This window comes from Mustelus asterias, unplaced genomic scaffold (assembly GCF_964213995.1).
Source record: "Mustelus asterias unplaced genomic scaffold, sMusAst1.hap1.1 HAP1_SCAFFOLD_2277, whole genome shotgun sequence".
Taxonomy (NCBI): Eukaryota; Metazoa; Chordata; class Chondrichthyes; order Carcharhiniformes; family Triakidae; genus Mustelus; species Mustelus asterias.
This window is the reverse complement of record NW_027592222.1, coordinates 1-60,181: the sequence shown is the minus strand read 5'-3', so window position 1 is coordinate 60,181 and position 60,181 is coordinate 1. Positions and strand designations below refer to the sequence as shown.

Genomic DNA, 60,181 nt, shown 5'->3' with positions numbered 1-60,181 from the left:
AAAGATGTGCGGGTTAGGTGGATTGGCCATGCTAAATTGTCCCTTAGTGTCCAAAGATGTGGAGGTTAGGTGGATTGGCCATGCTAAATTGTCCCTTAGTGTCCAAAGATGTGTAGGTTAGGTGGATTGGCCATGCTAAATTGTCCCTTAGTGTACAAAGATGTGTAGGTTAGGTGGATTGGCCATGCTAAATTGTCCCTTAGTGTCCAAAGATGTGCGGGTTAGGTAGATTGGCCATGCTAAATTGTCCCTTAGTGTCCAAAGATGTGTAGGTTAGGTGGATTGGCCATGCTAAATTGTCCCTTAGTGTCCAAAGATGTGTAGGTTAGGTGGATTGGCCATGCTAAATTGTCCATTAGTGTCCAAAGATGTGTAGGTTAGGTGGATTGGCCATGCTAAATTGTCCCTTAGTGTCCAAAGATGTGTAGGTTAGGTGGATTGGCCATGCTAAATTGTCCCTTAGTGTCCAAAGATGTGTAGGTTAGGTGGATTGGCCATGCTAAATTGTCCCTTAGTGTCCAAAGATGTGCGGGTTAGGTGGATTGGCCATGCTAAATTGTCCCTTAGTGTCCAAAGATGTGTAGGTTAGGGTGGATTGGCCATGCTAAATTGTCCCTTAGTGTCCAAAGATGTGTAGGTTAGGTGGATTGGCCATGCTAAACTGTCCCTTAGTGTCCAAAGATGTGTAGGTTAGGTGGATTGTCGGGGTAAATCGGTGGGGTTGGGGGGATCGGCCTCTGTCGGAGCGTCAGTGCAGAATGGTCTCACTCTGCACTGCAGGGATTCAGTGACTCCAAGAAAAGTCTCAGCGTCGGCATAGAAATCATTGTCAATTGTTGGAAAAACCCCCATCCGGGTTCTCCGATGTCCCTGAGGGAAGGAAATCTGCCGTCTTTACCCGGGTAAATGATCCAGCTGCCCTCGCACGCGATGTGGTCAATTCTGACCACCCCCCCCCCCCCCCTGCCAAAGGCCAGTTCAGTCTGAACTATACATACTCCCCCCTCACAAAGGGATACATCAATGGATTCAGCGCCTCTCTCTCCCTTTTCCCGGCAAGGCGAAGGGACCTGGAGTTTTTCCCAGACCGAAGGAAGATTCTGTCCCGGTTTGCAAACACGAGTGAGGCCCGCCACGGTCGAATTGCCGCCCGGTGATCCACCGCAGCTTTTGAATGTTTTGCACCCGACTACGGCACGTTCAGCCTAGCTTTACGAGGCAGGAGACAGGGGGGGGGGGCAGCTGGTCCGATGGCCCCCGGTGCTATCCCCCAGCCCTTTCCCGTCCAGTTACAGGCCTCTCCCCTTGTGTCTCCTCCTCCCCCCCCCCCCCCCCTGCAGGTGGATACACAACTCCTGGTGGTTCAAAAACTGGAGGAGAAAGAACAGGCCCTTCAGACAAACCTGGCCATGGTGGAAAAAGAATTAACGCTGAGAAGCCAGGCACTGGAACTGAACAAGAGGAAGGTAATGTATACACTGTCCCTTCCCCCTCTGGGACCGGGTGTCACAGTGCGTTAGATACACTGTCCTTTCCCCCTCTGGGACCGGGTGTCACAGTGCGTTAGATACACTGTCCTTTCCCCCTCTGGGACCGGGTGTCACAGTGCGTTAGATACACTGTCCTTTCCCCCTCTGGGACCGGGTGTCACAGTGCGTTAGATACACTGTCCTTTCCCCCTCTGGGACCGGGTGTCACAGTGCGTTAGATACACTGTCCTTTCCCCCTCTGGGACCGGGTGTCACAGTGCGTTAGATACACTGTCCTTTCCCCCTCTGGGACCGGGTGTCACAGTGCGTTAGATACACTGTCCTTTCCCCCTCTGGGACCGGGTGTCACAGTGCGTTAGATACACTGTCCTTTCCCCCTCTGGGACCGGGTGTCACAGTGCGTTAGATACACTGTCCTTTCCCCCTCTGGGACCGGGTGTCACAGTGCGTTAGATACACTGTCCTTTCCCCCTCTGGGGCCGGGTGTCACAGCGCGTTAGATACACTGTCCTTTTCCCCTCTGGGACCGGGTGTGACACTGCGTTAGATACACTGTCCTTTCCCCCTCTGGGACCGGGTGTCACAGTGCGTTAGATACACTGTCCTTTCCCCCTCTGGGACCGGGTGTCACTGTGCGTTAGATACACTGTCCTTTCCCCCTCTGGGACCGGGTGTCACAGTGCGTTAGATACACTGTCCTTTCCCCCTCTGGGGCCGGGTGTCACAGCGCGTTAGATACACTGTCCTTTCCCCCTCTGGGACCGGGTGTCACAGTGCGTTAGATACACTGTCCTTTCCCCCCTCTGGGACCGGGTGTCACAGTGCGTTAGATACACTGTCCTTTCCCCCTCTGGGACCGGGTGTCACAGTGCGTTAGATACACTGTCCTTTCCCCCTCTGGGACCGGGTGTCACTGTGCGTTAGATACACTGTCCTTTCCCCCTCTGGGGCCGGGTGTCACAGCGCGTTAGATACACTGTCCTTTCCCCCTCTGGGACCGGGTGTCACAGTGCGTTAGATACACTGTCCTTTCCCCCCTCTGGGACCGGGTGTCACAGTGCGTTAGATACACTGTCCTTTCCCCCTCTGGGACCGGGTGTCACAGTGCGTTAGATACACTGTCCTTTCCCCCTCTGGGACCGGGTGTCACTGTGCGTTAGATACACTGTCCTTTCCCCCTCTGGGGCCGGGTGTCACAGTGCGTTAGATACACTGTCCTTTCCCCCTCTGGGACCGGGTGTCACAGTGCGTTGGATACACTGTCCATTCTTTCGTCTGCAGGCAGTCGAAGCTGCCCAGTTGGCGGAGGATCTGAAAGTACAACTGGAACACACACAGAGCAAACTAAAGGAAATCCAGGCAGCCATGTCTGATAACCGATCGGCCAAGGAGAAAGAATCCTTCAACCTCAAACGCGCACAGGTAATTAAACACCGAACCCCTCGATTAGATTCCAGTCTGTAACTCACTCCCGGGGAGCTGTTATTCTATATATAAACCACCCCAAACCCCTCGATTAGATTCCAGTCTGTAACTCACTCCCGGGTATCTGTTATTCTGTATATAAACCACCCCGACCCCTCGATTCGATTCCAGTCTGTAACTCACTCCCGGGTATCTGTTATTCTATATATAAACCACCCTGAACACCTCGATTAGATTCCAGTCTGTAACTCACTCCCGGGTATCTGTTATTCTATATATAAAACACCCTGAACCCCTCGATTAGATTCCAGTCTGTAACTCACTCCTGGGTATCTGTTATTCTATCTATAAACCACCCCGAACCCCTCGATTAGATTCCAGTCTGTAACTCACTCCCGGGTATCTGTTATTCTATATATAAACCACCCCGAAACCCTCGATTAGTTTCCAGTCTGTCACTCACTCCCGGGTATCTGTTATTCCATATATAAACCACCCCGAACCCCTCGATTAGATTCCAGTCTGTAACTCACTCCCGGGTATCTGTTATTCTGTATATAAACCACCCCGAACACCTCGATTAGATTCCAGTCTGTAACTCACTTCCGGGTATCTGTTATTCTATATATAAAACACCCTGAACCCCTCGATTAGATTCCAGTCTATAACTCACTTCCGGGTATCTGTTATTCTATATATAAACCACCCCGAACCCCTCGATTAGATTCCAGTCTGTAACTCACTCCCGGGTATCTGTTATTCGATATATAAACCACCCCGAACACCTCGATTAGATTCCAGTCCGTAACTCACTTCCGGGTATTTGTTATTCTATATATAAAACACCCTGAACCCCTCGATTAGATTCCAGTCTCTAACTCACTCCCGGGTATCTGTTATTCAATCTATAAACCACCCCGTATCCCTCAATTAGATTCCAGTCTGTAACTCACTCCCGGGTATCTGTTATTCTATATATAAACCACCCCGAACCCCTCGATTAGATTCCAGTCTGTAATTCACTCCCGGGTATCTGTTATTCTATATATATTAACCACCCCGAACCCCTCGATTAGATTCCAGTCTGTAACTCACTCCTGGGTATCTGTTATTCTATCTATAAACCACCCCGAACCCCTCGATTAGATTCCAGTCTGTAACTCACTCCCGGGTATCTGTTATTCTATATATAAACCACCCCGAAACCCTCGATTAGTTTCCAGTCTGTCACTCACTCCCGGGTATCTGTTATTCCATATATAAACCACCCCGAACCCCTCGATTAGATTCCAGTCTGTAACTCACTCCCGGGTATCTGTTATTCTGTATATAAACCACCCCGAACACCTCGATTAGATTCCAGTCTGTAACTCACTTCCGGGTATCTGTTATTCTATATATAAAACACCCTGAACCCCTCGATTAGATTCCAGTCTATAACTCACTTCCGGGTATCTGTTATTCTATATATAAACCACCCCGAACCCCTCGATTAGATTCCAGTCTGTAACTCACTCCCGGGTATCTGTTATTCGATATATAAACCACCCCGAACACCTCGATTAGATTCCAGTCCGTAACTCACTTCCGGGTATTTGTTATTCTATATATAAAACACACTGAACCCCTCGATTAGATTCCAGTCTCTAACTCACTCCCGGGTATCTGTTATTCAATCTATAAACCACCCCGTATCCCTCAATTAGATTCCAGTCTGTAACTCACTCCCGGGTATCTGTTATTCTATATATAAACCACCCCGAACCCCTCGATTAGATTCCAGTCTGTAATTCACTCCCGGGTATCTGTTATTCTATATATATTAACCACCCCGAACCCCTCGATTAGATTCCAGTCTGTAACTCACTCCCGGGTATCTGTGATTCTATATATAAACCATCCCGAACCCCTCAATTCGATTCCAGTCTGTAACTCACTCCCGGGTATCTGTTATTCTATATATAAAACACCCTGAACCCTTCGATTAGATTCCAGTCTGTAACTCACTCCCGGGTACCTGTTATTCAATATATAAACCACCCCAAACCCCTCGATTAGATTCCAGTCTGTAACTCCCTCCCGGGTATCTGTTATTCTATATATAAACCACCCCGAACCCCTCGATTAGATTCCAGTCTGTAACTCACTCCCGGGTATCTGTTATTCTATATATAAACCACCCCAAACCCCTCGATTAGATTCCAGTCTGTAACTCACTCCCGGGTATCTGTTATTCTATATATAAACCACCCCGAACCCCTCGATTAGATTCCAGTCTGTAACTCACTCCCGGGTATCTGTTATTCTATATATAAACCACCCCGAAACCCTCGATTAGTTTCCAGTCTGTAACTCACTCCCGGGTATCTGTTATTCTATATATAAACCACCCCGAACCCCTCGATTAGATTCCAGTCTGTAACTCACTCCCAGGTATTTGTTATTCTATATATAAACCACCCCGAAACCCTCGATTAGTTTCCAGTCTGTAACTCACTCCCGGGTATCTGTTATTCTCTCTATAAACCACCCCGAACCCCTCGATTAGATTCCAGTCTGTAACTCACTCCCGGGTATCTGTTATTCTATATATAAACCACCCCGAACCCCTCGATTAGATTCCAGTCTGTAATTCACTCCCGGGTATCTGTTATTCTATATAGAAACCACCCCGAACCCCTCGATTAGATTCCAGTCGGTAACTCACTCCCGGGTATCTGTTATTCTATATATAAACCACCCCGAAACCCTCGATTAGTTTCCAGTCTGTAACTCACTCCCGGGTATCTAATTAACCACCCCGAAACCCTCGATTAGATTCCAGTCTGTAACTCACTCCCGGGTATCTGTTATTCTATATATAAACCACCCCGAACCCCTCGATTAGATTCCAGTCTGTAACTCACTCCCAGGTATTTGTTATTCTATATATAAACCACCCTGAACCCCTCGATTAGATTCCAGTCTGTAACTCACTCCCGGGTATCTGTTATTCTATTTATAAACCACCCTGAACCCCTCGATTAGATTCCAGTCTGTAACTCACTCCCGGGTATCTGTTATTCTATATATAAACCACCCCGAACCCCTCGATTCGATTCCAGTCTGTAACTCACTCCCGGGTATCTGTGATTCTATATATAAACCAGCCCGAACCCCTCGATTAGATTCCAGTCTGTAACTCACTCCCGGGTATCTGTTATTCTATATATAAACCACCCCGAACCCCTCGATTAGATTCCTGTCTGTAACTCACTCCCGGGTATCTGTGATTCTATATATAAACCAGCCCGAACCCCTCGATTAGATTCCAGTCTGTAACTCACTCCCGGGTATCTGTTATTCTATATATAAACCACCCTGAACCCATCGATTAGATTCCAGTCTGTAACTCACTCCCGGGTATCTGTTATTCTATATATAAACCAACCCGAACCCCTCGATTAGATTCCAGTCTGTAACTCACTCCCGGGTATCTGTTATTCTGTATATAAACCACCCCGAACCCCTCGATTAGATTCCAGTCTGTAACTCACTCCCGGGTATCTGTTATTCTATATATAAACCACCCTGAACCCCTCGATTAGATTCCAGTGTGTAACTCACTCCCGGGTATCTGTTATTCTATATATAAACCACCCCGAACCCCTCGATTAGATTCCAGTCTGTAACTCACTCCCGGGTATCTGTTATTCGATATATAAACCAACCCGAACCCCTCCATTAGATTCCAGTCGGTAACTCACTCCCGGGTATCTGTTATTCTGTATATAAACCACCCCGAACCCCTCGATTAGATTCCAGTCTGTAACTCACTCCCGGGTATCTGTTATTCTATATATAAACCACCCTGAACCCCTCGATTAGATTCCAGTCTGTAACTCACTCCCGGGTATCTGTTATTCTGTATATAAACCACCCCGAACCCCTCGATTAGATTCCAGTCTGTAACTCACTCCCGGGTATCTGTTATTCTATATATAAACCACCCTGAACCCCTCGATTAGATTCCAGTCTGTAACTCACTCCCGGGTATCTGTTATTCTATATATAAACCACCCTGAACCCCTCGATTAGATTCCAGTCTGTAACTCACTCCCGGGTATCTGTTATTCGATATATAAACCAACCCGAACCCCTCGATTAGATTCCAGTCTGTAACTCACTCCCGGGTATCTGTTATTCTATATATAAACCACCCCGAACCCCTCGATTAGATTCCAGTCTGTAACTCACTCCCGGGTATCTGTTATTCTATATATAAACCACCCTGAACCCCTCGATTAGATTCCAGTCTGTAACTCACTCCCGGGTATCTGTTATTCTACATATAAACCACCCCGATCCCCTCGATTAGATTCCAGTCTGTAACTCACTCCCGGGTATCTGTTATTCTGTATATAAACCACCCCGAACCCCTCGATTAGATTCCAGTCTGTAACTCACTCCCGGGTATCTGTTATTCTATATATAAACCACCCCGAACCCCTCGATTAGATTCCAGTCTGTAACTCACTCCCGGGTATCTGTTATTCTATATATAAACCACCCCGAACCCCTCGATTAGATTCCAGTCTGTAACTCACTCCCGGGTATCTGTTATTCTCTCTATAATCCACCCCGAACCCCTCGATTAGATTCCAGTCTGTAACTCACTCCCGGGTATCTGTTATTCTATATATAAACCACCCCGAACCCCTCGATTAGATTCCAGTCTGTAACTCACTCCCGGGTATCTGTTATTCTATATATAAACCACCCTAAACCCCTCGATTAGATTCCAGTCTGTAACTCACTCCCGGGTATCTGTTATTCTATATATAAACCACCCCGAACCCCTCGATTAGATTCCAGTCTGTAACTCACTCCCGGGTATCTGTTATTCTATATATAAACCACCCTAAACCCCTCGATTAGATTCCAGTCTGTAACTCACTCCCGGGTATCTGTTATTCTATATATAAACCACCCCGAACCCCTCGATAAGATTCCAGTCTGTAACTCACTCCCGGGTATCTGTTATTCTATTTATAAACCACCCTGAACCCCTCGATTAGATTCCAGTCTGTAACTCACTCCCGGGTATCTGTTATTCTATATATAAACCACCCCGAACCCCTCGATTAGATTCCAGTCTGTAACTCACTCCCGGGTATCTGTTATTCTATATATAAACCACCCTGAACCCCTCGATTAGATTCCAGTCTGTAACTCACTCCCGGGTATCTGTTATTCTATATATAAACCACCCCGAACCCCTCGATTAGATTCCAGTCTGTAACTCACTCCCGGGTATCTGTTATTCTATATATAAACCACCCTGAACCCCTCGATTAGATTCCAGTCTGTAACTCACTCCCGGGTATCTGTTATTCTATATATAAACCACCCCGAACCCCGCGATTAGATTCCAGTCTGTAACTCACTCCCGGGTATCTGTTATTCTATATATAAACCACCCTGAACCCCTCGATTAGATTCCAGTCTGTAACTCACTCCCGGGTATCTGTTATTCGATATATAAACCACCCCGAACCCCTCGATTAGATTCCAGTCTGTAACTCACTCCCGGGTATCTGTTATTCTCTATATAAACCACCCTGAACCCCTCGATTAGATTCCAGTCTGTAACTCACTCCCGGGTATCTGTTACTCTATATATAAACCACCCCGAACCCCTCGATTAGATTCCAGTCTGTAACTCACTCCCGGGTATCTGTTATTCTCTATATAAACCACCCTGAACCCCTCGATTAGATTCCAGTCTGTAACTCACCCCCGGGTATCTGTTATTCTATATATAAACCACCCCGAACCCCTCGATTAGATTCCAGTCTGTAACTCACTCCTGGGTATCCGTTATTCTATATATAAACCACCCTGAACCCCTCGATTAGATTCCAGTCTGTAACTCACTCCCGGGTATCTGTTATTCTATATATAAACCACCCCGAACCCCTCGATTAGATTCCAGTCTGTAACTCACTCCCGGGTATCTGTTATTCTATATATAAACCACCCCGAACCCCTCGATTAGATTCCAGTCTGTAACTCACTCCTGGGTATCCGTTATTCTATATATAAACCACCCCGAACCCCTCGATTAGATTCCAGTCTGTAACTCACTCCCGGGTATCTGTTATTCTATATATAAACCACCCCGAACCCCTCGATTAGATTCCAGTCTGTAACTCACTCCCGGGTATCTGTTATTCTCTATATAAACCACCCCGAACCCCTCGATTAGATTCCAGTCTGTAACTCACTCCCGGGTATCTGTTATTCTATATATAAACCACCCCGAACCCCTCGATTAGATTCCAGTCTGTAACTCACTCCCGGGTATCTGTTATTCTATATATAAACCACCCCGAACCCCTCGATTAGATTCCAGTCTGTAACTCACTCCCGGGTATCTGTTATTCTCTATATAAACCACCCCGAACCCCTCGATTAGATTCCAGTCTGTAACTCACTCCCGGGTATCTGTTATTCTATATATAAACCAACCCGAACCCCTCGATTAGATTCCAGTCTGTAACTCACTCCCGGGTATCTGTTATTCTATATATAAACCACCCTAAACCCCTCGATTAGATTCCAGTGTGTCACTCACCCCCGGGTATCTGTTACTCTTGGCCTGAACCCCTCTCTCTGACGGTGACTGCAGGAGGACCTTTCCAGGCTGCGACGGAAGTTGGAGAAGCAGAAGAAGGTGGAGGTGTTTTCCGATGCTGACGAGATCCTCATGGAGGAGATCAAGGAGTACAAGGTGGGTTCCGAGTTCTGGTGGGCGGGGGGGGTCCGCATCCCGGCGGGTTGCGAGGGTCCGAATCCCGTCGGCGGGGGTATCTGAGGCCTGCTCCACTCCAGCTGACCCGCTCTCCCCTCTCTCTCTCTCCGCACACAGGCCAAGCTAACATGCCCGTGTTGTAACACCAGGAAGAAGGATGCCGTCCTGACAAAGTGTTTCCATGTCTTCTGCTTCGAGTGCGTCAAGACCCGCTACGACACGCGGCAGCGCAAGTGTCCAAAGTGCAACGCCGCCTTCGGGGCCAATGATTTCCATCGTATCTACATCAGCTGATGGGCCCCCGGGGTTTCCCACCCACCCCCCCCGTCACCGAGGGACGTGTCTCCCACCCGCCCCCTCCCCGCCCATATCACCCAGGGACGTGTCTCCCACCCGCCCCCCTCCCCGCCCATATCACCCAGGGACGTGTCTCCCACCCGCCCCCGTCACCCAGGGACGAGTCTCCCACCCCCCCCCCCCTCCCCGTCACCCAGGGATGTTTCTCCTACCCAGCATTGGATAATGAGTACCAGCCCCCTCTCCACGTCTCTCTCTCCCCCTCTCCACGTCTCTCTCTCCCCTCTCCACGTCTCTCTCTCCCCCTCTCCACGTCTCTCTCTCCCCCTCTCCACGTCTCTCTCTCCCCCCCTCTCCACGTCTCTCTCTCCCCCTCTCCACGTCTCTCTCTCCCCCTCTCCACGTCTCTCTCTCCCCCTCTCCACGTCTCTCTCTCCCCCTCTCCACGTCTCTCTCTCCCCCTCTCCACGTCTCTCTCTCCCCCTCTCCACGTCTCTCTCTCCCCCTCTCCACGTCTCTCTCTCCCCCTCTCCACGTCTCTCTCTCCCCCTCTCCACGTCTCTCTCTCCCCCTCTCCACGTCTCTCTCTCCCCCTCTCCACGTCTCTCTCTCCCCCTCTCCACGTCTCTCTCTCCCCCTCTCCACGTCTCTCTCTCCCCCTCTCCACGTCTCTCTCTCCCCCTCTCCACGTCTCTCTCTCCCCCCCTCTCCACGTCTCTCTCTCCCCCTCTCCACGTCTCTCTCTCCCCCTCTCCACGTCTCTCTCTCCCCCTCTCCACGTCTCTCTCTCCCCCTCTCCACGTCTCTCTCTCCCCCTCTCCACGTCTCTCTCTCCCCCTCTCCACGTCTCTCTCTCCCCCTCTCCACGTCTCTCTCTCCCCCTCTCCACGTCTCTCTCTCCCCCTCTCCACGTCTCTCTCTCCCCCTCTCCACGTCTCTCTCTCCCCCTCTCCACGTCTCTCTCTCCCCCTCTCCACGTCTCTCTCTCCCCCTCTCCACGTCTCTCTCTCCCCTCTCCACGTCTCTCTCTCCCCCTCTCCACGTCTCTCTCTCCCCCTCTCCACGTCTCTCTCTCCCCCTCTCCACGTCTCTCTCTCCCCCTCTCCACGTCTCTCTCTCCCCCTCTCCACGTCTCTCTCTCCCCCTCTCCACGTCTCTCTCTCCCCCTCTCCACGTCTCTCTCTCCCCCTCTCCACGTCTCTCTCTCCCCCTCTCCACGTCTCTCTCTCCCCCTCTCCACGTCTCTCTCTCCCCCTCTCCACGTCTCTCTCTCCCCCTCTCCACGTCTCTCTCTCCCCCTCTCCACGTCTCTCTCTCCCCCTCTCCACGTCTCTCTCTCCCCCTCTCCCACGTCTCTCTCTCCCCCTCTCCACGTCTCTCTCTCCCCCTCTCCACGTCTCTCTCTCCCCCTCTCCACGTCTCTCTCTCCCCCTCTCCACGTCTCTCTCTCCCCCTCTCCACGTCTCTCTCTCCCCCTCTCCACGTCTCTCTCTCCCCCTCTCCACGTCTCTCTCTCCCCCTCTCCACGTCTCTCTCTCCCCCTCTCCACGTCTCTCTCTCCCCCTCTCCACGTCTCTCTCTCCCCCTCTCCACGTCTCTCTCTCCCCCTCTCCACGTCTCTCTCCCCCTCTCCACGTCTCTCTCTCCCCCTCTCCACGTCTCTCTCTCCCCGCCTCTCTCTCTCACTCTCTCCCCGCCTCTCTCTCTCTCTCGCTCCCTCCCCCTCACTCTCTTCCCCCCCCCTCCCCGTCTCTCGATCTCGCTCCCTCCCCGTCTCTCTTTCTCGCTCCCTCCCCCACTCACTCTCTCCCCCCCTCCCTGTCTCTTTCTCTCTCTCTCCCTCCTTTTCCCTCCATCCCCCAGTTCCCTCTCTTTCCCAAGGCCCTGCCGCCTCAACCTCTTTCAACCCTCCCTATCTTGCCCATCCACCCACCGCCAATGTCTCCCTCTTCTCTCTCCCTCCCCCCACCCAGTTGCCCATGAGAGAGGGAGCAAAGTTGGCAACGAGACTGGGGTTCAGTGGGCAGCGGGGGAGGGGGGGGGGGGAAGGTTCAGTGGTGGAGTCGCGCCCTACCCCCTCCCCGCCAGCCAGCTCCCGACTCCCTCAGTCCCACCCCCTTGCCCATCTCGAGCTGGATAAGGAGGAGACATTGGACTGAGGTTGGGGGGGGCAGCCAATTTGAGCTGGCACGGTAGCCATTTTGAGTGGGCGTCAGTGGCCATTTTGAGCAGAGGATTGGTGGCCACTTGTCAGTGGGGTATTGGTGGCCATTTTGAGTGCGGGATTGGCGGCCATTTTGAGTGCGGGATTGGCGGCCATTTTGAGTGCGGGATTGGCGGCCATTTTGAGTGCGGGATTGGCGGCCATTTTGAGTGCGGGATTGGCGGCCATTTTGAGTGCGGGATTGGCGGCCATTTTGAGTGCGGGATTGGCGGCCATTTTGAGTGCGGGATTGGCGGCCATTTTGAGTGCGGGATTGGCGGCCATTTTGAGTGCGGGATTGGCGGCCATTTTGAGTGCGGGATTGGCGGCCATTTTGAGTGCGGGATTGGCGGCCATTTTGAGCAAGATCTGGTGGCCATTTTGAACCGTACACGGGAAATCACGTCCCTGGGGGCGGGGGGGGAAGCGGTTACAGGTCGAAGCCCAACGAGGGGAGGTGGATTCCCATCTCTCAGGCTGATAAGCAAGATATTATTCAGGTGGAGCCGGGGAGGATGTCCGTCTCGGTTCCATTTTCCTTTGTCGAAAGGGTGTTCATCACCTCAAGCGCGCGGTGGGGGTGGGGGGGGGGGCATTTTGAATGAAGCGGTGGCCATTTTGAGTGAGCCAGGGGCCATTCCTTTCCAATTCCCTCCACACCCCCCCCCCCCAAACCCTTCCAGACAGCGTGTCGTTTGGATAAGGTGCGGCAAGGCACTTGGGAAAAGTTGGGAGGGAGGAATTTAAAATGTTGGTGACAGATTTTTTTCTTAATTTATTGTTTTTGTTTCCATTCAGTTGGGCGCCGTGAGTTGTGCCCAAATGTTGGTTCTCTGCTGTTTTTACATTGCGATGCTGCCTGAATTAAATAAATACAGCTGCCACCACCAACCTCCTCGCCTGGGTCTCGTCCTTCTTTAGAACGTGTTCCAGGGGGATCTCCAGGTGATTCACGGTCAAGGAAACAGAGCTCCCTCAGCACTGACCCTTCCACAGTGCGGCGCTCCCTCAGCACTGACCCTTCCACAGTGCGGTGCTCCCTCAGCACTGACCCTCCCACAGTGCGGCGCTCCCTCAGCACTGACCCTCCCACAGTGCGGCGCTCCCTCAGCACTGACCCTTCCACAGTGCGGCGCTCCCTCAGCACCGACCCTCCCACAGTGCGGCGCTCCCTCAGCACTGACCCTCCCACAGTGCGGCGCTCCCTCAGCACTGACCCTCCCACAGTGCGGCGCTCCCTCAGCACTGACCCTTCCACAGTGCGGCGCTCCCTCAGCACTGACCCTTCCACAGTGCGGCGCTCCCTCAGCACTGACCCTTCCACAGTGCGGCGCTCCCTCAGCACTGACCCTCCCACAGTGCGGCGCTCCCTCAGCACTGACCCTCCCACAGTGCGGCGCTCCCTCAGCACTGACCCTCCCACAGTGCGGCACTCCCTCAGCACTGACCCTTCCACAGTGCGGTGCTCCCTCAGCACTGACCCTCCCACAGTGCGGCGCTCCCTCAGCACTGACCCTCCCACAGTGCGGCACTCCCTCAGCACTGACCCTCCCACAGCAAGTGGTTGGGATCTGGAACGGCGCTGCCCCGGAGTGTGGCGGAGGCAGATTCAGACAGCGAGTGTTTAGCATCTGGAACGGCGCTGCCCCAGAGTGTGGGAGAGGCAGATTCACACAGCGAGTGGTTAGGATCTGGAACAGCGCTGCCCCAGAGTGTGGGGGAGGCAGATTCACACAGCGAGTGGTTGGGATCTGGAACGGCGCTGACCCAGAGTGTGGGGGAGGCAGATTCACACAGCGAGTGGTTAGGATCTGGAACAGCGCTGCCCCAGAGTGTGGGGGAGGCAGATTCACACAGCGAGTGGTTAGGATCTGGAACGGCGCTGTCCCAGAGTGTGGGGGAGGCAGATTCACACAGCGAGTGGTTAGGATCTGGAACGGCGCTGTCCCAGAGTGTGGGAGAGGCAGATTCACACAGCGAGTGGTTAGGATCTGGAACGGCGCTGTCCCAGAGTGTGGGGGAGGCAGATTCACACAGCGAGTGGTTAGGATCTGGAACAGCGCTGCCCCAGAGTGTGGGGGAGGCAGATTCACACAGCGAGTGGTTAGGATCTGGAACGGCGCTGTCCCAGAGTGTGGGGGAGGCAATTTCACACAGCGAGTGGTTAGGATCTGGAACGGCGCTGTCCCAGAGTGTGGGGGAGGCAGATTCACACAGCGAGGGGTTAGGATCTGGAACGGCGCTGCCCCAGAGTGTGGGGGAGACAGATTCACCCAGCGAGTGGTTAGGATCTGGAACGGCGCTGCCCCAGAGTGTCGGGGAGACAGATTCACACAGCAAGTGGTTAGGATCTGGAACGGCGCTGCCCCAGAGTGTGGGGGGAGGCAGATTCACACAGCGAGTGGTTAGGATCTGGAACGGCGCTGCCCCAGAGTGTGGGGGAGACAGATTCACACAGCGAGGGGTTAGGATCTGGAACGGCGCTGTCCCAGAGTGTGGGGGAGGCAGATTCACACAGCGAGGGGTTAGGATCTGGAACGGCGCTGCCCCAGAGTGTGGGGGGAGGCAGATTCACACAGCGAGTGGTTAGGATCTGGAACGGCGCTGCCCCAGAGTGTGGGGGAGACAGATTCACACAGCGAGGGGTTAGGATCTGGAACGGCGCTGTCCCAGAGTGTGGGGGAGGCAGATTCACACAGCGAGGGGTTAGGATCTGGAACGGCGCTGCCCCAGAGTGTGGGGGAGGCAGATTCACACAGCGAGTGGTTAGGATCTGGAACGGTGCTGTCCCAGAGTGTGGGGGGAGGCAGATTCACACAGCGAGTGGTTAGGATCTGGAACGGTGCTGTCCCAGAGTGTGGGGGAGGCAGATTCACACAGCGAGTGGTTAGGATCTGGAACGGCGCTGTCCCAGAGTGTGGGGGAAGCAGATTCACACAGCGAGTGGTTAGGATCTGGAACGGCGCTGCCCCAGAGTGTGGGGGAGGCAGATTCACACAGCGAGTGGTTAGGATCTGGAACGGCGCTGCCCCAGAGTGTGGGGGAGGCAGATTCACACAGCGAGTGGTTAGGATCTGGAACGGCGCTGCCCAAGAGTGTGGGGGAGACAGATTCACACAGCGAGTGGTTAGGATCTGGAACGGCGCTGCCCCAGAGTGTGGGGGAGGCAGATTCACACAGCGAGGGGTTAGGATCTGGAACGGCGCTGCCCCAGAGTGTGGGGGAGGCAGATTCACACAGCGAGTGGTTGGGATCTGGAACGGCGCTGCCCCAGAGTGTGGGGGAGGCAGATTCACACAGCGAGTGGTTAGGATCTGGAACGGCGCTGCCCCAGAGTGTCGGGGAGGCAGGGTGACAATGGAGTCTCCCGCAGAGGGGATTGAATTGTTGTTGGAGAGGATTGCAGACCGGTCACCCCATTGCCCCTTCCAATGATTGGCTGATGACCTGGCTCGTCAATCGGATGCCGAGGATGGGGTGCAGCTGACCAGTCGCTCGGTGTTGTGTAAATGAGCTGCCAGCGGGGAACCAATGTTGGGGTCCGTGCCCGGACGGACCGGGGTTAGGGGTTCTGATGGACAGGTGATGTAACCAATCGGATGCCGAGAGCTGTGCAGGCTGGTGAATGGTGGACGGCGCTCCATCTGTTATGTAAATGAGCTGGCAATGGGGAGGGGCAGAAAGGGGCGGTGTCATGCTTTGTGACCCCATAGGCCAGCAGCATCGACCAATCGCGTGCTGAGACGGGCCAAGGACGCCGCCTCGGTTTTGCTGCAGGGGAGGATGTCCCGAGGCCCGGTACATCATCGAGATCGTACAGGCGCTACGGCAACGGAGGAACGGACGCCACGTGACAATCGCCAGGCAGGTGTGGTAGAATCATAGATCCACCTAACCTACACAGCTTTGGACACTAAGGGACAATTTAGCATGGCCAATCCACCTAACCTGCACATCTTTGGACACTAAGGGACAATTTAGCATGGCCAATCCACCTAACCTTCACATCTTTGGACACTAAGGGGCAATTTGGCATGGCCAATCCACCCTAACCTACACACCTTTGGACACTAAGGGACAATTTAGCACGGCCAATCCACCTAACCTACACATCTTTGGACACTCAGGGACAATTTAGCATAGCCAATCCACCTAACCTACACATCTTTGGACACTAAGGGGCAATTTAGCATGGCCAATCCACCTAACCTACACATCTTTGGACACTAAGGGACAATTTAGCATGGCCAATCCACCTAACCTGCACATCTTTGGACACTAAGGGACAATTTAGCATGGCCAATCCACCCTAACCTACACATCTTTGGACACTAAGGGACAATTTAGCATGGCCAATCCACCTAACCTACACATCTTTGGACACTAAGGGACAATTTAGCATGGCCAATCCACCTAACCTACACATCTTTGGACACTAAGGGACAATTTAGCATGGCCAATCCACCCTAACCTGCACATCTTTGGACACTAAGGGACAATTTAGCATGGCCAATCCACCTAACCTGCACATCTTTGGACTGCGTGAGGAAACCGGAGCACCCGGAGGAAGCACGGGGGAGAACGTGCAGACTCCGCACAGACGGTGACCCGAGCCGGGAATTGAACCCGGGTCCCTGGCGCTGTGAGGCAGCAGTGCTAACCCGCTGTGCCACCGGGCCGCTATGCTTGGTGTATCCGATTTATAGAGGAAACCACATTCGGCGCAGTCGATGACTAGGTGGAATCGCTGAGCAGAGACTGATAGCCAAGTTCCGCGCACATGAGGTCGGCCTCAGCCGGGATCTTGGATTCATGTCACACTATCTGTAACCCCCACGACTTGCCTGGGCTTGCAAAATCCTACTAACCGTCCTGTCTTGAGACAATCCGCACCTCTTTAACCTGAGATTATCCCTCTCACCACACTCGCACTTGCAGTTGGGGAACACTTCAGCAGTCGAGGGCATTTAGCCTCCAATCTTTGGGTAAGTGTTCCCCAAGGCGGCATGATGACGCAAGGCAAGCGAGAAAAGACTGGAAAATCTCAGCCGGTCTGGCAGCACCTGGAAGCGGTGAAAAGAGCTGAGGTTTCGAGTCCGGATGGGCCTTTGTCAAAGCTAAAAGTGGGAGAAGTTTATCCTGTTGGGTGAGGGAATGAAGGATGAGTCATAGCCACTAAAACAAGGGGGAAAGGCTGCTAATGGCAGCGAGAATAAAGTACAAAGAGCAGTACAGCACAGGAAGAGGCCCTTCGGCCCTCCAAGCCTGTGCCGATCATGATGCCTGCCTCAACTAACACCGTATACACTTAGAGTCCGTATCCTTCCATTCCCATCCTAATCACGTATCCATACAGTTGCCCCTTAAATGCCGCTATCGTACCTGCTCCAGCTATCGTACCTGCTCCCGCTATCGTACCTGCTCCCGCTATCGTACCTGCTCCCGCTATCGTACCTGCTCCCGCTATCGTACCTGCTCCCGCTATCGTACCTGCTCCCGCTATCGTACCTGCTCCCGCTATCGTACCTGCTCCCGCTATCGTACCTGCTCCCGCTATCGTACCTGCTCCCACCACCTCCCCGGGCAGCGGATTCCAGATATTCACCACCCTCTGCGTAAAAAAACTTACCCCTCACCTCTCCTCTAAACCTTGCCCCTCGCACCTCAACCCTGTGTTCCCGAGTAATTGACTCTTCCACTCTGGGGGAAAAAGCTTCTGACTATCCACTCTGTCCCTCATAATCTTGTAGACTTCTATCAGGTCTCCCCTCAACCTCCGTCGCTCCAGTGAGAACAAACCAAGTTTCTCCAACCTCTCCTCATCGCCAATACCCTCCGTACTAGGGCAACATCCTGGTAAATAAAGGATAGAGGGTGCGAATGGCCAAGCGACAGAGAACTTCGAGGGTAAACTGAGACGGATGAAAATGTGGAGGGAGAGAGGTAAAATTGTGGAAAGGGGGAGAAAAGGTAAGGAAAGGGGGATGAAATCGGGGAAAAGCTGGCGAGGGAAGAAAACGGAACAAAGCCAATAAAGAAATAAAAGGTTGAGAACGATTAAAAATAGGATAGAATGAAAACAGAGGGGTGGAGGTGGGGTAGAGCCAATTATCTGAAGTTGTTGAGTTTGATGTTGGGCGCGGAAGGATGTAAAGTGCCGGAAGATGAGATGCGGTCCCTCCAGTTTGCGTTGAGCTTCACTGGAACATTGCAGCAGGCCAAGGAAAGACGTGTGGGCAGGATCGTGTGTTAAAATGGCAATCAGCCGGAAGGTCAGGGTCCGGATTGCACAGAGACCGGAGATTCTCGGCAAAGCGATGGCCCAGTCTACGTTGGGTCTCTCCCATTACAGGGGAGACCACGCTGGGATCAGCCGAGCAGAGACTGATAGCCAAGTTCCGTACACCCAGGACGGCCTCAACCGGGATCTTGGGTTCATGTCACACTATCTGTAACCCCCTCCCACCATTTGGCCTGGGTTTTGCAAAAATCTCACCAACTGTCCTGTCTGGAGACGATCCGCATCTCTTTAACCTGAGATTATCCCTCTCTCCACTCGCACTGTCTGTACCCGTCAAGACTTGGATTACCTGTAAAGATTCGCACTCCAACCATGATCCTGCAATTGTGTCTTGGCCTCTATACGCCGTGTTTGTGAAACCCAACTCACCTGACGAAGGAGCAGCGCTCCGCAAGCTCGTGATCCCAAATAAACCCGTTGGACTTTAACCCGGTGTTGTGAGAATTCTTACTGTGCCCACCCCAGTAGCCAATTACGGAACTAACAGAACAGAATGCAGATCATAAATACAGCGAGCGGGACACTGGCATTTATAGCTAAAGGGATAGAATATAAAGGGAAGGAAGTGTTGTTGCAACTATACAAGGCATTGGGGAGGCCGCACCTGGAGTATTTGCACAGTTTTGGTCCCCCGTGTTGGAGGCAGTTCAGAGGAGGTTCACGAGATTGATTCCAGAGATGAACATAGAACATAGAAAGCCACAGCACAAACAGGCCCTTCGGCCCACAAGTTGCGCCGATCACATCCCCACCTCTAGGCCTATCTATAGCCCTCAATCCCATTAAATCCCATGTACTCATCCAGAAGTCTCTTAAAAGACCCCAACGAGTTTGCCTCCACCACCACCGACGTCAGCCGATTCCACTCACCCACCACCCTCTGAGTGAAAAACTTACCCCTGACATCTCCTCTGTACCTACCCCCCAGCACCTTAAACCTGTGTCCTCTCGTAGCAACCATTTCAGCCCTTGGAAATAGCCTCTGAGAGTCTACCCTATCCAGACCTCTCAACATCTTGTAAACCTCTATCAGGTCACCTCTCATCCTTCGTCTCTCCAGGGAGAAGAGACCAAGCTCCCTCAACCTATCCTCATAAGGCATGCCCCCCAATCCAGGCAACATCCTTGTAAATCTCCTCTGCACCCTTTCAATGGCTTCAACATCTTTCCTGTAATGAGGTGACCAGAACTGCGCGCAGTACTCCAAGTGGGGTCTAACCAGGGTCCTATAAAGCTGCAGCATTATCTCCCGACTCCTAAACTCAATGAGGGGTCTGTCGTGTGAGGAGAGATTGAACAGTTTAGGCCGAGACTCTCTGGAATTGAGAAGAATGAGGGGAGATCGAATTGAGGGAGACAAGATGGTGAAAGGTGTGGATAAAGTAGACGTGGAGCGGATGCTTCCTCTTGTGGGACATTCCAGGACGGAGCGGTCTCGGGATAAGGGGCAGCAAATTTAAAACAGAGTTTGGGAGAAACGCCTCCTCCCAAAGGGGTGGTGAATCTGTGGAATTCGCTGCCCCAAAGCACGGTGGATGCTGGGACAGAGGGTGCATCTCAGGAGGAGTTGGACAGATTTTTAATTGGGAATGGGGCTGCAGGGTTATGGGGAGAAGGCAGGAAAATGGGGATGAGGGGGATATCAGCCATGGCGGTGTGAACTCGATGGGCCGAATGGTCTCATTCAGCTCCGATATCTTATAAATATATACAGATAATCAGTAATTAATTAAATAAATCCGTCTTTCCCACTTTCTGTCTGTGCGACCCCTTAATGTGCCCATCACTTACTCGCTGCGCCATTGCTGATAGCCCACTAGTGAGGGGCCGAATGGCCAGTCCCTTAGTCCTATGTAAACAGCCCAGGGCGTCACGGGCGATGGATTGATGGTGGAGCGGAATCGAGGGACAGAATGGCCTTGTTCTATTCCAATATCTTATGAACCTGTGAATAATCAGGTGGCCATTCCAGAGACCTGATTGCAAGAGGGCAAGGATTAGATCCTGAATATTGAGGGGTAATATAGTAATAATATTATTAATATAATAATATATCGGTGGCACAGTGGGTTAGCACCGCTGCCTCACAGCTCCAGGGACCTGGATTCGATTCCCGGCTTGGGTCACTATCTGTGTGGAGTTTGCACATTCTCCCCGTGTCTGCGTGGGTTTCCTCCGGGTGCTCCGGTTTCCTCCCACACTCCAAAGATGTGTCGGTTAGGGGGATTGGCCATGCTAAGGTGCCCCTTAGTGTCCAAAGATGTGCAGGTTAGGGTGGATTGGCCATGCTAAATTGTCCCTTAGTGTCCAAAGATGTGTAGGTTAGGGGGATTGGCCATGCTAAATTGTCCCTTAGTGTCCAAAGATGTGCAGGTTAGGTGGATTGGCCATGCTAAATTGTCCCTTAGTGTCCAAAGATGTGTAGGTTAAGTGGATTGGCTATGCTAAATTATCCCTTAGTGTCCAAAGATGTGTAGGTTAGGGGGATTGGCCATGCTAAGTTGCCCCTTAGTATCCAAAGATGTGCAGGTTAGGTGGATTGGCCATGCTAAATTGTCCCTTAGTGTCCAAAGATGTGCAGGTTAGGTGGATTGGCCATGCTAAATTGTCCCTTAGTGTCCAAAGATGTGTAGGTTAAGTGGATTGGCTATGCTAAATTATCCCTTAGTGTCCAAAGATGTGTAGGTTAGGTGGATTGGCCATGCTAAATTGTCCCTTAGTGTCCAAAGATGTGCAGGTTAGGTGGATTGGCCATGCTAAATTGTCCCTTAGTGTCCAAAGATGTGCAGGTTAGGTGGATTGGCCATGCTAAATTGTCCCTTAGTGTCCAAAGATGTGTAGGTTAAGTGGATTGGCTATGCTAAATTATCCCTTAGTGTCCAAAGATGTGTAGGTTAGGTGGATTGGCCATGCTAAATTGTCCCTTAGTGTCCAAAGATGTGCAGGTTAGGTGGATTGGCCATGCTAAATTGTCCCTTAGTGTCCAAAGATGTGCAGGTTAGGTGGATTGGCCATGCTAAATTGTCCCTTAGTGTCCAAAGATGTGTAGGTTAAGTGGATTGGCTATGCTAAATTATCCCTTAGTGTCCAAAGATGTGTAGGTTAGGTGGATTGGCCATGCTAAATTGTCCCTTAGTGTCCAAAGATGTGTAGGTTAGGTGGATTGGCCATGCTAAATTGTCCCTTAGTGTCCAAAGATGTGCTGGTTAGGTGGATTGGCCATGCCAAATTGTCCCTTAGTGTCAGGGGGATGAGAAGGCGGGGGAATAGGGTTGCGGGGATAGGGCGTGGGTGGGATTGTGGTCGGTGCAGACTCGATGGGCCAAATGGCCTCCTTCGACACGTGGGGATTCTCGATCGCCAAGTTCTCTTGCCCTGATTGGAGACCATTCACACCTCTTTTACCCTGTGATTATTGGCGCTGGCCAACCTGACCAATGGCAGTCTCCGTTGGGGGCATGGGCACTGACTCTCCCCGGGAGAGAAATGGTGCATTCTGGGAATTGCAGTTCTCCAGAACGGTGCATTCTGGGAATTGTAGTTCTCCAGCCACCTTCTTGCCTGCTGGTGGCCACCAGAGGAACTACAACCCCCAGAATGCCTGGTGCCTGTTCGGGTCACACTGAGGGAGAATTTAGCACGGCCAATCCACCCTAACCAGCACGTCTTTCAGACTGTGGGAGGAAACCGGAGCACCCGGAGGAAACCCACGCAGACACGGGGAGAACGTGCAGACTCCACACAGACAGTGACCCGAGCCGGGAATCGAACCCGGGTCCCTGGCGCTGTGAGGCAGCAGCGCTGACCCGCTGTGCTGCCGCGCCACCCTTGATTCTCTGTCAAATATCTATCTCAGCCTTCAATATACACAAGAACTCTGTCCCCACAGCTCTCTGGCAAGGAGTTCCAGAGACACACAACCCCCGCCCCCCCCCCCCCGAGAGGAAATTCCTCCTCATCTCAATCTGAAGTCGATCCATATCCTTCCTGAATATAGTCAGCCACTTGTCTGCACAGCTTCAGATTTATTATTGTCACATGTATTGGGATAGAGTGAAAAGTATTGTTTCTTGCGCGCTATACAGACAAAGCATACCGTTCATAGAGAACAGAGGGGAGAAGGAAAAGGATTTGATTTATTATTGTCACGTGTATTGGGATAGAGTGAAAAGTATTGTTTCTTGCGCGCTATACAGACAAAGCATACCGTTCATAGAGAACAGAGGGGAGAAGGAAAAGGATTTGATTTATTATTGTCACGTGTATTGGGATGCAGTGAAAAGTATTGTTTCTCGTGCGCTGTACAGACAAAGCATACCGTTCATAGAGTACAGATGGGAGAAGGAAAGGAGAGGGTGCAGAATGTAGTGTCACAGTCACAGCTCGGGTGCAGAGAAAGATCAACTTAAGTGTTTTTTATTCATCTGTGGGACACTGGCTGGGCCCAGCATTTATTGCCCATCCCTAGTTGCCCCTTGGAGGTCAGTTGAGAGTCACCCCCATTGGCTGTGGCTCTGGAGTCACATGTAGGCCAGTCCGGGGTAAGGACGGCAGATTTCCTTCCCTGAAGGGAACCAGATGGGTTTTTCCGACAATGGGTCATCAGTAGATTCTTAATTCCAGATACTTTTTATTGAATTAAAATTCCACCATCTGCGGGATTCGAACCCGGGCTCCCCAGAACATTAGCTCAGTTTCTGAATTAATAGTTTAGCAATAATACATCAAATCAATAATAATAAAATCAATACAATAATAAATCAAATCAAATATTAAAGGGGAAGGACATCGCCTTCCCCTTTAATATTTGATTTGATTTATTATTGTCACGTGTATTGGGATGCAGTGAAAAGTATCGTTTCTTGAGCGCTGTACAGACAAAGCATACCGTTCATAGAGTATAGAGGTAGGAAGGAGAGGGAGCAGAAGGGGAGGTGATGGCCAAGTGGTATTATCGCCAGACGATTAATCCAGAAACTCAGCAAATGTTCTGGAGACCCGGGTTAAGTGCCGGTATGTGAAATACCACAAAAATGTGAACGGGATAATAGCGATCCCGTGTCCAAGGACCGAACCCACCTCCCGGAAACACCCACCCAGTGTGCGAAATTCCTGCCATCCCAGCGATCAGTCCGGTGAACCTCCCCTGCACTCCTTCGATGTGCGGCATGGGCGTTTCGAGTCAATTTGCCGACACAATCGGCACCCCTCTTCTCCTGTAGAGTAAAATGTGACCCTTTGAAATTTGGTATTCTTGTGTTTGTCCTGATGGGGAGGGAACTACAACTCCCAGGGGGCTTTGCGAGGGCACGCAACGTCTTGCTGGTGACGTGTCGCCGGCTGTCCTGTGGCATCATTGGGGCCGGCTGCGCGGTGACGTCACGGCGCCGCCTCCAGCCTGGTTCGCGGGACGCCCTTCAGCAAGATGGCGGCGGCGGCAGCGGCGCCGAGCTGGGAGAGCCGGGCCCGCTGGCTGGCCTGCGGCCTGGGCCTGGCGCTCTCGCTCTACGCCTTCCACGTCGAGAGCTCCAAGGAGCGGGACGCGACCTACCGCGCCATGTGCGACATCAGCGAGTCCGTCAGCTGCTCCAAAGTCTTCACCTCCCGGTGAGAAAGCGGCCATGGCGCCGCCTCCTCCTCCTCCTCCTCATGGGGGGTCCCGCCCCCCTGCCCCGCTCCCATTGGACCGCCCGCCTGTCCATCAACTGCCCTGCTCCCGCCCCCTGCCTTCCCATTGGCCGCCGCGCCGAGCCCCCGCGATCCGATTGGCCCCCGCCGCTGCCACTCAGACCTCTCTGGTCCCGCCCTCTCGCCGGTCCCTTCCCATTGGCTGCCCCTGTTTTGCCCGCCCAGCTCTCCTATTGGTTCCCCCAGCCGCCACTCAAGCCCCTGTCCCGCCCCCCCCCTGCTCTCTATTGGTTCATCCCCGCCACGCAGCCTGCCGCCTCCTCTCTTCGATTGGCCGGCCGGTCCGTCAATCATTGTCTATGTCCCGCCCTCCTATCCTACTGGGCGGCGTCTGCCACGCGGCCCCGGATACCCGTTCCCCTATTGGCTGACCCGCCTGCCTGTTACCCATTGTTCGCTCCATCCCCAGTGTCCTATTGGTCAAGCGCCGGCGACCCGCCCACACACGTCATGTCCACCCGCCCCTCACGCGGGGGGACATCTCGGCGCCCCCATTGGACGGCCGGCCCGCCCATCAGCCACTGTAACCCACCTCCCCGTCCAATCGGCTCTCAGCGCCGTGTCGGGGGCCCGCCCCCCCCTCCGTCGCGCACATCCCATTGGACTGCCCGCCCGTCAGTCAAGGCCAATCCCGCGCTCCCATTGGCCAACCTCCCCGCAGGGCCCAACCCGTCACCGCCGCCTGCCGCGCGCGATTGGGCGAGGCGGCTGCCTGTCAATGTCCATCCCGCCCAATCAGCATGCAGGGCGAAAGCCTGGACAAGTCCCGCCCCCTTCCACCACTCCTGTGCGCTAAACAGGCGCTAAAGATGTCCTATTTTAACCCAAAATGTTATTTTTTTCGTTAAATTTGTCGGCAATCAAAAACAAATGACTCAGTTTATACCCAAAACAATTCTACTTTTATTTTTTTAAATTTCACCTTCCAAAATCTGATTTATCACAAAAATCTGATTTCATTTATATATAGCCTTTCACCACCCCCCAAGTGGATCCACAGCCCATGACGCAAACTCCAGGACCCTCCGCACTGACCCTCCAACAGTGCGGCGCTCCCTCAGCATTGACCCTCCCCCCCCAACAGTGTGGGGGAGGCAGATTCACACAGCGAGTGGTGAGGATCTGGAACGGCGCTGCCCCAGAGTGCGGGGGAGGCAGATTCACACAGCGAGGGGTTAGGATCTGGAACGGCGCTGTCCCAGAGTGTGGGGGTGGGCAGATTCACACAGTGAGTGGTTAGGATCTGGAACGGCGCTGCCCCAGAGTGTGGGGGTGGGCAGATTCACACAGTGAGTGGTTAGGATCTGGAACGGCGCCATCCCAGAGTGTGGGGGAGGCAGATTCACACAGCGAGTGGTTAGGATCTGGAACGGCGCTGTCCCAGAGTGTGGGGGTGGCAGATTCACACAGCGAGTGGTTAGGATCTGGAACGGCGCTGCCCCAGAGTGTGGGGGAGGCAGATTCACACAGCGAGTGGTTAGGATCTGGAACGACGCTGTCCCAGAGTGTGGGGGAGGTAGATTCACACAGCGAGTGGTTAGGATCTGGAACGGCGCTGTCCCAGAGTGTGGGGGAGGCAGATTCACACAGCGAGAGGTTAGGATCTGGAACGGCGTTGTCCCAGAGTGTGGGGGAGGCGGATTCACACAGCGAGTGGTTAGGATCTGGAACGACGCTGTCCCAGAGTGTGGGGGAGGCAGATTCACACAGCGAGGGGTTAGGATCTGGAACGGCGCTGTCCCAGAGTGTGGGGGAGGCAGATTCACACAGCGAGGGGTTAGGATCTGGAACGGCGCTGTCCCAGAGTGTGGGGGAGGCAGATTCACACAGCGAGGGGTTAGGATCTGGAACGGCGCTGTCCCAGAGTGTGGGGGAGACACAGAGGGAGTCGCGGAGGGAGTGGGTACGTCAGCCGAGGGGGTAGGAAAGGACCGGCACAGGCTGAATGGCCTCTGGGGCTGTAACTGTGCTCTAATTGGCGGGTGGTGTTTGCACAGAGGGCAAAGGCATGACGGATTGGGGAGACAGAGCATCTTTCCTGTTCGCCTGTGTTCTTGTATTGGGCGGGATGCTACCGGAGTGAGGCCAGCGTTTCCCTAATGTCTCCCCCGCCCCCCCCCCCCCCCCAACCCCCCCCCACCTCCCGCCTGTACGATCTTCCAGCACTGCTGCTGCTGGGACAGCCGTGTCCCTGGCCCCTGTCAGTGATGATGTGGAGATGCCAGCGTTGGACTGGGGTAAACACAGTAAGAGTTTTCACAACACCAGGTTAAAGTCCACCAGGTTTATTTGGTAGCAAATGCCATTAGCTTTCGGAGCGCTGCTCCTTCGTCAGATGGAGTGGAAATCTGCTCTCAGACAGGGCATACAAATAAACCTGTTGAGAGCTGTGAGTTGATTTGATTTGATTTGATTTATTATTGTCACGTGTATTGGGATACGGTGAAAAGTATTGTTCCTTGCGCGCTATACAGACAAAGCATACCGTTCATAGAGAAGGAAACGAGAGTGCAGAATGTAGTGTTACAGTCACAGCTCGGGTGTAATTATCTCGAGGAGGGGGCAGTCGCTCTCTCCTTTTTGTCCCACTGTCCCTCTTCTATACCTGTGATGACATATCAATATTTTCCACAATAGGATTGGTCCTCGGTTCTCAAATCCATCAGGTTTAAATTTAATAGGTTCTTGGTATCTAAGTGCCTGATTCAAATTGATTGGCTAAATTCAGAAGCCTGTTGTCTTGGTAACCCTGCCGTTCGGCCTTCGATACGAATGTTTCAGTTTGGGTTCTCTGTGTACTTGCATTTTAAACCTCTAAGCACAGAGAAAACACCACCTTTTGAAGGGACCACGCGATGCTCTCCCCCCCCCGTAGCATTTTGCAATTTTACAGACACCAAATTTTAACTTCTTACCTCCCCAATCTACAATTACTTCACCCAGTTTGGCAACAATAGTTAGCAACCAGAGACATACTTGCTATAATCTACAATTGCTCGACCCAATTTTGCATCATGGCTCTCTCTGTTCCAGGTGGGGCCGAGGATTCGGACTCCTAGGAGGGATCTTCGGACATGATAGCGTGTTAAATCAGCCCAACGGCGTGTACGGAGTCATCTTCTATCTCCTGCAAGTTCTCCTCAGTAAGAAAGGTTACCTCAATCTCGCGGCTCTGTCGGAATCGAGTTGGGTGCAGGAGAGAGACTCAGAGACACCAGTCAGTGTACAGATATCTCCCTAAGAGAGAGAGAGAGGACTGAGAGACACCAGTCAGTGTACAGATATCTCCCTGAGAGAGAGAGAGAGAGGGGACTGAGAGACACCAGTCAGTGTACAGATATCTCCCTGAGAGAGAGAGAGTGAGGGGACTGAGAGACACCAGTCAGTGTACAGATATCTCCCTGAGAGAGAGAGAGGGGACTGAGAGACACCAGTCAGGGTACAGATATCTCCCTGAGAGAGAGAGGGGGGGGACTGAGAGACACCAGTCAGGGTACAGATATCTCCCTGAGAGAGAGAGAGGGGACTGAGAGACACCAGTCAGTGTACAGATATCTCCCTGAGAGAGAGAGAGGGGACTGAGAGACACCAGTCAGTGTACAGATATCTCCCTGAGAGAGAGAGGGGACTGAGAGACACCAGTCAGTGTACAGATATCTCCCTGAGAGAGAGAGAGAGAGAGGACTGAGAGACACCAGTCAGTGTACAGATATCTCCCTGAGAGAGAGAGAGGGGACTGAGAGACACCAGTCAGTGTACAGATATCTCCCTGAGAGAGAGAGAGAGAGGGGACTGAGAGACACCAGTCAGTGCACAGATATCTCCCTGAGAGAGAGGGGACTGAGACACACCAGTCAGTGTACAGATATCTCCCTGAGAGAGAGAGAGAGGGGACTGAGAGACACCAGTCAGTGTACAGATATCTCCCTGAGAGAGAGAGAGAGAGGGGACTGAGAGACACCAGTCAGTGTACAGATATCTCCCTGAGAGAGAGAGGGGACTGAGAGACACCAGTCAGTGTCCAGATATCTCCCTGAGAGAGAGAGGGGACTGAGAGACACCAGTCAGTGTACAGATATCTCCCTGAGAGAGAGGGGGGACTGAGAGACACCAGTCAGTGTACAGATATCTCCCTGAGAGAGAGAGAGGACTGAGAGACACCAGTCAGTGTACAGATATCTCCCTGAGAGAGAGAGGGGACTGAGAGACACCAGTCAGTGTACAGATATCTCCCTGAGAGAGAGAGAGGGGACTGAGAGACACCAGTCAGTGTACAGATATCTCCCTGAGAGAGAGAGGGGACTGAGAGACACCAGACAGTGCACAGATATCTCCCTGAGAGAGAGAGAGAGGACTGAGAGACACCAGTCAGTGAACAGATATCTCCCTGAGAGAGAGAGAGGGGACTGAGAGACACCAGTCTGTGTACAGATATCTCCCTGAGAGAGAGAGAGAGGACTGAGAGACACCAGTCAGTGTACAGATATCTCCCTGAGAGAGAGAGAAAGGGGACTGAGAGACACCAGTCAGTGTACAGCTATCTCCCTGAGAGAGAGAGGGGGACTGAGAGACACCAGTCAGTGTACAGATATCTCCCTGAGAGAGAGAGAGAGGGAGAGGGGACTGAGAGACACCAGTCAGTGTACAGATATCTCCCTGAGAGAGAGAGAGGGGGGACTGAGAGACACCAGTCAGTGTACAGAGATCTCCCTGAGAGAGAGAGAGGGGACTGAGAGACACCAGTCAGTGTACAGATATCTCCCTGAGAGAGAGAGAGGACTGAGAGACACCAGTCAGTGAACAGATATCTCCCTGAGAGAGAGAGAGGGGACTGAGAGACACCAGTCTGTGTACAGATATCTCCCTGAGAGAGAGAGAGGGCTGAGAGACACCAGTCAGTGTACAGATATCTCCCTGAGAGAGAGAGAAAGGGGACTGAGAGACACCAGTCAGTGTACAGATATCTCCCTGAGAGAGAGGGAGAGGACTGAGAGACACCAGTCAGTGTACAGATATCTCCCTGAGAGAGAGAGAAAGGGGACTGAGAGACACCAGTCAGTGTACAGATATCTCCCTGAGAGAGAGGGAGAGGACTGAGAGACACCAGTCAGTGTACAGATATCTCCCTGAGAGAGAGAGAGGGGACTGAGAGACACCAGTCAGTGTACAGATATCTCCCTGAGAGAGAGAGAGGACTGAGAGACACCAGTCAGTGTACAGATATCTCCCTGAGAGAGAGAGAGAGGACTGAGAGACACCAGTCAGTGTACAGATATCTCCCTGAGAGAGAGAGAGGACTGAGAGACACCAGTCAGTGTACAGATATCTCCCTGAGAGAGAGAGAGAGGACTGAGAGACACCAGTCAGTGTACAGATATCTCCCTGAGTGAGAGAGAGGGGACTGAGAGACACCAGTCAGTGTACAGGTATCTCCCTGAGAGAGAGAGGGGACTGAGAGACACCAGTCAGTGTACAGATATCTCCCTGAGAGAGAGAGAGGACTGAGAGACACCAGTCAGTGTACAGATATCTCCCTGAGAGAGAGAGAGAGGACTGAGAGACACCAGTCAGTATACAGATATCTCCCTGAGAGAGAGAGAGAGAGGGGACTGAGAGACACCAGTCAGTGTACAGATATCTCCCTGAGAGAGAGAGAGGACTGAGAGACACCAGTCAGTGTACAGATATCTCCCTGAGAGAGAGAGAGAGAGAGAGGACTGAGAGACACCAGTCAGTGTACAGATATCTCCCTGAGAGAGAGAGAGAGAGAACTGAGAGACACCAGTCAGTGTACAGATATCTCCCTGAGAGAGAGAGAGAGAGGACTGAGAGACACCAGTCAGTGTACAGATATCTCCCTGAGAGAGAGAGAGAGAGGACTGAGTGACACCAGTCAGTGTACAGATATCTCCCTGAGTGAGAGAGAGGGGACTGAGAGACACCAGTCAGTGTACAGATATCACCCTGAGAGAGAGAGAGAGGACTGAGAGACACCAGTCAGTGTACAGATATCTCCCTGAGAGAGAGAGAGGGGACTGAGAGACACCAGTCAGTGCACAGGTATCTCCCTGAGAGAGAGAGAGAGAGGACTGAGAGACACCAGTCAGTGTACAGATATCTCCCTGAGAGAGAGGGAGAGAGGACTGGGAGACACCAGTCAGTGGACAGATATCTCCCTGAGAGAGAGAGAGAGAGAGAGAGAGAGAGGACTGAGAGACACCAGTCAGTGTACAGGTATCTCCCTGAGAGAGAGAGAGAGAGGACTGAGAGACACCAGTCAGTGTACATATATCTCCCTGAGAGAGGGAGAGGGGACTGAGAGACACCAGTCAGTGTACAGGTATCTCCCTGAGAGAGAGAGAGAGAGAGAGGACTGAGAGACACCAGTCAGTGTACAGATATCTCCCTGAGAGAGAGAGAGAGGGGACTGAGAGACACCAGTCAGTGTACAGATATCTCCCTGAGAGAGAGAGAGAGGGGGGACTGAGAGACACCAGTCAGTGTACAGATATCTCCCTGAGAGAGAGAGAGAGGGGGGACTGAGAGACACCAGTCAGTGTACAGATATCTCCCTGAGAGAGAGAGAGAGGGGACTGAGAGACACCAGTCAGTGTACAGATATCTCCCTGAGAGAGAGAGGGGGGGGACTGAGAGACACCAGTCAGTGTACAGATATCTCCCTGAGAGAGAGAGAGGGGACTGAGAGACACCAGTCAGTGTACAGGTATCTCCCTGAGAGAGAGAGAGAGAGAGGACTGAGAGACACCAGTCAGTGTACAGATATCTCCCTGAGAGAGAGAGGACTGGGAGACACCAGTCAGTGTACAGATATCTCCTTGAGAGAGAGAGAGGGGACTGAGAGACACCAGTCAGTGTACAGATATCTCCCTGAGAGAGAGAGAGAGGGGGGACTGAGAGACACCAGTCAGTGTACAGATATCTCCCTGAGAGAGAGAGAGGGGACTGAGAGACACCAGTCAGTGTACAGATATCTCCCTGAGAGAGAGAGAGGGGACTGAGAGACACCAGTCAGTGTACAGATATCTCCCTGAGAGAGAGAGAGTGGGGGGACTGAGAGACACCAGTCAGTGTACAGATATCTCCCTGAGAGAGAGAGAGAGGGGGGACTGAGAGACACCAGTCAGTGTACAGATATCTCCCTGAGAGAGAGGGGACTGAGAGACACCAGTCAGTGTACAGATATCTCCCTGAGAGAGAGAGGGGGGGGACTGAGAGACACCAGTCAGTGTACAGATATCTCCCTGAGAGAGAGGGAGGACTGAGAGACACCAGTCAGTGTACAGATATCTCCCTGAGAGAGAGAGAGGACTGAGAGACACCAGTCAGTGTACAGCTATCTCCCTGAGAGAGAGAGAGAGAGAGGTGACTGAGAGACACCAGTCAGTGTACAGATATCTCCCTGAGAGAGAGAGAGAGGTGACTGAGAGACACCAGTCAGTGTACAGATATCTCCCTGAGAGAGAGAGAGGGGACTGAGAGACACCAGTCAGTGTACAGATATCTCCCTGAGAGAGAGAGGGGACTGAGAGACACCAGTCAGTGTACAGATATCTCCCTGAGAGAGAGAGAGAGGGGACTGAGAGACACCAGTCAGGGTACAGATATCTCCCTGAGAGAGAGAGAGGGGACTGAGAGACACCAGTCAGGGTGTTAATAGCCGGGAGTCCGCGCCGGGTTTTCACTGTGTTGCTCTCTCTCTAACTCCTCCATTCCCCTCCGCCAGGTCTGACAGACAGCGCCATGGCAGCCATCGCCCTCGCTGCCTCCTCGGTCGTCTCGCTGGCCGGGTCGCTGTACCTCGCCTACGTACTGTTCCTCGTGCTGCACGACTTCTGCCTGGTGTGTGTTACAACCTACGCCCTGAATGGCCTCCTGTTCCTCCTCAACTACAAGCGCCTGGTCCACCTGAACAGCAGCTGGCAACGGCAGCGGGATAAGCAGGAGTGAGCCGGCCTGGGGTCCCCGAGGAGGGGGGCGGCGGGGGGGGGGGGGGGGGGGGGGTGATCGGAGACGGGGAGCGATGGCAGGAGGGCGGAGAGGCAGGCTAATCCCGGGAGCAATTGTGGGAGTGATTGTCGGAAGGAAGGGGAGTGATTGAGGGAGCGTGATTGCGTGGGCGTGAGGGTCATGGGGAGGTCTGGGTGCGCGGCGGGGGGGTGCGTAATTGTCACGGGATCTCCTGGGAGCAACGGGGGGGGGGGGGGGGAGATCTGGGATGCGGAGGTATGGGGTCAGGCATGAGCGGTGGGAATAACGCAGCGAAGGGAACAATCTGTCGTGACAAAGCGATGCAGTGAAGCGCGTGGCAGCCGGCTCAACTCCTGCCCAGCCTCCACCCATCTCTCATTAATGTATGTTTTATTTTGTACAGAAACTATTTCTCTGCGCCAAAGAATCAGAAACTAAATCATTGTCCTGTAATAATAACATGATAGATGTACACTGAGTGTATTAAAATATATATTTACACAAAGGCATTGGCTCCATATCCATTGTCACCGCGAGCGTGTATATGGATGTATAAAGTTCTGAGGGACATAAATAAGTTAGCTCGGAAGAAACTTGTCCCCTTTAGCAGAGGGGTCAATAGCCAGGAAGCGGGGGGGGAATAGATTTATAGTCAGGGACAGGAGATTTAGAGGGGATTTGAGGAGAAGCTTTTTCACCCAAAGGGTGATGGGAGCCTGGAACTCACTGCCTGAAAGGGTGTGTAAGAGGGGGGTTCAGCATAACCTGGGATTAAAAGACGAACAAATCAGCGTGGATTAATTTGGAATGAAGTGCCTGGAATATATCTTACAAAGCTCCCCATTTGCACAGAGACACATATAACCACTGTTCGAGAATTTTGACGTGCATTTCTGAACATTCTGGATTCCAGACACTGACTGCAGTCTCCCGATAAGAGGTTGCTCGGAGATTTCCCGATAGTTTCCAAGGGGACGAAGTAGAAATGGTCGAGAGCCTCCGAGTTTTTAGAAGTCCAGGTCACCGACAACCTGTCCTGGTCCCCCCCACGCCGACACTATAGTTAAGAAAGCCCCACCAATGCTTCCTCTTTCTCAGGAGGCGAAGGAAATTCGGCATGTCAGCTCCGACTCTCACCAACTTTTACAGATGCCCCATAGAAAGCATCCTTTCCGGGTTGTATCACAGCTCGGTCTGGGGCTCCTGCTCTGCCCAAGACCGCAAGGAACTACAAAGGGTCGTGAATGTAGCCCAGTCCCATCACGCAAACCCCAGCCTCCCATCCATTGACTCCGTCTCCACTTCCCGCTGCCTCGGGGAAAAGCAGCCGGCATAATCAAGGACCCCCCCCAACGCACCCCCGGACATTCTCTCTTCCACCTTCTTCCGTCGGGGAAAAAGATACAAAAGTCTGAGGTCACGTACCGACCGACTCAAGAACAGCTTCTTCCCTGCTGCTGTCAGACTTTTGAATGGACCTACCTCGCATTAATTTGATCTTTCTCTACACCCTAGCTATGACTGTAACACTACATTCTACACCCTCTCCTTTCCTTCTCTATGAACGGTATGCTTTGTCTGTATCGCGCGCGAGAAACAATACTTTTCACTGTATCCCAATACACATGACAATAATAAATCAAATCCTTTTCCTTCTCCGCTCTGTACTCTATGAACGGTATGCTTTGTCTGTCGAGTGTACAAGAAACAATACTTTTCACTGTATCCCAATACACGTGACAATAAATCAAATCAGAATCAAAAATCGGTCAGTTTCCCGATAAAAAGGAGCTAAATGACAGAGAGAGAGGCCTTCAAAAATCCATGAATTCACGTAGCCCCATGCTATTGGAGAGTAAATAATGTTATTGGCCATGATAAATAACCCGTAGTAATAATGATCGGCTGGGGTGAGCAGAGAGGGCGGGTAAAAGACTGTTGAAAACTGTATAATTGTGATATTGAGAGTGATGTAATTTTAGAGTGATATTGGAACACCAACCAAGACTGTTCTCCCTCACTGCGTTGAACTAAGCCTGGGAAAGAAAGGAACATCTTCAACCAGAAATACTGTCTCTGCGAGTCTTTGTATGAGCTGAGTCAGTTTAATGCAAGTCTCTGAAGAAAATCTCCAACGGATGACACGAAGATGGCTGGACTTGCTGGAAAATTGGGCGGAGAGGTGGCAGATGGAATTTAATCCGGATAAATGCAAAGTGATGCATTTTGGAAGAAATAATGTAGGGAGGAGTTATAGAACATAGAACAGTAGAGCACAGAACAGGCCCTTCGGCCCACGATGTTGTGCCGAGCTTTATCTGAAACCAAGATCAAGCTATCCCACTCCCTATCATCCTGGTGTGCTCCATGTGCCTATCCAATAACCGCTTAAATGTTCCTAAAGTGTCTGACTCCACTATCACTGCAGGCAGTCCATTCCACACCCCAACCACTCTCTGCGTAAAGAACCAACTCTGATATCCTTCCTATATCTCCCACCACGAACCCTATAGTTATGCCCCCTTGTAATCCACCCGAGGAAATAGTCTTTGAACGTTCACTCTATCTACCCCCTTCATCATTTTATAAACCTCTATTAAGTCTCCCCTCAGCCTCCTCCGCTCCAGAGAGAACAGCCCTAGCTCCCTCAACCTTTCCTCATAAGACCTACCCTCCAAACCAGGCAGCATCCTGGTAAATCTCCTCTGCACTCTTTCCAGCGCTTCCACATCCTTCTTATAGTGAGGTGACCAGAACTGCACACAATATTCCAAATGTGGTCTCACCAAGGTCCTGTACAGTTGCAGCATAACCCCACGGCTCTTAAACTCCAACCCCCTGTTAATAAAAGCTAACACACTATAGGCCTTCTTCACAGCTCTATCCACTTGAGTGGCAACCTTTAGAGATCTGTGGATATGGACCCCAAGATCTCTCTGTTCCTCCACAGTCTTCAGAACCCTACCTTTGACCCTGTAATCCACATTTAAATTAGTCCTACCAAAATGAATCACCTCACATTTATCAGGGTTAAACTCCATTTGCCATACAATAAATGGCAGAGTCATCAAGAGTATAGAAACACAGAGGGACCTGGGTGTGCAAGTCCACAAATCCTTGAAGGTGGCAACACAGGTGGAGAAGGTGGTGAAGAAGGCATATGGTATGCTTGCCTTTATAGGACGGGGTATAGAGTATAAAAGCTGGAGTCTGATGATGCAGCTGTATAGAACGCCGGTTAGGCCACACTTGGAGTACTGCGTCCAGTTCTGGTCGCCGCACTACCAGAAGGACGTGGAGGCGTTAGAGAGAGTGCAGAGAAGGTTTACCAAGATGTTGCCTGGTATGGAAGGGCTTAGTTATGAGGAGAGATTGGGTAAACTGGGCTTGTTCTCCCTGGAAAGACGGAGAATGAGGGGAGATCTAATAGAGGTGTACAAGATTATGAAGGGGATAGATAGGGTGAACGGTGGGAAGCTTTTTCCCAGATCAGAAGTGACGATCACGAGGGGTCACGGGCTCAAGGTGAGAGGGGCGAAGTATAACTCCGATATTAGAGGGATGTTTTTTACACAGAGGGTGGTGGGGGCCTGGAATGCGCTGCCAAGTAGGGTGGTGGAGGCAGGCACGCTGACATCGTTTAAGACTTACCTGGATAGTCACAGGAGCAGCCTGGGAATGGAGGGATACAAACGATTGGTCTAGTTGGACCAAGGAGCGGCACAGGCTTGGAGGGCCGAAGGGCCTGTTTCCTGTGCTGTACTGTTCTTTGTTCTTTGTTCAGGGGGTGATAGAGATGGGAACTCTAACAACAATTTACAAGTGTTTAGATGAGCACTTGAATAGAAGCAGGAACTCTAACAACAATTTACAAGTGTTTAGATGAGCACTTGAATAGAAGCAGGAACTCTAAAAACAATTTACAAGTGTTTAGATGAGCACTTGGAAACGCCATTACGCACAGGGCCACGGGATCAAGTGCTGGGGAAAATGGGATTGGGATAGATGGATGGCCAGCATACACTTGATGGGCTGAAGGGCCTCTCTCGGGGCTGTAAAACTCGACGACTCTCTCCATTTATAAAGTAGTATACTCTTTAAATGGAGAGAGGCTGGAGAACGCAATAATTCAGAGGGATCACAGTCCAGAGATGCAGCGAGCGATGGGGCATCAGGGAAATGCTTAGGAAGTCAGAAGCACAAAGGGACTTGGGAGTCCTTGTTCAAGATTCTCTTCAGGTTAATGTGCAGGTTCAGTCGGCAGTTAGGAAGGCAAATGCAATGTTAGCATTCATGTCGAGAGGGCTAGAATACAAGAGCAGGGATGGACTTCTGAGGCTGTATAAGGCTCTGGTCAGACACCATTTGGAGTATTGTGCGCAGTTTTGGGCCCCGTATCTAAGGAAGGATGTGCTGGGCCTCGGAAAGGGTCCAGAGGAGGTTCACAAGAATGATCCCTGGAATGAAGAGCTTGTCGTATGAGGAACGGGTTGAGGACTCTGGGTCTGTACTCGTTGGAGTTTAGAAGGATGAGGGAGGGGATCTTATTGAAACTTACAGGATACTGCGAGGCCTGGATAGAGTGGACGCGGAGAGGATGTTTCCACTGGTGGGAAAAGCTAGAACCAGAGGGCACAACCTCAGGCTAAAGGGACGACCCTTTGAAACAGAGATGAGGAGGAATTTCTTCAGCCAGAGAACAAAGAACAAAGAACAATACAGCACAGGAAGCCCGCGCCGCTCCCCGGTCCAGGATTGAATCCTGAATCCAGGATCCCCGCCCAATTTTCCAGCCTATCTACATCCTAATATCCTATCCACCGAGCTGTCCCTCACAGCTACGATGCTTTGTTCATCACAACCTATTAACTCACCCCCACCCCCCCCATTCCAGACCATGTGATCTCCAGGGAGAGGCGAAAACCCAGAGTGAAAACCCCAGGGCCAATATGGGGAAAAGAAAATCTGGGAAATTCCTCTCCGACCCCCTGTGGCGATCGAAACGAGTCCAGGAGATCACACTGGCCCTGATCGGAAAATGAGAGTGGTGAATCTGTGGAAGTCTTTGCCGCAGAAGGCTGTGGAGGCCAGGTCATTGAGTGTCTTTAAGACAGAGATAGATAGGTTCTTGATTAATAAGGGGATCAGGGGTTACGGGGAAAAGGCAGGAGAATGGGGGATGAGAATAATATCAGCCATGATTGAATGGCGGAGCAGATTGGCCGAGTGGCCTAATTCTGCTCCTATGTCTTATGGTCGGATGGAGGTGAAGGGAAAACCTCTGCGTCTCGTTCCCCCTCACCCGCCTCTCTCTCTCTCACGTTCCCCCTCCCCGTCACTCCTGCGTGCCCCACGGGGCAGGTTGTAGTCGACCCGGAAATGGTTACATACAGCCTTGCCCGGTGCGGCGAGGGCAGTTCCAGAGAGAGGGAGCCGCGGGGGGGAGAGTTTGAGAGCTCGTACAGTGGCATTGGCGATAGCTGACCCCAAAGACATGACCTGAACCCTTTTGAATTTTGGAAGGTCCATAAGACCATAAGACATAGGAGCGGAAGTAAGGCCATTCGGCCCATCGAGTCCACTCCACCATTCAATCATGGTTGATTTCAACTCCATTTACCCGCTCTCTCCCCATAGCCCTTAATTCCTCGAGAAATCAAGAATTTATCAATTTCTGTCTTGAAGATGCTCAACGTCTCGGCCTCCACAGCCCTCTGTGGCAATGAATTCCACAGACCCACCACTCTCTGGCTGAAGAAATTTCTCCTCATCTCTGTTCTAAAGTGACTCCCTTTTATTCTAAGGCTGTGCCCCCGTGTCCTAGTCTCCCCTGCTAATGGAAACAACTTCCCTACGTCCATCCTATCTAAGCCGTTCATTATCTTGTAAGTTTCTATTAGATCTCCCCTCAACCTCCTAAACTCCAATGAATATAATCCCACGATCCTCAGACGTTCATCGTATGTCAGGCCTACCATTCCTGGGATCATCCGTGTGAATCTCCGCTGGACCCGCTCCAGTGCCAGTATGTCCTTCCTGAGGTGTGGGGCCCAAAATTGCTCACAGTACTCCAAATGGGGCCTAACCAGTGCTTTATAAAGCCTCAGAAGTACATCCCTGCTTTTGTATTCCAAGCCTCTTGAGATAAATGACAACATTACATTTGCTTTCTTAATTACGGACTCAACCTGCAAGTTTACCTTTAGAGAATCCTGGACTAGGACTCCCAAGTCCCTTTGCACTTTAGCATTATGAATTTTGTCACCGTTCAGAAAATAGTCCATGCCTCTATTCTTTTTTCCAAAGTGCAAGACCTCGCACTTGCCCACGTTGAATTTCATCAGCCACTTCTTGGACCACTCTCCTAAACTGTCTAAATCTTTCTGCAGCCTCCCCACCTCCTCAATACTACCTGCCCCTCCACCTATCTTTGTATCATCGGCAAACTTGGCCAGAATGCTCCCAGTCCCGTCATCTAGATCGTTAATATATAAAGAGAACAGCTATGGCCCCAAGACTGAACCCTGCGGGACACCACTTGTCACCGGTTGCCATTCTGAGAAAGAACCTTTTATCCCAACTCCCTGCCTTCTGTCTGACAGCCAATCGTCAATCCATGTTAGTACCTTGCCTCGAATACCATGGGCCCTTATTTTACTCAGCAGTCTCCCGTGAGGCACCTTGTCAAAGGCCTTTTGGAAGTCAAGATAGATAACATCCATTGGCTCTCCTTGGTCTAACCTATTTGTTATCTCTTCAAAGAACTCTAACAGGTTTGTCAGGCACGACCTCCCCTTACTAAATCCATGCTGACTTGTCCTAATCTGACCCTGCACTTCCAAGAATTTAGAAAGGTCCAATGCATGTAGGAATTATACAGTAAATGGCAGAACCCTTAAGAGTATTGATAGGCAGAGGGATCTGGGCGTACAGGTACACAGGTCACTGAAAGTGGCAATGCAGGTGGAGAAGGTAGTCAAGAAGGCATACGGCATGCTTGCCTTCATCGGCCGGGGCATTGAGTTTAAAAATTGGCAAGTCATGTTGCAGCTTTATAGAACCTTAGTTAGGCCGCACTTGTGAATATAGTGTTCAATTCTGGTCACCGCACTACCAGAAGGATGTGGAGGCTTTGGAGAGGGTACAGAAAAGATTTACCAGGATGTTGCCCTGGGATGGAGGGCATTAGCTATGAGGAGAGGTTGGAGAAACTTGGTTTGTTCTCACTGGAACGACGGAGGTTGAGGGGCGACCTGATAGAAGTCTACAAGATTCTGAGGGACAGAGTGGATAGTCAGAAGCTTTTTCCCCAGGGTGGAAGAGTCAATTACTAGGGGGCACAGGGTTCAGGTGCGTGGGGAAAGGTTGAGAGGAGATGTACGAGGCAAGTTTTCTTGACACAGAGGGTGGTGAGTGTCTGGAAGGCGCTGCCCGGGGAGGTGGGTGGAGCAGGTACCAGAGCGGCAATGAAGGGGCAACTGGACGGATATATGAATAGGATGGGAATGGAAGGATACGGAATCTGTAAGTGCGTACGGTTTGAGTTTTGGCAGGGCAGCACGGTCAGCACAGGCTTGGAGGGCCGAAAGGCCTGTTCCTGCGCTGTACTTTGTTCTCTTTGAGTGCGGGGAAACCCTTGGCGAAAGTAGTTTTGAACTCAAACCCTCTCTCCCTCTCTCCGTCCTATATATCCTTTCTATAATAGGGTGACCAGAACTGTACACAGTATTCCAAGTGTGGCCTCACCAATGTCTTGTACAACTTCAACAAGACGTCCCAACTCCTGTATTCAATGTTCTGACCAATGAAACCAAGCATGCCGAATGCTTTTTTCAGTCTGGTGAACCGGCCTAGTGAACCTTCACCGGACTGCCTACGACGTCGATATATCTTTCAAAGAACAAAGAATATTACAGCACAGGAACAGGCCCTTCGGCCCTCCAAGCCTGCACCGACCATGCTGCCCCCGACTGAACTAAAACCCCCTACCCTTCCAGGGACCGTATCCCTCTATTCCCATCCTATTCATGTATTTGTCCAGACGCCCCTTAAAACTCACGACCGTATCCGCTTCCACTCCCTCCCCCGGCAGCAAGTTCCAGGCACCCACCACTCTCTGTGTAAAAAAACTTGCCTCGTACATCCCCTTTAAACCTTGCCCCTCGCACCTTAAACCTGTTCCCCCCTAGTAATTCACTCTTCCACCCTGGGGAAAAAGCTTCTGACTATCCACTCTGTCCCTCAGAATCTTGTAGACTTCTATCAGGTCGCCCCCTCAACCTCCGTCGTTCCAGTGAGAACAAACCAAGTTTCTCCAACCTCTCCTCATAGCTAATGCCCTCCACACCAGGCAACATCCTGGTAAATCTTTTCTGTACCCTCTCCAAAGCCTCCACATCCTTCTGGTAGTGTGGCGACCAGAATTGAACACTATATTCCAAGTGTGGCCTAACTAAGGTTCTATAAAGCTGCAACATGACTTGCCAATTTTTAAACTCAATGCCCCGGCCGATGAAGGCAAGCATGCCGTATGCCTTCTTGACTACCTTCTCCACCTGCGTTGCCACTTTCAGTGACCTGTGTATCTGTACACCCAGATCCCTCTGCCTATCAATACTCTTAAGGGTTCTGCCATTTACTGTATATTTCCTATCTGTATTAGACCTTCCAAAATGCATTACCTCTCATTTGTCCGGATTAAACTCCATCTGCCACCTCTCCGCCCAAGTCTCCAACTGATCTATATCCTGCTGTATCCTCTGATGGTCCTCATCGCTATCCGCAAATCCACCAACCATTTACTGTATATTTCCTATCTGTATTAGACCTTCCAAAATGCATCACCTCACACTTGTCCTTTCCTTGGTTAAGGGGGAACCAAAAACAGTTCACGGTATTCCGGGGGGGGGGGGTCTAACTCGGGCTGCGTATTAGTAAGATTTCCCGATTTTTATACTCTGTTCCCTTGGAAAGAAAGGCCAATTTGCCTTCCCTGTGGTCCTCTGAACCCACCCGATGCACGAGGATCCGCAAATCCCTCCCTGCCGCCATTTTCTGCAGCCTCTTTCCATTTATGGTGTGGAGATGCCGGCGTTGGATTGGGGTGGGCACAGTAAGAAGTCTCACAACACCAGGTTAAAGTCCAACGGGTTTATTTGGTAGCACGAGCTTTCGGAGCGCCGCTCCTTCATCAGGCGATAAACCTTTTTTGATTCCCTCACCTAAGAGGAATTTATCTACAAAATGGAGTCCAGAAAGCGGTCCTTCGACCCATCGAGCCATCCTATCTCCTCTCATCCCCATTGAAGGAGAGAGACTGCGATCAAACGGGTCACTGGGGGAATTGCCATTTACCCGGGGTCGGCACACGGGGAGTGACGGGGAGGGGAGAACGTGAGAGAGAGAGAGGCAGGTGAGGGGGGACGAGGTACTGTTCTCTTCACCTCTGTCCGACCGACGCCCCATCGCTCGCTGCGTCTCTGGACTGTGATCCCTCTGAATCACTGTGTTCTCCAACCTCTCTCCATTTAAAGAGTATATTACTTTATAGATAGAGTCGTAGAGTTTTACAGCCCCGAGAGAGGTCCTTCAGCCCATTGAGTGTGTGCTGGCCACCCAGCCCCTGTCTATTCCAATCCCATTTTCCCCAGCACTTGGTCCCGTGGCCCTGTACGCTACGGCGTTGCCAAGTGCTCATCTAAACACTCCTGAATTATTGTTAGAGATCCTGTCTCTACCACCCTTTCAAATGGCCGAAAGGCAATCTTGCTTTCAATTCTCGAACAAATGGCCGACAGGACAATTTTGCACTCGATTCTCGAACAAATGGCCGACAGGACAATCTCGCACTTGATTCTCGAACAAATGGCCGACAGGACAATTTTGCACTCGATTCTCGAACAAATGACCGACAGGACAATCTCGCACTTGATTCTCGAACAAATGACCGACAGGACAATTTTGCACTCGATTCTCGAACAAATGGCCGACAGGACAATTTTGCACTCGATTCTCGAACAAATGACCGACAGGACAATCTCGCACTTGATTCTCGAACAAATGACCGACAGGACAATTTTGCACTCGATTCTCGAACAAATGGCCGACAGGACAATCTCGCACTCCATTCTCGAACAAATGACCGACAGGACAATCTCGCACTCGATTCTCGAACAAATGACCGACAGGACAATCTCGCACTCGATTCTCGAAGAAATGGCCGACAGGACAATCTCGCACTCCATTCTCGAACAAATGACCGACAGGACAATCTCGCACTCCATTCTCGAACAACTTGCCCACCAGAGTTGTCAAATGCTCATCTAAACACTTCTTAATTGTTGTTAGAGTTTGTGTGTTTATTCAAGTGCTGATCTAAACACTTGTCAGTTGTTGTTCGAGATCCCGTCTCTATTCAAGTGCTCATCTAAACACTTCTAAATTGTGGTTAGAGTTCCCGTCTCGACCACCCTTTCAGGCAGTGAGTTCCAGATTCCCAGCATCCTCTGGTTGGAAAAGTTTCTCCCCAAATCCCCTTTAAATCTCCTGCCTCTGCCCTTAAATCTATTCCTCCCCCCCCCCCCCGCCTCCCAGTTATTGTCCCCTCTACTAAAGGGGGAAAGTTTCTCCTTATCTACCCGATCCACGTCCCTCAGAATACTCTCGCGCCTCAATCATGGCCCCTCTCCCTCGGCCTTCACTGCTCTGAGGAAAACAACCCCAGTGCAACCATCCTCTCTTCGTTGCTGCAACTTAATGTCCTGGTCACGGATGAGTTTTCGCTTCCTGATTGGTGAACTGAATTCAAGTATGGGCCAGCTGGCACGCTACAATTTGAAACCATGCCCCCCCCCCCCCCGCCCCCGTTATAACCTCAATCGAGTCTCTTCATTCTGACTCCAGCTGTATTGCCACTGGTTGCAATCTTCCCCGAAGACCTGAGGGCATTTCTTATTCATCCGTGGGACACGGGCGTCGCTGGCTGGGCCAGCATTTATTGCCCATCCCTAGTTGCCCTTAGAGGGCAGTTGAGAGTCAACCACATTGCTGTGTGTCTCTGGAGTCACATGTAGGCCAGACCGGGGTAAGGACGGCAGATTTCCTTCCCTAAAGGGAACCGGATGGGTTTTTCCGACAATGGGTCATCAGCAGATTCTTAATTCCAAATTTTTTTTTATTGAATTCAAATTCCACCATCTGCGGGATTCGAACCCGGGGTCCCCCAGAACATTAGCTGAGTTTCTGGATTAATAGTCCAGCAACAATACCAACAGGCCATTAACTCCCCCTTAAAAACCCTGGAAAGTGAGAGGCGATGCGTTTTTGGGAGGACTAAGAAGGTAAGGGAATATATAATGAACACGAGAATGCTCGGACAGCGGAACAGAGGGAGCTTGGAGGGGTGTGCCCATAGATCTCTGAGGGCAGCGGGACAGGTAGGTCATCAGTATCATATCCTTACAGTGCAGGAGGAGGCCATTCAGCCCATCAAGTCCGCACCGACCACAATCCCGTCCTCGGCCCTATCGCCACAACTGCACTCATTTACCCCGCTATAATCCCTCTAACCTACACATCTTTGGACACTAAGGGATAATTTAGCATGGCCAATCCACCTAACCTACACATCTTTGGACACTAAGGGACAATTTAGCATGGCCAATCCACCTAACCTACACATCTTTGGACACTAAGGGACAATTTAGCATGGCCAATCAGCATTTGGAATACTGCGTCCAGCATTTGGAATACTGCGTCCAGTTCTGGTCGCCGCACTACCAGAAGGACGTGGAGGCTTTGGAGAGAGTATAGAGGAGGTTTACCAGGATGTTGCCTGGTATGGAGGGGCTTGGTTATGAGGAGAGATTGGGGAAACTGGGGTTGTTCTCCTTGGAAAGACGGAGGATGAGGGGAGACTTAATAGAGGTGTATAAAATTATGAAAGGCATAGATAGGGTGAACGGTGGGAAGCTTTTCCCCGGGTCGGTGGTGACGTTCACGAGGGGTCATAGGTTCAAGGTGAAGGGGGGGAGGTTTAACACAGATATCAGAAGGACATATTTCACACAGAGGGTCGTGGGGGCCTGGAATGTGTTGCCGGGCAAGGTGGTGGAGGCGGACACACTGGGAACGTTTAAGACTTATCTAGACAGCTATATGAACGGAGTGGGAATGGAGGGATACAAAAGAGTGGTCTAGTTTGGACCAGGGAGCGGCGCGGGCTAATTGTTCCTGGTTTCTCGTTTCAAGGCTTCATTCTATGATCATCTTGCTGGTGCCAGTACAGAGCGAGACTGCGGATAGTTGGGAACCTGTCTCGGGGGCAGGGAATTCATATGGTGTTCGTGGAAGTGGAAATGTCTAGGGTTGGGAAGCATTTTCCGATCGGGGCCATTGTGATCTCCTGGACTCGTTTCGATCGCCTCAGGGGGTCGGAGAGGAATTTCCCAGATTTTTTTCCCCCATATTGGCCCTGGGGTTTTTCACTCTGGGTTTTCGCCTCTCCCTGGAGATCACATGGTCTGGAATGGGGGGGTGGGGGTGAGTTAATAGGTTGTGATGAACAAAGCATCGTAGCTGTGAGGGACAGCTTGGTGGATAGGATATTGGTATGTAGATAGGCTGGAAAATTGGGCGGGGATCCTGGATTCAGGATTCAATCCTGGACCGGGGAGCGGCGCGGGCTTGGAGGGCCGAAGGGCCTGTTCCTGTGCTGTATTGTTCTTTGTTCTTCTTTGATCTTTGGACACTAAGGGACAATTTAGCATGGCCAATCCTCCTAACCTGCACATCTTTGGACACTAAGGGACAATTTAGCACGGCCAATCCACCTAACCTGCACATCTTTGGACACTAAGGGACAATTTAGCACGGCCAATCCACCTAACCTGCACATCTTTGGACACTAAGGGCAATTTAGCATGGCCAATCCACCTAACCTACACATCTTTGGACACTAAGGGACAATTTAGCATGGCCAATCCACCTAACCTACACATCTTTTGACACTAAGGGACAATTTAGCATGGCCAATCCACCTAACCTGCACATCTTTGGACACTAAGGGACAATTGGACACTGAGGGAGAATTTAGCATGGCCAATCCACCTAACCTACACATCTTTGGACACTAAGGGACAATTTAGCATGGCCAATCCACCTAACCTACACATCTTTGGACACTAAGGGGCAATTTAGCATGGCCAATCCACCTAACCTGCACATCTTTGGACACTAAGGGACAATTGGACACTGAGGGAGAATTTAGCATGGCCAATCCACCTAACCTGCACATCTTTGGAGTGTGGGAGGAAACCGGAGCACCCGGAGGAATCCCACGCAGACACGGGGAGAATGTGCAGACTCCACACAGACAGTGACCCGAGCCGGGATTCGAACCCGGGTCCCTGGCGCTGTGAGGCAGTAGTGCTAACCCACTGTGCCACCATGCCGCCCAGGGGGAATGAGCTGATAATTTGCTGCGGTAATGTCGGTTAGGGGAGGTCGCTTGACGCAGTGGTTTCCTCTTATCCAAAAACTCAAGGTTCAAGTTTCACTTCAGGACTTGCTGGCTTTGTGAGATGGGTCATCACACAGCCAAACAGGTCAATTTATCAATTAATTTATGTGCAGGTTGGGTGGATTGCCATGCTAAATTGCCCCTTAGTGTCCAAAGATGTGCAGGTTAGGTGGATTGGCCGTGCTAAATTGCCCCTTAGTGTCCAACGATGTGCAGGTTAGGTGGATTGGCCATGCTAAATTGTCCCTTAGTGTCCAAAGATGTGTAGGTTAGGTGGATTGGCCATGCTAAATTGCCCCTTAGTGTCCAACGATGTGCAGGTTAGGTGGATTGGCCATGCTAAATTGTCCCTTAGTGTCCAACGATGTGCAGGTTAGGTGGATTGGCCATGCTAAATTGTCCCTTAGTGTCCAAAGATGTGCAGGTTAGGTGGATTGGCCGTGCTAAATTGCCCCTTAGTGTCCAACGATGTGCAGGTTAGGTGGATTGGCCATGCTAAATGGTCTCTTAGTGTCCAAAGATGTGTAGGTTAGGGGGATTGGCCATGCTAAATTGTCCCTTAGTGTCCAAAGATGTGTAGGTTAGGTGGATTGGCCATGCTAAATTGTCCCTTAGTGTCCAAAGATGTGTAGGTTAGGGGGATTGGCCATGCTAAATTGCCCCTTAGTATCCAAAGATGTGTAGGTTAGGTGGATTGGCCATGCTAAATTGCCCCTCAGTGTCCAAAGATGTGTAGGTTAGGTGGATTGGCCATGCTAAATTGCCCCTCAGTGTCCAAAGATGTGTAGGTTAGGTGGATTGGCCATGCTAAATTGTCCCTCAGTGTCCAAAGATGTGTTGGTTAGGTGGATTGGCCATGCTAAATTGTCCCTTAGTGTCCAAAGATGTGTTGGTTAGGTGGATTGGCCATGCTAAATTGCCCCTTAGTGTCCAAAGATGTGTAGGTTAGGGGGATTGGCCATGCTAAATTGTCCCTTAGTGTCCAAAGATGTGCGGGTTAGGTGGATTGGCCGTGCTAAATTGTCCCTTAGTGTCCAAAGATGTGCAGGTTAGGTGGATTGGCCATGCTAAATTGCCCCTTAGTGTCCAAAGATGTGTAGGTTAGGGGGATTGGCCATGCTAAATTGTCCCTTAGTGTCCAAAGATGTGCAGGTTAGGTGGATTGGCCATGCTAAATTGCCCCTTAGTGTCCAAAGATGTGTAGGTTAGGGGGATTGGCCATGCTAAATTGTCCCTTAGTGTCCAAAGATGTGCAGGTTAGGTGGATTGGCCATGCTAAATTGTCCCTTAGTGTCCAAAGATGTGTGGGTTAGGTGGATTGGCCATGCTAAATTGTCCCTTAGTATCCAAAGATGTGTGGGTTAGGTGGATTGTCCCTTAGTGTCCAAAGATGTGCAGGTTAGGTGGATTGGCCATGCTAAATTGTCCCTTAGTGTCCAAAGATGTGCAGGTTAGGTGGATTGGCTATGCTAAATTGTCCCTTAGTGTCCAAAGATGTGTCGGTTAGGGGGATTGGCCATGCTAAATTGTCCCTTAGTGTCCAAAGATGTGTCGGTTAGGTGGATTGGCCATGCTAAATTGTCCCTTAGTGTCCAAAGATGTGTCGGTTAGGTGGATTGGCCATGCTAAATTGTCCCTTAATGTCCACAGCTGCACAACCCCAAAAACGTGTCCCTCTCGGGACCAGGGTGGCCGAGTGAGCAAGATGTCCTTGTCCTGGGAGAGTTGGCGCCAAAAAAGCCATTCATTCATTCATGGACAAGGGGGTGAGTGGGAGCAACCATTCACCCTGGAGATAGGCAAAGGCTGGGGGGGGGGATATACACCAACTATGCACACCCAATTGAGTATTGCTGGTCAGATTCAGATCTCTAAAGAACCTAAGGAAATATAATGATAATATATTCTATCTCTGGGGCGAAAGCAACCATTTAAAGAGATATTTGAGCCAGAATCTGTTAGTTTGTTCCCTGTCCTCCCCCGTCTCAACCATGGTAGAGCCCAGTCCTGTGTCCCTGGCATCGTCCATTCATTGGCGATTGTGGGGGGAATAGAAAAGATTTAATATACTTTTGAAAGAGAAAGAAACATTGCCAAAATGAAAAACTGCTTAACTGAGAGACTTAGTAACAGTGCGATGCGACTGACAGCGGACATGATGAATAAAATCAGTTTCAAGCAACTTGACTTTGACAACCCCCCCATTCGGTCACATCGTTCGGTGGTAGAGTCCGGGCACCCGCTGCCTTGCAATGGGGAGATCACATGGTGTGGGCGGTACCACTCCATGAGGAGGGGAGGACGGACAGATGGTACAGCCCTTTGTCCAGGAGGGCGGGATCACGCGGCTCACTGTGGATGGGTGATACCAAATCTGGGAGGGAGGGAGATGGTACAGTCCTTTGTGCAACAGCAGAGAGGTCACGTGGCTGCCTGAGCGGGCTGTACCAACATGGGGAATGGCGGGGGTGGCCTAGTCTCAAATGTTGACATAAAAGGATTAAAATGATCCACGGCGAAGGTGGAATTGCATCAGATGTAATATAATCCCTTGGAATAATTCCCTTTTGCCTCTCAGGGGATTATAACCGGTGGCCGCGCACGTTTGCGACATGGATTCCCACTCCACACCCCCCCCCCCCCTCCATGGCGGTGGGTTTGGGACAGAATGGTCGCGTCCGCCCGGTTCGCCTAGACCCGGCCCCTCTCGGAAGCCAGACGCTCAGTCGGAGCCGGGGCTCCGAGAGGAACGGAAGGATGGCCTCTAACGGTAAGGAGGGCGAGTAGGCCTCAGGCCTCCTCCTCAGTTGCGGCGTCGAGGGGGGAAGAAGGAAGGGAGGGGGGGGGGGGGGTAAAGTGCGTTATTCCCGTCCTTTGGACGCATTTGAAGCTTTTTATTCCCTCGGGCGTGGGAAGATTTAGCTCCTTTTTTAATTTTAATTCCCCATTCAAATCGCGGAGCCGGCGCCATTTTGACCCTCCCCCCCTTCTTCCATCGTCTTTTATCTCTTTTAAACTCTATCTTTCCCACCCCCCACCTTCATCATATGTTTTTCTTCACCCTCCCCTTTAATTTGTCCTGCCCGGGGAAGGCGATGGTGCAGCGGGGGAGGGAGGAAATGTCAAGTGCGCCACAAGGAGCGGGGCAGCCGCCGCCGCCGCCATTTTGTCTCCATCCATCGTCTTCCCGCTTCGCTCGCCCTATTTTCCTCCGTATTTCCAAGATGTCCGCCGCTCTCCTAAGCCCCGCCCATCTCCCCCCACGCCCCCCACCCCATCCGCACGCCTGGATGATGGCGGATGAGTCGCCTCAACATCGGAGCGCTCCGGCCGCCATCTTGTTTCCCCCCGCCTGCCTCCCATCTTTCTCGCTTTTACCTTCCCCTCTCTATGTGCTCAATCCAAAAGCGCCGGTGGACGTCCCCCCCCGCCTCCCCTCCGGCTTCTCAGGCCGCTCAGGTAGCGCTCCGTCGCTCCCCCGGTCAGGATGGCAGCGGATGCTGTCGGGGACGGGGTGGGGGCACAATGGCGGCTCTTGTCTCTCTCTCTCTCTCCCACCCCCAGCTCTTTGGACATCCGGGCCACTCCGGCCCGCTAACGTCACGACGCCCTGGGGGGGGGGGGGCTTCCCCGGCCTCTGACGTCATCGCGTAGGGTTCCCCCCCCCCCCCCCATTCCAAGAGGGCGGAAGTCGTTCTCCTGCCTGGCTTTTTGGATAGGTAGATGCTGGGGGAATGGGATAAAAGGGGGTGGAGGGTTAAATAATAGGGGAATAAAAGGGATTGCGGGGATAAGGAATGGGGAATTGGTGGAATAAAAGGGGTTGCGGGGATAAGGAATGGGGAACTGGTGGAATAAAAGGGATTGCAGGGATAAGGAATGGGGAACTGGTGGAATAGAAGGGGTTGGAGGGTTAAGGAATGGGGGACTGGTGGAATAGAAGGGGTTGGAGGGTTAAGGAATGGGGGACTGGTGGAATAGAAGGGGTTGTAGGGTTAAGGAATGGGGAACTGGTGGAATAGAAGGGGTTGTAGGGTTAAGGAATGGGGGACTGGTGGAATAGAAGGGGTTGCAGGGATAAGGAATGGGGAACTGGTGGAATAGAAGGGGCTGGATTGTCAAGAGGGGTCAGCCAATTGCTGTGGGGGAATAAGGGTGGCACAGCTTTGTAGTTTTGTGGGTCTCAATGAGGTCACCTTCTATGGGGGCTGCAGGACCAGTTCTTCTCTCTCTCTTCCCCCCCCCCCCCAACACACACACTTCTCTCTGTTGAGGCAGTTAGGTTTTTAAAATCTTTATTAATCCAAAGATGAGCAGGTTGGGCGGATCGGTCATGCCAAATTGACCCTTAGTGTCAGGGGTGGGGTTACGGGAATAGGGCCTGGGTGGGTTGTGGTCAGTGCAGACTCGATGGGCCGAATGGCCGCCTTCTGCACTGCAAGGATTCTATGCCATGTAGGCTTACCTTAACACTGCAGTGAAGTTACTGTGAAGATCCCCCCCACCCAGTTGCCACACTCGGGCGCCTGCTCGGGTAACACTGAGGGAGAATTTAGCACGGCCAATCCACCCTCACCAGCACGTAGGAGAGAGAGAGAGGACGTGTCAACCCAAGCTGGAAACCGAACCCAGGTCCCTGGTGCCGTGAGGCAGTGTTAATCACCATGCTGCCCGTTTCATAGAATCTGCAGTGCTTTCGGAGGCCATTTGGCCCGTCGAGCATGCGCTGACAACAATCCCACCCGGGTCCTGTCCTATCCCTGTAACCCCACAAACTTACCCTCCTAGTCTCCCTGACACCAAGCGGCAAATTTAGCACGGCCAATCCACCTAACCCGCATATCTTTCGACTGTGGGAGGAAACCGGGGCACCCGGAGGAAACCCACGCAGACACTGTCACTTGACGCTGGAATTGAGCCCTGGTGCATCAGTGCTGACCACCGTGCGGCCTGCATTCTGTTGTGGTGGTTTGCCCCCTACTCCCCCATCCCACTCCCCAAGTTTTCTCCATTGAGGTAGCTTGTCCCCAATGTCCGCTGAGACAGTCTGCCCACGGAGTTGATGGCCGAGTGGTTTTACTGCTGGGCTATTCGTCCAGAAACTCAGCTAATGTCCTGGGGGACCCCGGGTTCGAATCCCGCCCATGGCAGATGGTGGATTTTGAATTCAATAAAAAATATCTGGAATTAAGAATCTGCTGATGACCCATTGTCGGAAAAACACATCCGGTTCACCAGTGTCCGTTTCGGGAAGGAAATCTGTCGTCTTTACCCAGTCTGGGCCTACATGTGACTCCAGAGCCACAGCAATGTGGGTGACTCTCGACTGCCCTCCAAGGACAACTAGGGATGGGCAATAAATGCTGGCCCAGCCGGCGACACCCATGTCCCAGGAAATAATTTAAAATAAGACCTCTTTTTGCACTGTGGGCACTCTTGACACAAACAAATGGGTGACAATGGGCCAGTTGACAGATCATAGGATCCCTGCAGTACAGAAGGAGGCCATTTGGCCCATCGAGTCTGCACCGACCACAATCCCACCCAGGTCCTATCCCCGTAACCCCACACATTGAGAGAGAAAACGCTGGAAAATCTCAGCAGGTCTGGCAGCACCTGTAAGGAGAGAAAAGAGCGGACGTTCCGAGTCCAGGTGACCCGTTGTCAAACTCCCACGCATTTGCCCTGCAAGTAATCCGCCCCCCGACACTAAGAGACAATTTAGCACGGCCAATCCACCTAACCCGCACATCTTTGGACTGTGGGAGGAAACTCACACAGACACGGGGAGAACGTGCCGACTCCACACGGGCAGTGACCCAAGCCGGGAATCGAACCCGGGTTCCTGGCGCTGTGAGGCAGCAGCGCTAACCCACTGTGCCACACACTTAACGTCTGTCATTGGGAAAATGTCTTGGAGTCCCAGTGTATAGAATGTAATAGCAGTGCATTAAAGGACGTGGGCGGTGGGGAGAGAGAGAGAAGGTGTGGAAAGGATGAGTTGGGTGATCAGCTGTGGTTATAATGAATGGCAGAGCAGGCTTGAAGGGCTCTTCCTAACTCTATCATGGTAGATAAAGGGGAACTAGTAGATGTGATGTACTTAGATTTCCCATAAGTACCGCGCAAAAGGCGATGGTGCTGGGGATAGTATCTTAACATGGTTAGAGGATTGGCCACACGCGAGAGAGCTGGGAAAAGAGGGGCATTTTGGGATGGCGAACAGTAAGTGGAGTGCCGCAGGGATCTGTGCTGGTGCTGTAAATATTTACAACCTAGGTTCATGACGTGTACAGGGGAAGCGAATGTATTATTGCCCAGTTTGCGGGTGATACAGAACTGGGTGGGAAGGTAACTGGCGAGGATGGCAGTCGGGGATATAGACCAGTTGGGCAACGCCATTTGGGGAGAAAAGGGTCAGTTGTGCACTTTGGTAGGGAGAATAAAAGAGCTGGGGGATATCTAAATGGAGAGAGGCTGCAGAAAGTGGTGGCACGGAGAGATTTGCGGATCCACGTGCCAGCAGGTGGGGTCAGAGGGTCACGGGGAAGGCAAATTGGCCTTTATTTCCAAGGGAACGGAGTGTTAAAAAAAAATAGGAAAGTGTCACTAAAACTGTACACGGCCCGAGTTAGACCCCGCCTGGAATACCGTGAAGTGTGTTTGATTCCTCTCGGGGAAAGATGTACCGGCATTGCAGGCAGTCTGGGGAATGTTCACTAGAGAATGGAGGGATGTTCTTGGGAAGAGGTGGTGGAGTTGGTCGAGCCTGTACTCATCGGAGTTTAGGAGAATGGGACGTGACCTTTCATTGAGACATATCGGATTCTCAGAGGAGACCCTGAGAATCCAATAAACCCTGTTTTCCGTTGTTCCTGTCCCCACCGACCACGACGACCCCTTCTGCCACATAGGGGTATCCCCCCCCCCCCCCCCCCCCCCCCCCCAACTCACCACCCCACACAAGAATAAACTTAACACCAATAATTTTTAAGAAGACAAAGGCCCAGGGGGCAAGAAGACGACAAGCCACAGGATAAGGGCAAGGCATCGCGGGGAGCAGCAAGGGTTGGACGTGAGCCAAAAGAAAAGTAGCAGACCATGAAGGGGACATGTCCCCAAAACCCCCCCCACAAAGTGGGCAAGTCAAGGATTATAGGGGACATGATCTCGGCCATTGTAGGAGGAATTTCTTCCAAGGGGAGTGGATCTGGGATTATTTACTGCAGAGAGCTTGAGTGGCTGGGCCATTGATTTATGTTCGAGTCAGATTGTCTGTAAGGGATTGGGGGGGGAGGTGGGATAGTTGAGGATTATCGCATCAGGTAAAGTTGAAGTTTGTTCATTCGTCACAAGTAGGGCTGACATTTTCACAGCAACTTCATTGCAGTGTTAATCCCCGAGTCGCCACAGTCCACCTGTTTGGGCCAATGCACCGAACCCGCAGGTCTTTCAGACTGTGGGAGGACACCCACGCAGACACGGGGAGAATGTGCAGACTCTGCACAGACAGTGACCCCGGCTGCGAATTGATACTGGATCCCTGGCGCTATGGGGCAGCAGCGCTAACCACTGCCCAGTCATGATCTCATTGAAAGGCTTGGCAGACACGATGGGCTGTGTGGCTTATTTAGTCCCCCACAATATGGGGGCGTGCAGTTGGGATCGTTCAGTGCGACCAACCTCGCGGGAGCTTTACTCTATCTAACCCTGTGCTGTACCTGTCCTGGGAGTGTTTGATGGGGGACAGTGTAGAGGGAGCTTTACTCTGTATCTAACCCCGTGCTGTACCTGTCCTGGGAGTGTTTGATGGGGGGACAGTGTAGAGGGAGCTTTACTCTGTATCTAACCCCGTGCTGTACCTGTGCTGGGAGTGTTTGATGGGGACAGTGTAGAGGGAGCTTTACTCTGTATCCAACCCCGTGCTGTACCTGTCCTGGGAGTGTTTGGGGACAGTGTAGAGGGAGCTTTACTCTGTATCTAACCCCGTGCTGTACCTGTCCTGGGTGTGTTTGATGGGGACAGTGTGGAGGGAGCTTTACTCTGTATCTAACCCCGTGCTGTACCTGTCCTGGGAGTGTTTGATGGGGGACAGTGTAGAGGGAGCTTTACTCTATCTAACCCTGTGCTGTACCTGTCCTGGGAGTGTTTGATGGGGACAGTGTAGAGGGAGCTTTACTCTATCTAACCCTGTGCTGTACCTGTCCTGGGAGTGTTTGATAGGGACAGTGCAGAGGGAGCTTTACTCTGTATCTAACCCCGTGCTGTACCTGTCCTGGGAGTGTTTGATAGGGACAGTGCAGAGGGAGCTTTACTCTGTATCTAACCCCGTGCTGTACCTGTCCTGGGAGTGTTTGATGGGGGACAGTGTAGAGGGAGCTTTACTCTGTATCTAACCCCGTGCTGTACCTGTCCTGGGAGTGTTTGATGGGGGGACAGTGTAGAGGGAGCTTCACTCTGTATCTAACCCCGTGCTGTACCTGTCCTGGGAGTGTTTGATGGGGACAGTGAAGAGGGAGTAAGATTTAACATCTTCCCTCTTTTTTTTCCTTTTAATATTGGCGTGTCTCCGGTGTTAGATTTTGTTTTGAAGGTTTTGAAGTCCATCTGTGGGATTTAATTTTTTTCAAACTCTGTTCGCTGCCGTTGGGGACAGCATAGATGAGGGGATTCGGGGCGGGTGGGGGGGGGGAGGAGGATGTGGATAGTGTGACTGAGAAGGGAGGCTGGCGTGTGGGCCAAGGGAATTCTGGAATGAGCCACCCTTGCTGTGTGTGAGATATTGAAGCAGGAGTCTGGCGTGGGAAGGGTGTGGTCTGGCTGGAGGGATGGTTCGGCAAATGGATATAGAGGAAAGAAGCATGGGAGTTTGGGGCAAGAGTAGGCCACTCCGCCCCTCAAACCCTGCTACCCCATTCAGTAAGATCATGAATAATCTGATTGGAACCCTCAACCCCACATTTGGGTTGTTCCCCCTCCCCCGTCAGCCGCAATCTAGCTCTGCTTTAGACTCTGTTACCACTGACTTTTGGGGAAGAAAGTTCCGGAACCTCACCGCCCTCTTGAGAGAAAACATTTCTCCGTCTGGAACAGAGCACCCGGAGGAAACCCACGCAGACACGGGGAGAAGGTGCAGACTCCGCACGGACAGTGACCCAAGGCCGGGAATCGAACCCGGGTCCCTGGCGCGGTGAGGCAGCAGCGCGAACCCGCACTCTGCCACCGTGCGATCTCGAGGCTCGAGCATCCCCTCCCATCAATCATAATCGATTCCCCTCGCGGGAAATACTTTGACACCGTGTCCCGCGAGGGGATGTTTAGAGCGTGAGCTTGGTCGGAGGGTGGTCTAAGGGGCATCTTAAAGAGGGGGGGGGGGGGGGACTTGGCAGGAATTAGTCAGTCAAGACTTTACAATGGGTCGTCTGGCTCCCGCTGAGTGAGACCTTTGCAGCACGTCCAACACCAGGGGTTTTGGGATCTTGGGTTAAAGCGCCCCATGCCCCTGCCACAGCACCTCTCATCCTTTCCCCTTGCTGATTCCATTGAGATGCTTCCTGTTCTCTGATTGAGAAATCTTTCCCCAGCTCCAGCAACCTTGGATATCAGTGTGGGTGTCACCATCACGTAACAGCAATAATTGAAGTTGTTCTTTCTTTCCCTAACAGCAGACCTTGGAAACTACGGACAATCCGCCCCCCAGAGGTGAGTTGACTATTTGCCCCGTCGCGGGCTTTGTGCTGTGCTTCATTCCAGGACGGGGGTCCCGTTTTCTTTCCCGCCTTGTTGTTCCAACCTGCCGATGTGTTCTCTCCCACAGCTACGGGGCCTACAACGCTCAGCCTGGCCAGGGCGGGGGCTACACACAACCTCCGCCCCAGGGTTACAGCCACCAGAGCTACAGCGGTTACGGGCAGAGCAGCGACACGTCCGCGTACGGTCAGAGCGGCGCCTATGGTTCATCTTACAGCCAGGCGCAGACTGGTACGTTGCTGCAAGTCGGGGTGGTTTTTGGTGGGGGGCGACGGGTCGCCGCGGGAGGTCGGCACTTGTGCAACCACTGGGGCTTATTACGGAGCTGCGGTCTCCTGGCAGAGTGATGGCAGGTCTTGTTGCTGAGGGACCTGCAGGGGGAAGGATGTGGATGGTTCGTCCTTCCTGTTGCAATCGCTGCCGACATTGTATTTCCCCCCGCTGTGCCGGGGATGTAATTCGTGTCTGCATTGCCTGGCTTCCTAAATTGCCGTGTGGTTTTTTTTGGCTATGTCAACAGTCACGGTGAGGTTGCAGGAGATTGCCACCAGGGCGGCGGTGTTGGCAGAGTCCCCCCGGCCTCTGCGACCCCCTTTCACATGGGGGCAGGAGAGAGCTGCGCTAACTGGGTAGGGCTGTGTTGACTTGTACAGCAGGGGTCCTGGTTCCACCCGCTGTGCCTGGGCTAGCTCTGACACAGCCGCCTCCTTCATGTTCTGAATTGTGCTTTTGTTTATATGGGTTGCTGCAAATGTGTGTCATTCTCTGGTACCCAGTGACTCTGACGGTGTCTTTGTGCTTTGGCAGGGTATGGGAGCCAGCCACCTTCCCAAGGATACAGCCACTCCAGCCAGGGTGGCTACAGTTCAACGGGATACGGAAGTGCCCAGACTTCCCAGAGCTCCTATGGGCAGCAATCATCTTACCCAGGCTATGGACAACAAACAACCTCCACTTCTTCGCCTGGCAGGTGAGTTCCCAGAGGGGGAAAGGACAGTGTATCTAACGCACTGTGACACCCGGTCCCAGAGGGGGAAAGGACAGTGTATCTAACGCACTGTGACACCCGGTCCCAGAGGGGGAAAGGACAGTGTATCTAACGCACTGTGACACCCGGATCCAGAGGTGGAAAGGACAGTGTATCTAACGTACTGTGACACCCAGTCCCAGAGGGAGAAAGGACAGTGTATCTAACGCACTGTGACACCCGGTCCCAGAGGGGGAAAGGACAGTGTATCTAACGCACTGTGACACCCGGTCCCAGAGGGGGAAAGGACAGTGTATCTAACGCACTGTGACACCCGGATCCAGAGGTGGAAAGGACAGTGTATCTAACGCACTGTGACACCCAGTCCCAGAGGGAGAAAGGACAGTGTATCTAACGCACTGTGACACCCGGTCCCAGAGGGGGAAAGGACAGTGTATCTAACGCACTGTGACACCCGGATCCAGAGGTGGAAAGGACAGTGTATCTAACGCACTGTGACACCCAGTCCCAGAGGGAGAAAGGACAGTGTATCTAACGCACTGTGACACCCGGTCCCAGAGGGAGAAAGGACAGTGTATCTAACGCACTGTGACACCCGGTCCCAGAGGGGGAAAGGACAGTGTATCTAACGCACTGTGACACCCGGTCCCAGAGGGGGAAGGGACAGTGTATCTAACGCACTGTGACACCCGGTCCCAGAGGGGGAAAGGACAGTGTATCTAACGCACTGTGACACCCGGTCCCAGAGGGGGAAAGGACAGTGTATCTAACGCACTGTGACACCCGGTCCCAGAGGGGGAAGGGACAGTGTATCTAACGCACTGTGACACCCGGTCCCAGAGGGGGAAAGGACAGTGTATCTAACGCACTGTGACACCCGGTCCCAGAGGGGGAAAGGACAGTGTATCTAATGCACTGTGACACCCGGTCCCAGAGGGGGAAAGGACAGTGTATCGAACACTTTTGCTCCGTAACAGTTCCTTTCTTTTTTCGCCGCCTTTCCCCTGGTAACAGCTATGGGGGGACGAATTCGCAATCGACCACTTACGGGCAACCCCAGGGAAGTGGGTACAGCCACCAGCAGAGCTCCTACAGTCAGCAACCAAGCTCGTACAGCCAGCAGCCAAGCTCCTACAGTCAACAGCAGGGCTCGTACAGCCAGCAGCCTGGAGGATATCAAACCCAGCAAGGAGGATATGGGCAGCCGAGCCAGTACAGTGGGAGCGGCGGCGGTGGTGGAGGTGGTGGATCTTCCGGAGGAGGTACGTTTGTGGGGGGGGGGGGGGTAAACTTCCTCAGCTTGGGTCGGAACCTGATATGTGATCACTGGGAGGGGGAGCGTCACGAGATACAGGGAACCAAACGTGGGACTGATTCCGTAAGCGCATTGCACGTGTGATAACTGCAGTGTGTGTGACGGACAGAAGGAGCAGGAGTGGCCTGTCGAGGCCACTCTGCCCCTCAACACAATTGTGGCTTCTCTCCTGCCCCTCGATTTCCCCCAGCAAGAGACCAAAAGTCTTGCACCTACCCAACGATGGGAGTATCCACGCCCCTCGAGGCCGAGATTCACAGCTCGCTGAGGGAAGGCGGTTCCCCCTCATCTTAGAAACCCTACAGCACAGAAAGAGGCCATTCGGCCCATCGAGTCTGCACCAACCACAATCCCACCCAGGCCCTACCCCCATATCCCTACATATTTACCCACTAATCCCTCTAACCTACATATCCCGGGACACTAAGGGGCAACTTTAGCATGGCCAATCAACCTAACCCGCACATCTTTGGGCTGTGGGAGGAAACCGGAGCACCCGGAGGAAACCCACGCAGACACGAGGAGAATGTGCAAACTCCACACAGACAGTGACCCGAGCCGGGAACCGAACCCAGGTCCCTGGAGATGTGAAGCAGCAGTGCTAACCCACTGTGCCACCGTGCTTTATCAACTTCCCTCGGGTCGCCCCCCCCCCCCCCCCCCCCCCCCATAGCCTCCTGTCTTTCCAGGGAGAACAATGCCAGTTTATTCAATCTCTCCTCATGTAGCCAATACCCTCCGTAGCAGGGCAACATCCTGGTAAATCTTTTCCGGACGCTCTCCAAAGCCCGCCTCCTGGTGGCGACCAGAATTGGACACCGTATTACAAATGCGGCCTCACCAATAACTAACACAATTTGCCAACTTTTGTACTCGGTGCCCCGGCCGATGAAGGCAGGCCTGCCTCCATGCTTTCTTCATCGCTTTTTCCATCTGTGCTGCCACTTCTCAGGATCTGTGGACCTGTCCTCCCAGATCTGTGTCTATGTTCCGAGTGGTTCTGCCATTTATTTTGTAGCTCTCGTCCGAATTGGATCTACCAAAATGCAGAGCGGGTCTCTACTCCATGGGACTTGCTGTTTGGGGGTGGTGGGGGAGGGGGGGGGTGCTCCACGATGACGCACGGGCGCGGGTGGGCGACGATCTGTAGAATTCTTCACTCCCGTTGGCTTGAATCACCTGTGGTCTGATTATTTTTTTTCCCTGCCTTTCTGTTTTTATTTTTCTCTCTCTGGTCGCCGCAGCCGGATACAACCAGGACGTCAGCCCCTCGGGCGGTTACGGAGGCCAGGACCCCGGCGGCTACGGGGGCCAGCCTGACAGTCGGGGCAGGGGCCGGGGCGGCTACAGCCGTGGCGGCGGCGGCGGCTTCGAGCGAGGCGGCGGAAGAGGAGGTCGCGGAGGTCGCGGCGGGGGCATGGGGTAAGGGTCGCCGTCCGCTTAACCCCTTTTTCCTCAGTCGAGTGTCCACTAACTTGCTGCCTTTCACTCTTTCTGTGGGCGGGGTGGAGGGTACAATTTGGGGGGGGGAAGGAACTGTATCGGTCGCTGTTCAGGTTTAACATATATCTGCGGTGGTTAATATTGTTAATGAGGGCTGCTGAGCCCTGTAACAGATACACGGTTAATCGATACTTCTAGAACAACACAAAGGAGTGCATTGGACAGATTCTCTGTCCCGGGGATCTTTTCAGTGTTTGCAGAAAGCGTTGATGTTTATTCTCTAAAAGATGTTTAGCTCTCCGTTCCCCGAACTGTGGTTGTTTTTAATATATTTTTAAAAAGGAAGGAAAGGTTGATGGTGGAGAGGGGGGGGGAAAACAGCACTGACCACTGTTGCATCCAGCATGCCTCTGGGTTGGTGCGTTTACATGTCCTGTGTGTGTGCGTGCCGTGTTTTGTATTATGTATCTTTTTTAGCTTGACAATACAGTGGTATCCTGTTCGAGGGTGGTGGGGGGGGGGAGGTTTTGAGAACGAGTAGGAGGTTTTAAAGCGGTTTGTCCGCGCCAAACTCGAGGGGGCGGAGGTTTGAGAGCATTCGGAAGCTGATTTTACCAGTGTCCCCCCCCTGACCCCGCCCCGTGATGGACGGCACCTTGGAAACATGGATCCGACGGCCAGCCCTGCTTTGGTTTCCTACCCTCGCCCTTTGCCTGGTGATGCTCTTCTTCTCCCCCCCCCCCCCCCCCCACCATGGCGAGTGCCCTATGGCTTGCCTTGTGTCCTGTAACCACACGGATAGCACGGTGCCTTTGGGAGTTTTGAACGCTAGGTTTGCCTCTCCCTCTTTGTGTAGGGGTGGGGAAGGGGCGACCTCGTCGAACTCCGGGTGCTTGCCCACTCCCCGTGCTTTGTGGGGGGGGGGGCGAGACTTCCCGTACAAGGTTTTTTTTTGGAAAAATAACACGACCAGCGTTGTT

At 52.2% G+C, this 60,181-nt stretch overlaps 3 protein-coding genes across 4 annotated transcripts; all 3 read left to right on the top strand.

The window, feature by feature from the left end:
- Nucleotides 1-1,343: 1,343 nt before the first annotated feature.
- Nucleotides 1,344-10,283, top strand: LOC144489528 (E3 ubiquitin-protein ligase BRE1B-like). Its single transcript, XM_078207394.1, has 4 exons — nt 1,344-1,466; nt 2,772-2,912; nt 9,586-9,687; nt 9,826-10,283. The coding sequence occupies exons 1-4, from the start codon at nt 1,410-1,412 to the stop codon at nt 10,000-10,002; spliced, it is 477 nt and encodes a 158-aa protein (XP_078063520.1). The 5' UTR covers nt 1,344-1,409; the 3' UTR covers nt 10,003-10,283.
- A 13,592-nt stretch (nt 10,284-23,875) lies between these two features.
- LOC144489529 (vitamin K epoxide reductase complex subunit 1-like protein 1) lies at nt 23,876-33,465 on the top strand. Of its 2 annotated transcripts, none has more exons than XM_078207397.1 (3): nt 23,876-24,116; nt 27,231-27,298; nt 31,942-33,465. In XM_078207397.1, exons 1-3 carry the CDS (start codon nt 23,935-23,937, stop codon nt 32,163-32,165), a joined length of 474 nt encoding a protein of 157 aa, XP_078063523.1. In that variant the 5' UTR covers nt 23,876-23,934; the 3' UTR covers nt 32,166-33,465. The 2 variants fall into 2 exon arrangements, with proteins under 2 accessions (XP_078063523.1, XP_078063522.1); XM_078207396.1 differs by having other exon boundaries at nt 23,901-24,116; nt 27,231-27,340; nt 31,942-32,373.
- Nucleotides 33,466-48,280: 14,815 nt separating this feature from the next.
- LOC144489530 (uncharacterized) lies at nt 48,281-60,181 on the top strand. The gene is made up of 6 exons (XM_078207398.1): nt 48,281-48,475; nt 55,371-55,407; nt 55,523-55,686; nt 56,263-56,425; nt 57,458-57,705; nt 59,003-60,181. The coding sequence occupies exons 1-6, from the start codon at nt 48,352-48,354 to the stop codon at nt 59,182-59,184; spliced, it is 918 nt and encodes a 305-aa protein (XP_078063524.1). The 5' UTR covers nt 48,281-48,351; the 3' UTR covers nt 59,185-60,181.

What these genes read in the sequence shown, in the direction of transcription:
- LOC144489529 (XM_078207396.1), top strand. Translation starts at nt 23,935, where the DNA reads ATGGCGGCGGCGGCAGCGGCGCCGAGCTGGGAGAGCCGGGCCCGCTGG. An exon ending in TCCAAAGTCTTCACCTCCCG is followed by an intron (nt 24,117 to 27,230) that starts GTGAGAAAGCGG and finishes TCTCTGTTCCAG; the next exon opens with GTGGGGCCGAGGATTCGGAC. An exon ending in TCTCCTGCAAGTTCTCCTCA is followed by an intron (nt 27,341 to 31,941) that starts GTAAGAAAGGTT and finishes CCCCTCCGCCAG; the next exon opens with GTCTGACAGACAGCGCCATG.
- LOC144489528 (XM_078207394.1), top strand. Translation starts at nt 1,410, where the DNA reads ATGGTGGAAAAAGAATTAACGCTGAGAAGCCAGGCACTGGAACTGAAC. An exon ending in TGGAACTGAACAAGAGGAAG is followed by an intron (nt 1,467 to 2,771) that starts GTAATGTATACA and finishes TTTCGTCTGCAG; the next exon opens with GCAGTCGAAGCTGCCCAGTT. An exon ending in TCAACCTCAAACGCGCACAG is followed by an intron (nt 2,913 to 9,585) that starts GTAATTAAACAC and finishes CGGTGACTGCAG; the next exon opens with GAGGACCTTTCCAGGCTGCG.
- LOC144489530 (XM_078207398.1), top strand. Translation starts at nt 48,352, where the DNA reads ATGGCGGTGGGTTTGGGACAGAATGGTCGCGTCCGCCCGGTTCGCCTA. An exon ending in TTACAGCCAGGCGCAGACTG is followed by an intron (nt 55,687 to 56,262) that starts GTACGTTGCTGC and finishes GTGCTTTGGCAG; the next exon opens with GGTATGGGAGCCAGCCACCT. An exon ending in TGGTGGATCTTCCGGAGGAG is followed by an intron (nt 57,706 to 59,002) that starts GTACGTTTGTGG and finishes TGGTCGCCGCAG; the next exon opens with CCGGATACAACCAGGACGTC.